Raw genomic sequence first — 69,832 nt, 5'->3', positions numbered from 1 at the left:
CACCAGTGTGGGAGACCCAGAAAAAGCTCCTGGCTCCTGGCTTCGGATCTGCGCAGCTCCAGCCACTGTGGCCATCTGGGGAGTGAACTAGCAGATGGAAGACCTCTCTTTCTCTCTGTAACTCTGCCTTTCAAATAAATCTTAAAAAAAAGAAAAAAAGATAACAGGGGGCCAGCCTGTGGCGTAGTGGGTTAAGCTGCTGCCCGCAGTGCTGGCACTTCATATGGGTGCCAGTTCGGAGTCCTCGCTGCTCCATTTCTGATCCAGCTCCCTGCTAATGCACCTGGGACAGCAGTAGAAGATGGCCTAAGTCCTTGGGCCCCTGTATACACATGGAGACCTGGAAGAAGCTCCTGGCTCCTGCCTTCAGCCTGGCCCAACCCAGGCCATTGTGGCAATCTGGCAGGTCAATCAGTGGATGGAAGATCTCTCTCTCCATCTCTCCCTAATTCTGTCAAATAAACAAACCCTAAAAAAAAGGTACTGAGGTTCCTGAGGTATACACTGAGCTCCCCCTAGACCAGGGCTTGGTAAACCTTTTCTGTGAAGGGCTTTGCAGACCACACACAGCCTGTTGCGTCACATATTCTTTTCCAACACTTCCAAGATGCAGAAACCATCCTTAGCTTGCGGGTCACCCACAAAACAGGCCTGGAGCTGCATTTGGATTTGGTGCATGGTCTGTAGTTTACCTCAACACATTTATGAGAGAGATAAACTTGCATGCTAGTCAGAGGTTTCTTCAAGGAGGTGACATTTAAATACAGACCTACGTCAAGCGGTGGCTGATTAACTCCGAGGGGAAAGCAGTGGGAAAAAAGGAGACGGTCCTCGGTGGAAATGAGCTTGAAACATGGGCCAGGTATCAACTTACTACCTCCTAGCTCCAAATCCACCAGTCTTGGTCTTGGACAAAGAGCTGTACTGGAGCTGGACCTGTAAGCATTTCTGTTACACCTGGCCAGCAAAAAAGGAAACAGGAAGGGGCTTCTTTTAATTCTCGACTTTTCCCTCTTGCTTTTGCAGTCTAACTGCCTGTGCTAAGCAGGGGACTCCATGGCACCTACCAACTAGTGTCTCGCTGGCACCTCAACTAGTAACCTCTTGCTTGTCAGCCTTGGCCTACAGCACTTCAGTGAACTTCATCATCCAGGGAGTTGTCGGTACATATTTACTTAGCTCAAAAACAAAACAATCTGATTTGTAGTGTGTGGATTTCCATGTGAATATTCCCAGCACAGCTCATTTCAACGCAGGTTTGCAAGCCCGCACACTAGGTCTGGCACAGTGCTGGGAGACAGACGCTGTCCAGGGAGGTCTGAACAGGAGTCCTGGTGTGGTGTGGGCCCTTCTGAGTATTCTCCACAGCCCTAGGGGTAGCAGCTGCTCCCTGCTCTGCTATTCCTGTGTTCTCAGAGATCGCTTTACCTCCTTTAGCAAATAACCCCTTTACTTCTATTCTTCCTGTTCCAAATACTAGTGTGGTTTCTGTCTCCCACCTGCACACTGCAGAAGTGACCTTGTTCAAGGAGACAGATCAATTTGGGTCTAAGAAAGTCCCATTCACAGTAAACGCTAATTCTGACTCCCAGCTCCTCTTTGCCAGGCTCAGAACTCGAATTAGGTAGGCACTGCTCTCCCTGTTCTCATTGGTGTGCACACCAGGCAGGTCAGTCTCACCTAAGGTCATGCCAAAAAGGAGAGGCAGCACATTGTAGCCTCTACTTGAGCCCAAGGCACCCTGACACATTCATGGTAACCAGAGGATACAGCTGTGACGACCTGCAGGTGGGATAGGTAAAGTTTTTCCTAAATCAAGACAGACACAGGAAAAACCTTAAAACGCTTTTAACTTTTATGGAATCCAATCCTAAAGATCAGACAGACGTCTTTCTGGAGACTCGCTCACCCTGCACAGACTGGGCAGGCGCTGGGCCAGCATGAACTCTCTGGTGTCTGATAAGCTCTGAGCTCCACCTGTAGGCCTTCCCGCATCTTTGACAAACGAAGGGCTTCTCTCCACTGTGGATCCGCAGATGCTGACTCAGATAGGAGCTCTGGCTGAAGGCCCTCCCGCACTTCTTACACTCATAGGGCTTCTCTCCGGAGTGGATCCTCTGGTGCTGGACAAGATGAGCGCCCCACCTGAAGGCCTTCCCGCACTCACTGCATTCGTAGGGCTTCTCCCCTGTGTGAATCCTCTGGTGCTGAATGAGGTTTGAGCTCTGGTTGAAAGTTTTCCCACAGTCACTGCATTTGTAGGGCTTCTCTCCAGAATGGATCCGCTGGTGGATTACAAGGTGTGAGTTATAAATGAAGGCTTTACCGCATTCATTACATTCATGGTCTTTCTTCCCTGGGGGAGCTTTCTTGTGGGTGACGACCATCTGCCTCAAACTCGCTCCCTGGGCAGGGGACTGCCTTGGTCTCCCCACTTTGGGATTTCTCTGCTGCTGTTCTAAGGCGCCTTCAACTTGAGAGGTAGCTTCGAATGCGGAGGTGAGGGAGGCGGTGGCTGGTGTTTCTGAGGACGCCCGTGATTCCACTTCAGTACTGGGTGATTCTAGCAACGCCCCTTTGTCCTTGGGCTCTGCGCCGTCTTCTATAACAACTGGTGGAAAATGTAAATATTCCTGTGCTGGATGTGTAGAGAAACAACATTTAGATTAGTATTCAGACTTTCCATTTCTAAAAATAAAAACTTAAAAAAAAGATATTCACTATACGTATAACAACTGGGACATGAGTTAGAGATTATCAGTGGCTACTTCTTGGTGATGGGATCATATAGGGAAGGGGATTTTACCTTTTCTCCGTGCCTGTTTGTTTTCTTTCCTGATTTTTTACATAATGGAACACTAAAGAAGTGTCATTTTAAAAATAAGTTTCTGGGCTGGCGCTGTGGTGCAGCAGGTTAAAGCCCTGGCCTGCAGCACTGGCATGATATGTGGGCACCGATTCGAGTCCTGCCTGCTCAGCTTATGATTCCAGCTCCCTGCTGATGTGCCTGGGAAAGGAGTGGAGAGGATGGCTCTTTCAAATAAATATATAAAAAAAAAAAGTTTCAAAGTGGGGTCTTTTTAGGATCTATTTTAAAAAGTGGGAGTAAAGGAAGTATTTACACGGAATAGGAGAATGGTAAATGGATGTTGTGAGGAAGGGGGCACAAGAAGAATCATTAGGGTTAGGCAGAGGCGGTGTTTCAGAAGGTGGAAGACTCTGCCCCGCCTGGCTGTGGAGCCTGCCCCTCTGCCCAGGGATCTCCCGCAAGCCCAGGCATTGAGGGGATCCTCAAGCAGCTGCCTCCTGTACTGGAGGAGCGACTTCCAGCTCCCTGCATCCTACACGCTTTTTTTTTTTTTTTTTTAAAGAAGTAAAGAATGGTTTGCCTTTTTGTTTTTAAATGTCTGTAACACATTTTATGGTTTATTTGTCTGTAGCATCCTTACATCTAAGGAGAAAACAAACTGCTTTGAGGTTACCCAAGATTATTTGATTTAAAAAGTAGATTCACCCAGGTTAAATGTTAGGATTACTCCGAAATATGCTTACTGTGAAAAAAGTTACCACCTTCCTTTTAATTTTATTTATTTTTCATTTATTTTCATTTTATTTGAAAAGCAGAGACAGAGGAAGTTGGAGACAGGCAGAGAGAAATTTTCTGTCTGTTGGTAAACTTCCCAAATGTCTGCAATGGCTGGGGCTGAGGCAAGTGAAAGCCAGGAGCCCAGAATTCCATCCGGATCTCCAATGTTGGGTGCAGGGACCCAAGTTCTTGAGCCATCACCCGCTGCCTCCCAGCACGCATATCAGCAGGAAGCTGGAATCAGAAGTAGAACCGGGGGCTGGTGCTGCGGCGCAGTAGGCTAAGCCTCCATCTGCAGCACCGGCTTCACATATGGGCACCAGTTCATGCCTTGGCTGCTCCTCTTCCAATCTAGCTCTCTGCTTATGGCCTGAGAAAGCAGTGGAAAATGGCCCGTATACTTGGATTCCTGCACCCACATGGGAGACCCTGAAGAAGCTTCTGGCTTCTGGCTTTGGACTGGCCCAGTGCTGGGTGTTGTGACCATCTGAGAGGTGAACAGAAGACCTTTCTCTCTGTCTCTCCCTCTCAAATAAATAAATAAATTAACAAAAAGCAGAACTAGTACTCTGAGATGCAAGCATCCCAAGCATCACCTAAATCACTGTGCCAAATGCCTGCCAAGCTACTTTTTATTTATTTATTTGAAAGGCAGAGTTAGAGAGAGAGAGAGGCAGAGAGAGAGAAAGGTCTTCCATCCACTGGTTCACTCTCCAAATGGCCACAACTACTGGAACTGTGCTGATCCAAAGCCAGAGCCAGGAGCTTCTTCCATGTCTCCCACATGGGTCCAGGGGCCCAAGAACCTGGGTCATCTTCCACTGCTTTCCCAGGCCATAAGCAGAGAACTGGATCAGAAGTGGAGCAGCTGGGACTCAAACTGGTGCCCATAAGGGATGCCGGCACTGCAGGCGATGGCGTTACCTGCTATGCCACAGCGCCAATCCCTAGCTACTTAAAAAAAAAAAAAAAAAGATTATTTATTTGAAAGGCAGAGTTATAGAGAGGCAAAGGCAGAGAGAGAGAGAAAGAGAGAAAGAGGTCTTCCATCCGCTGGTTCACTCCCCAAATGGTTACAACAACTGGAACTGGGCTGATCCAAAGCCAGGAGCCAGGGTACAGGGGCCAGAGTACTTGGGCCATTTTCTACTGCTTTCCTAGGCCGCAGCAGAGACCTGCATAGGATGTGAAGCAGCCAGGACTTGAAGCAGCACTGATAATGAGATGCTGGCACTGCAGGTGGCAGTTTTACCCACTAAACCACAGCACCAGCCCCGCTACCTTCTTTTTAAAAGGATCATGTTGATAAACAGAGGCAGTAAAGGCAGTAAGAAGGGTCTGGACAAAAGGCATAGAAAGAATCCCTATTTCTAGTTTTTCCCCTTTGGTTGCTAACAAGAATCTAACTTTTCAAATGCTTTGGTTTGGTTTGGTAGAGGCAGTATAAAATACACTATTAAACAGAAACTCCACATTATAGTGGTAGACGTTTGGTGCAGTGGTTAAGTTAACCACTTTGTATTTGTTTTAAAGACTTATTTATTTTGAAAGGCAGTGTTACAGAGTGAGAGAGGGAGAGATGGAGGGAGATGTTCCAGGTCCACTCCCCAAATGGCCACCACAACTGGGCTGGGCCAGGCTGAAACCCGGAGCCAGGAGCTTCATCTGGGCCTCCCATGTGGGTGCAGGGGTCCAAGCTCTTAGGCCATCTTCCACTGCTTTCCCAGGCACACCAGCAGAGAGCCAGACTGGAAGTGGTGCAGCTGGGTCTTTTTTTTTTTTTTTTTGACAGGCAGAGTGGACAGTGAGAGAGAGAGACAGAGAGAAAGGTCTTCCTTTGCCGTTGGTTCACCCTCCAATGGCTGCCACGGCCGGTGCGCTGCGGCCAGCGCACTGCGCTGATCTGATGGCAGGAGCCAGGTGCTTCTCCTGGTCTCCCACGGGGTGCAGGGCCCAAGGACTTGGCCCATCCTCCACTGCACTCCCTGGCCACAGCAGAGAGCTGGCCTGGAAGAGGGGCAACTGGGACAGAATCCGGTGCCCCGACCGGGACTAGAACCCGGTGTGCTGGCGCCGCAAGGCAGAGGATTAGCCTAGTGAGCCGCGGCGCCGGCCCGCAGCTGGGTCTTAAACTGATGCCCCAATGGGATGCCGGCATTGCAGGTGGTAGCTCAACCGCCACACCACAATGCTGGCCCCTAAGTCACCACTCTGGACGCCTGTGTCCCACATTGGAATGTCTGGGTTCCATCCCTAGCTCCACTCCTGATGCCAGCTTCCTGCCAAGGTTGACCCTGGGAGGCAGCAGTGATGACTGAAGTAGATGGGTCCCTGTCGCCCATGTGGGAGACCTGCACTGAGTTCCCGGCTCCTGGCTTTGATCCCAGGTCCTGCCCCGGCGGTTGTAGGCATCAGGGGAGTGATGTAGTAGATGACTGCTCTCTCCCTTTTCTGTCTCTCTAATAAATATATATTTCTAAAACGTGCTTTAGGAAGCTTGGGGAAATTAAAGGATCTCAAGGCTGGCCTTAGCTCAAGGCAGAGTTACTATGAACTAGGAGTCAAGAGAAGGGGCGATGAGGCAGGAGTGAAAGCAGCATTTCCTGGGCCTGCTTGAGGACTGTACAGCTAGGAGGTCTCCGCTAGGTTTTGTTTGTTCATTTATTTTCATCTACTTGAAAGTCAGAGCAAGAGAAAGAGAGAAAGAAAGAGAAAGAGAGAGAGAGATCTTCCATCTGCTGGTTCATTCCCCAAATGCCTATAATAGCCAGGGCTGGGCCAGACCAAAGCCAAGAGCCAAGAACTCCATCTGGGTCTCCCATGTGGGTAGCAGGGGCCCAGGTACTTAAGTCATCATCTGTTGCCTCTAGATACATTAGCGGGAAGCTAGACTGGAAGTGCAGGTGGGACTTGATCCCAGACACAGATATGGGATGCAGGTGTCCCAAGCGTTGGCTTAGCCTGCCGCACCACAAAGCCTGCCTCTAGCCAGGCTCTACTTCCTACACATTTAATTTAATCATCACGGCTACCTTAGGCAGCCATTCTTGTTCCAATTTTATGGGTGATACACATGCCAAGTCTCTCACCTAAGAGCAGGAATAGGAAAGCTGTGATGGTAACAGACAACATCTGAGCACCTACTGTGTGCCCTTTATACTCCCCCTCCTCCCGCCCTCCCAGCAGAATCCCGCTCCTCACCACTCAGTGGGAAAGGTTGGGGGTCCCGAGATTCACACTTGAGCCGGGGCTCCGTAGGCTGCAGTGGAATGTCCCGTGTCTCCTGAGTTGCTCCCAGAGGCGGCGGCTTCTCCCATGGCTCTTCCTGCGCAGGTCCACGTGCGGGGCCTGGGACCTGGAGGTGATCAGGCACCACTCGGTTTATGTGGGACCGAAGTTCCTGAGGAGACTTCAGAGAGCCCCCTGAGAGTCAGCACAGGGGAAGGAGAGGAGCTAGAGTCTTCCCATTCAGAGCTTGAGGGCAGAAGAGACAGACACACACACCCCAACTGCTCTACCTGGCCGGGCTGGAACTTGGCAACTCCCCCTACTGCTGCCCCTCTGTCCAGCCTGGAGGTCGCTGACGTGGCTCCCACAACAGATCCAATCCCCCTTCCCACCTGCGGTTCTGGTTCAAGTGCTTTCTCTAAATCCTCCAGCACAGTCACGGCCTCCTCTCCGCTCCTGGGGTGACGTCCCCGCACCCAGGCCCGCAGCTGCTCAGGCAGGATGGCCAGGAACTGCTCCAGCACCAGCAGCTCCACGATCTGCTCCTTGCTGTGCCTCTCTGGCCTCAGCCACTCGCAGCAGAGCACTCGCAGCTGGCTCAGGGCCTCCCGGGGACCAGGAGTCTCCTGGTAGCAGAGCTGCCTGAAGCGCTGGCGGAAGACCTCTTGACTGGCAGAGTGGCTCCCAGGTGGCCTGCCCTCGCAATCCCAGGGCTGCTCCTCTTCCTTTGGCTCCAACATGGTAATCTTCTCTTGTCCCTGGGTACCCTGAACAGCCAGAGTTTCAGCTGCTGTTCGTCAAACAGCCATCCCAGCCTGGACTAGCTCGGTAAAAGGCCCATACCCTGTAACAAGAAGAAGAAAGCGTTCTTTTCTCCGTCATTCATTAAACACCTATCAGTAGCTACAGAGCGCCAAACCTGGAGCGACACGCTGTCCCCGTATCCTGCTCCATTAAGCCACTGCCTTTAAGAACTTGCAGTCTGAGGCTGGCACAGGGGCTCACTAGGCTAATTCTCCACCTGCGGCGCCGGCACCCCGGGTTCTAGTTGCCCCTCTTCCAGGCCAGCTCTCTGCTGTGGCCCAGGAGTGCAGTGGAGGATGGCCCAAGTGCTTGGGCCCTGCACCCCATGGGAGACCAGGAGAAGCACCTGGCTCCTGGCTTCGGATCGGCGCAGCGCGCCGGCTGCAGCAGCCATTTTGGGGGGTGAACCACCAGAAGGAAGACCTTTCTCTCTGTCTCTCTCTCACTGTTTAACTCTGTCAAAAAAAAAAAAAAAAAAAAAAAAAAAGAACTTGCAGTCTGGTAGAGACAAACCTAGAAAGCGGTTTTCTAAAATAAACTAGATAAATGCCCTAACAGGGAAAAATGGCAGAAAGAAGTGTTCTGGGGACTCATGGGGAAAAAAAAGTCTGAAGCAAAACCCACAGCAGCTCTGGGTCGTGAGGTGCCTGATGAAAAGGCTGCCTTCTCCCAGCCAAAAGGAAAATGTCTCCCTTCTCTAAAGGGTTGGATCGAATTCAAACGCCCAGGAGCTGCCATGAGCAACACCTGGTGTGGGGTTCCATGCCCAGTGACAGAGACATCTACCAGGGAAGGGGGTGGGACGCGCTCCGAGGCCATTACAGGAGCGCACAGGGCTGCGGGCCGTGGACAAAGGCGGCGCGCGGGCAGAGCCCTTGTCGCTGGGGTGATGCCCCGGCGGCGCCAGCTCCCGCTCGGCCTCGGCCTTCGGCAGACGCCCACCCGAAAGCCCTGGAGACGGCTTGTGCTGCGGGCCGGCCTGGACCTCACCCTCGCCCTTCACTTTTCCTCCTGGTACCTCGAGAAAGGAGAAAAGGGGCCATCGAGACCCCCGCCCCCCATGGCACAGGACACGACGCCGGGAGCGGAGCGCGGGAACCCAAACTTGGCGACCAAACTCGCGAAGCTGCTTTCGAGGCCTGCTCGTGGCAGAGCCGCCGCTGCCTGGCCTGATCCGTGCGGTCAGCCGGGCCGCGAAGCAGAGCCCCCGGGGGCCCTCGCCGCCAGGACTCACCTCGCAGGTGCGGGAGGCTCCCCCGGCTTCTGCCGTGCCCGCCCCCGGCCCGCCGCGGCGACATCGCGCCTGCGCACCCCGGCCCCATCTCCCAGAAGCCACCGCGCCGCGGCTTCCGCTCGCCGGCTCCCGGCCGGACGCGTTGGGGCCTCCGGGAAGCCATGCTGCGGGGGCTGCAGCGACCCTGCCGCTGAGGGGCGGCTCGGCCGGTTCCCGGGGAGCCTGTGGGACGCGCAGGTGTCGCGCAGGTTGGGGCGGGGCGGCGCCGCGCTGGCGGTCGCCCTGGTACCGTCGGTGCCGCGGCCTCGCTGCACTAATGGCGCGGCGCCTGCTCCCCTTCCTCCGTGTTCCAGTTCCTTCTCCTCAGACCTGAGCCGAGCGTGGCAGCTGAGGAAGCTCCTCTAAGGAGAATACTCCCCAACCACCGCCTCACCTGGTGTGCCCTGGCGGCGGAAAGCAATGTCTGAATGCTCAAGGTTTTCACCGGGCAGGGGAAATAGGACTTACTCGAAGGGGACATTTTGCTGTCTCGTTTTCCAATAATAGAGATGCTGACGGCGAGTTCTACGAAAGGTAAAAGGACAGTGGAACGGACAAATTAACAACAAAAACCAGAGTGCACCAGAGTTGGAGCAAACCAGCAGAAATAAAAAATCTACCTCTTGGATCAAAAGGGGAAATCAAAACGGAAATTGTACATGATCTAGAAGACAACGAAAAGAATTTCTAATGCCAAAACCTGAGACTTAGCCATAGACGTATTTGAAAACGTATAGCTTTCATTGCCTCCTTTATTAACAGATACATAAATTTCAAATTCATTTCAGGAAACTTGTATTCATGAAGCCAAAAGAAACAAGAAGAGTGAATTAGTACAAATTAAAAAAAAGAATTAATGAAATAGAAACATAGTAGAAGGGATAAATTCAAATGCCAATTACTTCAAAAAAAGCTTTAAAATAGGGGCCGGAGCCGTGGCTCAATAGGCTAATCCTCCGCCTTGTGGCGCCGGAACACCAGGTTCTAGTCCCAGTCGGGGCGCCGAATTCAGTCCCGGTTGCCCCTCTTCCAGGCCAGCTCTCTGCTGTGGCCCGGGAGTGCAGTGGAGGATGTCCCAAGTGCTTGGGCCCTGCACCCCATGGGAGACCAGGAGAAGCACCTGGCTCCTGCCATGGGAGCGCAGTGTGCTGCAGCCATTGGAGGGTGAACCAATGGCAAAAGGAAGACCTCTGTCTCTCACTGTCCACTCTACCTGTCAAAAACAAAAAACAAACCTTTAAAATAGATGAACTTGGGGGTGGGCATTTGGCCTAGCAGTTAGGACACGAGTATCCCATGCACAAGTGGTTTAATTTCGGTCTCTGGCTACTGATCCCGACTTTGTGCCACTGCAGACCCTGGGAGGCAGCAGGTGATGGCTCAAGTAGTTTAGGCAGTGCCACACACAAGCAGGACCTGGACTGAGTTCCTGGCACTTGGTTCTGGCTGTGGACATTTGGGGAGTGAACCAGTGGTTGGGAGCTCTGCCTCTTAAGTAAATAAAAAAGTTTTTTATTTTTTTTTTTTTTTTTTTTGACAGGCAGAGTGGACAGTGAGAGAGAGAGAGAGAGAAAGGTCTTCCTTTGCCGTTGGTTCACCCTCCAATGGCTGCCGTGGCCGGCGCACCACGCTGATCCGATGGCAGGAGCCAGGTACTTCTCCTGGTCTCCCATGGGGTGCAGGGCCCAAGGACTTGGGCCATCCTCCAATGTACTCCTGGGCCACAGCAGAGAGCTGGCCTGGAAGAGGGGCAACCGGGACAGAATCCGGTGCCCCGACTGGGACTAGAACCCAGTGTGCCGGCGCCGCACTGGGTTAGCCTAGTGAGCCGCGGCGCCGGCTAAAAAAGTTTTTAAAAATGTCTTTTATAAACTTGCTTAGAGCCTGTTAAGGAAAATAGAAATAAAAACAAGAATAGGCATGAGAGAACAGAACCAGGAGATATTAGAAGATAGTGTTTTTAAAAAAGGTAGAGAGTGAGTGAGTGAACTTCCACCTACTGGTTCACTCCCCAGACAGCCAGGACTGTGCCAGGCCAAAGCCAGAAGCCTGGAACCTCAACTGGGTCTCCCACATGGATGGCAGGGATCCAAGTACTTGAACTATCTTCCGCTGCCTCCCGGGATGCATTAGCAGGGAGCTGGATTGGAAGTAGAGCAGCTGAGACTTGAACCTGCATTCCAGCAGGGATGAGAGAGCCCCACGTGGCAGCTTAACCCATTGTACCACAACACCCACCCCAAGAATTAGGCTCTATTAAATTCAACTTTAGGGTAGCATATTTGAAAGCCTATCTAGCAAAACATAAATGACCAAAATTGTGTGTGCCAGCTAAATGTTTATAAAGTAACCCCTGGCCAGCGCCGCGGCTCAATAGGCTAATCCTCTGCCTTGCGGCGCTGGCACACCGGGTTCTAGTCCCGGTAGGGGCACCGGATTCTGTCCCGGTTGCCCCTCTTCCAGGCCAGCTCTCTGCTGTGGCCCGGGAGTGCAGTGGAGGATGGCCCAAGCGCTTGGGCCCTGCACCCCATGGGAGACCAGGAGAAGCACCTGGCTCCTGCCTTCGAATCAGCACAGTGCGCTGGCTGCAGCGCGCTGGCCGGGGCGACCATTGGAGGGTGAACCAACGGCAAAGGAAGACCTTTCTCTCTGTCTCTTTCTCTCACTATCCACTCTGCCTCTTAAACAAACAAACAAACAAACAAGGAAAGTGCTACAAAGGAAGTACAGTTAGATGTAACTTCCAGGAAAACATAACATTTCTAAATAGGAATCAAAATATTTAACAAGAAACTAAATGCCAATTTAATTTGAAATCAATGGATACTTTTCCCGATCAGAATATAGTTTAACCTGAGCTCTTCCTACAATGTATAGTTTGTTTATATCTGGAGGGAAAAGAAAAGTGACACTGTCCTCTTGTCCTGAGTGCACTTTTCAATAAACCTGGCAATTAGACTCACCCATGCATTGAGCAGGAGTAGGTATGTAAACTTGAGTCTGGGTTAGGGGTGACCGGATACAAAAGGTTAGTTTCCTGCTTTCAAGAAGCTGAAAGTCTGGGTGGTGGGAATGTGAAGGAATAACAGTACATGGAAGATGGACAGTGTCATAATGGCTTCTCACAGGCTATGGTTTTGGAGGAACAAAGGCTTGTTCATTCAAACAAACCACACCTTAATATTTGCATTTTTCTTAATAATGAACAATTTTTTTTAAAAGTGCTAAGGCTTTTCACTTTAAAGAGCTGAGGATGTACCCAACAGAACCTGGCAGATCTGTTACCTGCATTGAAAGAAAAAGCAGCTTAAATGACGGGGCCTCTGACAGCTACAGGGATCAGAGGCCTGGGAGCCTGAGCCTGTAAGGAGTTAGCACAATGCAGTGGCTGCCTGGGGACTGGAATTATACTTCCAGCTACAGAATTTCCTGAAATGAGAGACAAATTCTTACAGGGCCAGAGAGGAGAGTGTTAAATGCTAAGCCAGGACTTTTTATTTCAGGTAACAGGCAGCCATTGGCTCTTACTTTGACTGAGTTTACATACGCCTGTGAGAGATGATGACAGAGTGTTAGGAAAATCAACTACTGGTGTATATATGAAGGGTTAGGAAGGTGAACAGTCTCAGAAGCCCTCCTGCCCCCTCACTGCCAGAATGAAAAGCTTCTTCCAGGTCTGACTGAGATTCTCTATGGGAGCGTTCTTGACCACACATCACAAAAGTGGTCGGCGGACACCTTTCAGAGGTGAGCAGGAGAAGCCATTTTCCCCAACGTTATGCTCAAACACCAGACGCACAGCAAACAGCCCTTCCACTCAGGCTCGGGAAAGGGCAGTGAGGACTGCCTGCGGCGGGCTTCTGCCGTGCCTGGGTCCATGTGACTGAAGGACAATGGGGTGAATTAGGCGAAATGTTCGTGCGAGAGTGGTTGAAGTACTGGACAGTGATTTCTGATGGGGAAGGAGAGAAACCGGGAGGGGTGATGGGCAGGATAAAGTGGAAAGGTTCCTGGACTGGATATGAGTTACAGGAATGTGCAGCCTGAACCACACAGCTGTGCCTAGGCTCCTTTAAATTCAGATGGTTCCAGGAACCTTTCCGGATGCACTAAAACATACTTTCTGAAATGAAAATCTAAGGCTTCCTCATTCTCTCTGGTTATTACCTTCTCAAAATCAGCTAAGGCACTTAGAGCAATAAAAGTTCCCTTATGATCAAATTTTCGGGTATTTATTGAACTGATCTTTTCAATATGTTGATAAAGGAGCTTAATCCTGGTCTCTGCATAAAAATGTAGTTTTTTAAAAAATATTTCTTTGGGTGGGGGGCAGGGCTGGTGCCATGGCACACTAGGTTAATCCTCCGCCTGTGGCGGCCGGCATCCCATATGGGCGCCGGTTCTAGTCCCGGTTGCTCCTCTACCTGTCAAATAAATAAAATCTTTTAAAAAAATATTTCTTTGGGAAGTAGAGATAGACAGCTCTCATTTGCTGGTTCATGCCACAGATGCCTATGTGGCCAGGGCTAGGTCCAGCCAAAACTGGGTGCTGGTATTGCAATCCAGGACTTCCACATGGAGGATCCCAATTACTTGAGCCACCACTGCTGTGTCTCAGAGTCTGCATTAACAAGAATGTGGAGTTAGGAGCCAGAGCCAGACACGGAACCATAGCATTCGGATGTGAGACGGGGGTATCTTAATCAGCCTATTAACAAACAGGCTAAACTCCCACCCCTCCAAGAGGCATCTTTAATCAGCTCTGTAGTACTATAGCTCCAGTTCTTAGAGTAACCGTTAAATTTGTCTCCTCAAGATATAGTACCCTTGAAAATTTGTCTACCCACCCCATTGCCAGTCCTGGCCATTTACTTGGACTAGGCTAAGCCCCTTCTGACTCCAAATAGGATCAGAAAATGCAGACAGTTGTAATCTAAGGCTTCACAGGTGGTCGGTGGATATAGTAGTCACTTCTTCACAGTGCCTTTGATCATCACTGCACAGGAATTACTGCTAAAAACAGCTATAATTTGTTGACAGAATTTTCTCATTTAATCTTCACGGTAATTCCACAAGGGAGGCATCAGTATCTTGATTTTGTGGAGAAGAAAATCAAAACTTAGAAACACTAAGCCTAAGGTTCTGCAGATAAAAGTTGGCAGAGCCTGGGTTTCATGTCATTACAAAGTGCTGTTACATTTTAAAATCCTACAGCAAGATTTAGTCACAACTTCTACCTTTACATGAATGACAACTAGTCCTTTGATTATCCATTTCATTTTCCCAATTAAATTAGCTGCTTCGTATTCTGCTAGGAATGGAGGGACAAGCTCAGACTCCTTAATTTATATACTGACATTTATTCTGTGAAACTTCAGGTCCCTTTGCAGCAGCTTAACCCACTGTAATATAATGTCCACCCCTAGTTCTGTCATTTAAAGCAAGAACCCTTTTGGGAGCTGAAAAGCATTTGCAGAATACCAGCTATCAATTAGAGAAACTCATTGACCAGGAATGAGAAGACCAGTCTAGCAAAATGTGCCCGTACATTTTTTAGAAGATTTATTTGAAAGGTAGGGTTACAGAGAGGCAAGTGCAGAGAAAGAGAATGATCTTCATCTGTTGGTTTACTTCCCAGATGGCTGCAGTGGCCAGAACTATGCTGATCTGAAGGCAGGAGCCAGGAACTTCTTTGGGTCTCCCATGCAGGTGCAGGGGCCCAAGGACTTAGACCACCTTCTACTGCTTTCCCAGGCCATAGCAGAGGCCTAACATTCATTTTAAAAAAGAATTATTTATTTATTTGAAAGAGTTACACAGAGAGAAAAGGGGCGGGGGTGGGGGGGAAGAGGTCTTCCATCCGCTGGTTCACTTCCCAATTGGCCGCAATGGCTGGAGCTGCGCTGACCTGAAGCCAGGAGCCAGGAGCTTCTTCCGGGTCTCCTATGTGGGTGCAGGGGCCCAAGGACTTGGGCCATCTTCTACTGCTTTCCCAGGCCATAGCAGAGAGCTGGATCCGAAGTGGAGCAGCCAGGACTCAAACCGGCACCCATATGGGATGCTGACACTGCAGGCAGAGGCTCTTAACCACTATGTCACAGCACCAGCCCTGGCCTATACATTTTTAATGTTGTTACCTTCTGAAACCATACTTACATAAAATTTTTTTTGAAAATAAATTTTGTAAAATAGTGTATGCATGTTTAGCCATCATAACTACATGGAAAATTCTCTGTGTCCTAAGAGCAATCTTCACCTGATTTGGTTTAGAGGTCATGTGCAGATACATGTTTATTAAAATGCTTTCCACAGGGTAAATCAGAGACCATGATGGATAAGCCTTTAATTACCCTTTACCCCTTATTTATCACCAGAGATTCACACTGCAGGAAAATCTTGCAAGTGGAGGAACTTGCATAAAGAACCTACATCATCACAGGATGGTGTCCTATTTAGCAGCATCAGGAATCCAATGACTTTCCCCATGTCTTTTTATCCATAATATGAACTGCACCTGGGACAGTAAGATGGATAAGATATCCTGAACTCATAGGTGGGTGGCCCTTCCTGGGGCAGAGTCTAATACAAAAGTGTTCAGATGGACTCTTGTTCTCCCTTAGCCACCACTGGAATGTAAGGTCCATCTGGCTGTGCCCCCTGGTGCACAGTAGGTAGGCAGTCAGTATTTCTTGAATCCAACTTTTATTTCAGCATTCACAGCTGAAAACATTTTTTTACCATAACAAAAATTTCTCCCTGCTTCCAAAAGTCTAAAACCCTCAGTTATTTCAAGTTCCATCAGGCATGAAATGGCTAATTTTCAATCTGGGGTCTTTGAGAAATAGTTAATATTTCAAAAAGTCCAAGGCAAATTATTTATGAAGGTACTTCACAAATTTTTATGGAAAAATGGAATTAAAAGATAAATTTTGCTGTAAAAAATTTGATGTCTATGCAGTGTTTCCTAATATGCATTTCCATTAACTTTTTGAAGACCTCTTATATACGTGGATCTCAAAAATTTCTGCACCAAAACAAACCTGTCTTTTAATCCCACTTCCCACAAAGTCTTTGAAGTACCTTTGTATTTGCCCACAGAAGGGAAAAAAAGACTAATGAAAATGTTACGTTTTGACTGGAATTTTAGGACCTAGCTCTGGTTACGTCATGCCAGCAAAAGCATGATTGGCTGTTATAAAGGCATTTGAATATCATAATATAAAGAGATAATTATTCTTTAATAAATGCAGCTTGGTAAACATAATCTTTTAAAACAAGCCACTGGGGAGAGAGCGGACCTAAGGATGGGCATTTTTTAAAAAAAATTTTTTTTTATTTTATTTTTTGACAGGCAGAGTGGACAGTGAGAGAGAGAGACAGAGAGAAAGGTCTTCCTTTGCCGTTGGTTCACCCTCCAATGGAAGGTGGAGGGTTAGCCTAGTGAGCCGCGGCGCCGGCTCTAAGGATGGGCATTTAATCTAGTGGTTGAGACATCCCATTTCAGAGTGCCAGACTCCTGACTGTGCTCCTGTTTCCTGCTAATGCAGACCCTGGGAAACAATGGTGATGGTTTCAGTAATTGGGTTCCTGCCACCCACGTGGGAAACCTGCATCAAGTTCCTGGCTCCTGGCTTCAGCTGGGCTCATCCTGGCTGTTGCGGTATTTGGGGAGTGAACCGTGAATGGAAGTTTTCTTTCTTGAATAAATAAAAAAAATTTAAAAAAGACCTTGATGTGTAGAAAGTTGGAAATCACTTCATTAAATTACTTTCAATGCCCTTTCAGTATCCTGCTTATCCTTATAAATATTAGTTCTCAATGTACAGCACTATAAAGGCAAGTAACACAGTGGGATACAGGCTTTTTGGAATAAACTTCCTTTCTTTATAAACTGAGAATGCTAAAATGTTCTAGCCAACTAAAGCTTTTGATTAGAATCTGGGATAACTTAAGCTCTTTAAATATCATTTTTTTCCTTTTTTAAATATTTATTTATTTATTTGAAAGTCAGAGTTTCACAGAGAGGAGAAGCAGAGAGAGAGAGAGGTCTTCTATCCATTGGTTCACTCCCCAGTTGGCTGCAATGGCTGGAGCTGTGCCAATCCGAAGCTGGGAGCCAGGAGCTCCTTCCGGGTTTCCCACATGGGTGCAGGAGACCAAGGAGTTGGGCCATCTTCTACTGTTTTCCCAGGCCATAGCAGAGAGCTGGATCGGAAGTGGAGCAGCTGGGTTTCGAACGGGCACCCATATGGGATACTGGCGCTTCAGGCCAGGGTGTTAACTGGTGCACCACAGCACCAGCTCCTAAGTATAATTATTTAAAAATTTCATTTATTTGAGAGGCAGAGAGAAACAGAAGTTATCCACCTTTACCCCACCTCATCCACCTCACCCCACCGCACGGACTGGTTCCTCCCCAAATGTGGGATCCAGAACTCAACCCAGGTCTGTTATGTGAGTAGCAGAAATCCAATTACTTGAGCCACCAGTGCCTCCCAGGGTTCCCATCAACAGAGCGCTGGAACTGGAGGTGGGAATCAGGCTCACTCTAACATGAGATGCAAGTGTCTGAAGTGTCTTAACTGCTAGGCCAAATGCTCGACCCTTATCATTTCTGATCCACTTGTATCACTGATAAGAACTCTTTCGAATTCCTTTGGCTTCCTAAGTATATTCTCACTTAAAGAGAGTAGTTTGAGATTACTAAAGAACTAGTAAACCTTTGAGGCAGGCGTGGAGCCCACACACCACCCACAAGCAGCCAGCTTCCAGGGGCAGCGTGAATGGGGTGCACCACTTCACGACCTGCCCGCTACTGAACGGATGCCCCTCTGAGGAAGCCACGGCCCCCGGTGCCTTTCCACCACCACCAGGCAGCACTCTGACTTATACTATGTTTTCATCTTTCTTTTCTGACTTGTTGCACTTCTTTTAAAGATTTACTTATTTGAAAGAGTTATAGAGAGAAGGAGAGAGAGGGAGAGGGAGGGAGAGGGAGAGGGAGAGAGAGAGAGAGAGAGAGAGAGAGAGAGAGAGAGAAAGAGAGATTGATTTTTCATCCACTGGTTCACTCCCCAAAGGACTGCAATGGCTGCAAATGGTTGGGCCACGCTGAAGCCAGCAGCCTGGAACTCCAGCCAGTACTCCCACATGGGCGGCAAGGGCCCAAGCATTTGGGTCATCTGCTGCTGCTTTCCCAGCTGCATAAGCACAGGGCTAGATCAGAAGCGGAGAGTCCGGGACTTGAAAGAGTGCCCACATGGGATGCAGGTGGCAGTTTAACCCACTGTGCCACATTGCTCTTTGGTCAGAGGGAAGAGATCTAAAGGTAGCAATAGGGGTGGGGGTTACAGAGAAAATGGGGATTGTCCCCGTGGACAGCTAGTTTGTCACACTGGAGTGGCAGGGGACAAGGTCCTAAAGAAACCATGCTGGCAGTCACTTTTTTTTTTTTTTTTAAGATTTATTTATTTACTTGAAAGTCAGAGTTACAGAGAGAGAAGGAGAGGAAGAGAGAGAAAGAGAGAGAGAGAGAGAGAGGTCTTCCATCCACTGGTTTATTCCCCAGCTGGCCGCAATGGCCGGAGCTGCGCCAATTGGAAGCCAGGAGCCAGGAGCCAGGAGCTTCTTCCAGGTCTCCCACATGGGTGCAGGTGCCCAAGGACTTGGGCAATCTTCTACTGCTTTCCCAGGCCACAACAGAGATCTGGATCCAAAGTGGAGCAGCCAGGACTTGAACCAGTACCCATATGGGATGCCGGCACTGCAGGCAGTGGCTTTACCTGCTATGCCACAGTGCCGGCCCCTGGCAGTCACTTTTGTTATATAGCTAACCAACAATTTCAGAGGAGAAACAAGGTGAAAAAGGAACAGTGTAACTTGTTAAATTTTATCAAGGTAAGGCCGATGCCGCGGCTCAATAGGTTAATCCTCCACCTCGCGGCGCCGGCACACTGGGTTCTAGTCCTGGTCGGGGTGCTGGATTCTGTCCCGGTTGCTCTTCTTCCAGGCCAGCTCTCTGCTATGGCCAGGGAGTGCAGTGGAGGATGGCCCAAGTGCTTGGGCCCTGCACCCCATGGGAGACCAGGAGAAGCACCTGGCTCCTGCCTTCGGATAGGTGTGGTGCGCTGGCCGCAGCGCGCTGGCCGTGGCGGCCATTGTAGGGTGAACCAATGGCAAAGGAAGACCTTTCTCTCTGCCTCTCTCTCTCACTGTCCACTCTGCCTGTAAAAAAAAAAAATAAAATGCTTTTTTAAAAAAAATTTATCAAGGTAAACATGTGTCACATTGATCACTTGCAAATCAAAAGCTAAAGGGAAATGGGTCTCTAGATGTGATAAGAGGTTGTTGTGTTAGTCTGTATGAAGGCTTTGAAATGCCCTCGCTTCATTTCCTCTGCCTCTTCCCATTGTACTCTGATAGAGAGCCTGGTTCCTTCTTTGTTGAATAGTAACTGTCAAACTAAATTAGTGTGAGGTAGGCTTGAAAATAAAATTTTAACAAGAGATTTATATTTTTGAAAGGCAGAGCAACAGAGAGAGAGAAAGAGATCTTTTAACTGCTGGTTCATTTCCAAATGATGACAACAGCCAGAGCTGGGCCAGGCTGAAGCCAGGAGCGCAAAGCGCCATCCTAGTCTCCCACAAAAGGTGGACGGGGCCCAAGTACTTGGGGCATCCTTAGCTGCCTTTCCAGGCACATTAGCAGAGAACTGGATCGGAAGTGGAGAAGCTGGGTCTCAAACCAACACTGATGTGGGATGCTGGCACTGCAAGCAGAGGCTTAGCTCCCACCATAACATCAGCCCCTGTGTGTGTTTGTTTTTAAAGGGAAAAAGGAACATGAATAACATTAGAAGCTTAGCTCCACAAGGAACACCAAAGGAATTAACAGAAAACATTCAGCAGAGGGTTCTCCATTATCTCAAAGAAATCGTAGACAAATTGGGGACAGCACTGTGGCATAGTGGGTTGGGCTGTAGCTTGTGATGTTCGTGTCTTGGCAGCTACGCTTCTGATCCAGCTCCCTGCTAAGGCACCTGGGAAAGCAGCAGAGGATGGCCCAGGTGTCTGGTCCTCTGCTGCCACATGGGAGACCTGGAGGAAGCTCCTTGCTCCTGACTTCATCCTGGCCTAGCCCTGGCCTGGCTATTTGGGGAGTGAACCAGCAGATAGAAGATCAAATGTCTCTTTCTCTCCCCTCTCTGTAACTCTGCCTTACAAATAAATAAATAAATAAAAAGATAACTTTGGTGCCAGCCGTTGGGAGGCAGCGGGTTAAGCTGCAGGTGCATCAGTAGGGATTTTCTGGGAAAAGGTCTCAGGGTTTCATTTGTTCACCTAACAAATATTAACTGATGTGTCCCAGGCTTCATACTGGATACTGGGAACAGACATGAATGTAAGATACCCAGTCCTCCAGGAATTAACACTTGGAGGGGAGATCCATGTATAAACAAATAAGGTTAGCACTGTCTGCTGTGGGAGAACCTAGAGTCACCAGAACATGGGAACTGCATGTGGGGAAAGAGAGGCATGGAGAAGGACTCAGCGTTCTGGCATGGGCGGTGGGTGGGGAATGATGCTGTCAAGACGGAAGTCAGTGGAGAAAGGGTAGATTTCAAGGATTGGAGGGTCTGAAAGTTTGAGCATGAGTTCAGTTTTGGTTGTCTCTGTTTCTATAGGACTAGAAAAATGGAGACAGTGTAAGCTCAGGGAGAGTCAAGGAGGAGTCAGGTCTAATTCACAATTGGACTAAAAATATATTTCAAGCAGCCAGCACTGTGGTACAGTAGGTTAATCCTCTGCCTGTGGCGCCAGCATCCCGTATGGGTGCTGGTTCAAGTCCTGGCTGCTCCACTTCCGATCCAGCTCCCTGGTGATGGCTGGAAAAGCAGTGGAAGATGGTCCAAGTGCTTGGGCCCCTGCACCCACATGGGAGATCTGGAAGAAGTTCCTGGCTTCAGCTTGACTCAGCTCTGGCTGCTACGGCCATTTGGGAAGTAAAACAGCAGATGGAAGACCCCTCTCTCTGTCTGTAACTCTGCCTCTCAGGTAAATAAATAAATCATTAAAAAAAGAAAACCAAACTTCTCCTGCTTTGGTTTTTCACCCAAACTCAGAGGATCCAAAGTGTATGTACTCTGAGTTAGGGAACAGAGCCCTTACCCAGGAGAGTAGCTCCGCCTCCTCCTCTAGCATCTTTGTTGTAGAGATCCCACCGAGTGCAGACCTGGCACCCAGCATTCTCTCGTGATTCACTCACAGCCACGTCCTGCACATCTTGAATTCCTGGAATAGAAGTTCTGCTCAGTGACTACCCAACACAGAGTCATCAGCAGATACTCATACCTTCTCTTAGCCTCCACTACTTCTCCTGTTGTTGTGGGCTCAATTAGGCCAAGATTTAGTATTTTGGGTTCTTGCCGTTTACCTAGAGAAGAATTCTAAGCACCGGCTCAAACAAGACATTTAACGTGATAAGGTTTAGGATTTTAGAAAGTGAGACTACACAGGAATGTGAGGGCTTTATTAAGGAAGAGTGGGCCAGAAAGGGTAAACGGGGAATTCCATAGCAGTCATTCCCAGGAGCAGGCCAGAGACTGCGAGCAAGAGGGCGTGTAGGCGAGAGAGTGGGGCAGGCAAGAGGGCAGGCAAGGGAGAGAGTGGGCCAGTGCTCTCCAGGCCTCTTAGTCACTTCCAGAAGGGGCGTGGCTACATAGCCCGATTGACAGGTGGGTAGATACAGGTGAGATTACATGGGGACAAGGCGGGGTGTGGCCTCCAGCTCCTGAGTCTAGTCTATCTCCCTGACCAGTCCAATATCAATGTTATCCTTGGTTTCAGTAGATAATCTTTCCTCTAGTTTAAAAACATGTGAGACCATGTGGCAAAAATCACCTCACATTCCCCAATCTGTGCAGTGGCTCTTCGTCTTTTTATGCTGTTTCTTCTTTCATTCTCTAGTATTTAATCTGTTTTTTAATTGAGTGCCTACTATGAGCCAGCACTACCCTGGGTGGTTAGAATACAATGATGAGGCCGGCACCGCGACTCAATAGGCTAATCCTCCACCTGTGGCGCTGGCACACCAGGTTCTAGTCCTGGTCGGGGCGCCGGATTCTGTCCCGGTTGCCCCTCTTCCAGGCCAGCTCTCTGCTGTGGCCCGGGAGTGCAGTGGAGGATGGCCCAAGTGCTTGGGCCCTGCACCCACATGGGAGACCAGGAGAAGCACCTGGCTCCTGGCTTCAGGTCGGCGCCGTGCGCCGGCTGCAGCAGCCATTGGAGGGTGAACCAACGGCAAAGGAAGACCTTTCTCTCTGTCTCTCTCTCTCACTGTCCACTCTGCCTGTCAAAAAATAAAATAAAATAAAAAAAGAATACAATGATGATGGAGTCCTTGAGGAGCTGTGATGACTGTTACAGTGTCAGTTACCCGGGTCAAGTGCTCATTAAGGTAAGCAGAATGCTGTAGGACCGCACAGCAAGAACCCAACCTCAAGGGAGCAGAATGCGTGAGGAAATGTCCTGAAAGAGGTGGCTTCTAACCTGAGGCCTGAGGTGGCTTCTAACCTGAGGCCTGAAAGGTAACTGGAGATAACTAGAGTAAAGGAAAGAGGGTGTTCCCTGCATTGTGGCCGAGCAGGTTAAGCCACCACCTGCAACACTGGCATCCCCTATGGGCACTGGTTTGAGTCCCAGCTGCTCCACTTCTGATCCAGCTTCCTGCTAACGTGCCTGGGGAAGCAGGAGAAGATGGCCCAAGTATTTGGGCCCCTGCCCCCATGTGGGAGATCTGAATGGCATTCTAGGCTCCTGGCTTTGGCCTGGAATAACCCTAACTGTGGCAGCCAGTTGGGGAGTGAGCCAGTGGCTGGAAGATCCTTCCTCTCTCTAACTATGCCTTTCAAAAAAATAATAAATCTTTAAGAAAAAAAAGGGAGGAAGAAAAAGGAAGCATTTTTGAGACTGATGCTATAGCATCTACAAAACCCAGGATGCTGATGGCTCATGGATGTGCCACGTGACTGAAGTCCAGAGAACAAGACAGTAGAAGATGAAGCTGGGCAGTACAAGTACCATGGGAGCTTTATAAAACCAGGTTAGGAAGTTTCAGGGTGGGCATTTGGCTACTCTGGACATTCATATCCATTTTTAAAATAAGATTTATTTACTTACTTGAAAATCAGTTACAGAGGGAGTGGAAGAAAGAGAGTGTCCATCCACTGGTGCACTCCCCAAGAGGCCACAATGGCCAGGGCTGAGCCAGGCTGAAGCCAGGAGCCAGGAGCTTCATCTGGGCCTCCCACATGGGTGCAGGGACCCAAACACTTGGGCCATCTCCTGCTACTTCTTCCAAGCCATTAGCAGGGAGCTGGATTGTAAGTGGAGCAGCTGGGACACAAACAGGCTTGCATATGGGATGCCAGCATCGTAGGCAGTGGCTTTACCTGCCTATGCCACAGCGCCAGCCCCTGCTGCCTAACTTTGAAGCCTGCTCCTTTGGCTCTTCCCAACCCCATCTTAATACAGAACCATTTCACCGCAGGCCTGCATTGCTATACAATCTTTCAATATGTTTTTTGGCTCCAGTTGGTGCTGGCGGCACTGCCAGATGAAACAATTTTAAAACACCAACTTCACTAATGAAATAAATTTTCTATCACCTACTAAAGGAAATTATAGCTTCTTTTTGACTTACAGAGTTGTATTCATTTCCTAAGGCTGCCACAACAAAGGACCACAAACTGGGTGGCTTAAAACAACAGATGTTTATTCTCTGATTTCTGGAGGCTAGAAACTTGAAATCAAGATTTTTGGCAGGTTTGCTTCCTTTTTTAAAAAATATTTATTTTATTTATTTTAAAGGCAAAATTACAGAGAGGGAGAGACAGGGAGAGGTCTTCCATCCACTGGTTCACTTCCCAGGTGGCTGCAAAAGCCAGGATTAGGCCAGGCCAAAGCCAGGAGCCAGGAGCTTCTTCCAGGTTTCTCACATGGGTGGTAGGGATCCAAGCACTTGGACACCCTCTGCTGTTTTCCCAGGTGCATTAGCAGGGAGCTGGATCAGTAGAGGAGCAGCCAGGACTGGAACTGGTACACATATGGGATGCCACCATGCTGGCCCCAGGGTTGCTTCCTTCTGCAGGCTGAGAAGGAGAACCTGTTCCGTGTTCCTCTGCTAGCTACGAGTGACATCTGGAGATCCTTGTTGATTCCTGGATTTGCAGAATCATCACTCCAGTCTCTGCCTCCTCCATGTTCACTCATGTGGTATTCTTCCTGCTTTTTACGTCAGGATGGCCTGTGGGCCATATACAGCCTACAAAATCATTAGGTCTGGTTCTGCCAAGGCAAACACAGGCAGGACTAAAATTCAGTGAATCTACAGCAGGCTAGTTTTTAAGTTGATACTTTTGTATGGTCTGGGAAAGGTGTTACACACAGCAAATGGTCCTTGGCAGAAAAAGCTCCCCACCCCTACTTTACCTGGTCATTCCTCAGAATGCCATTAGGCTTTCTGAATTCGGGTTCCAGTCTACTCCAGCATGGCTTCACTTCAACTAATCACATCTGGAACAGCTCTTTGTCTCTATGTCATCAAGCTCTGTGGTATGGGGGGTTAGAGTTCCAACACCTTTTCGGGGAGACATAATTCAACCAAAACAATACCCCTCCTCTATGTACTAGTCACTTAAGATCAAAACTGCACTCTAGGACCACTGGCAACTTTCCCATATACTCTGCCTCTTCCCACTTACCCATGCCTCCGCTACTGGCGATGCCCTTCCTACTCTCCGTCACCTGCCCCTAGACTCAAGAACTCAAATGGCTGCAAGAGGCTAAGCAATTCATCAGACTGAGTGAAGCGAGCCCTGTGATGAGTAGCAATCAGTACTTCATGTTGGTGTCAGGAAGACAATGAAGACTGAAGGGACTGGGGACCTAATTTATTCTGAGTCCAAGGGAGGGAACTGCTGCCCAGTTGCCACATCCAAGTATGTGAGCACTGATTCACCAAGACTTCTGCTTTTTCGAAGAGCTGCTGGAAACAGGTTTTATGTCTGAGAAACTTCCTGATTTTAAAATGTTGGTCACTGAAGCAGGCGTGCGGCACACCAGTTAAGTAGCAGCTTGGGATGCCCACACCCCTATCAGAGTGCCTGGGCTAAGTCCTGGCTACGCCACTTCTGAACCAGCTTCCTGTTAAGCACTCCCTGGGAGGCAGCAGATGATGGCTGAAGTACTTGGGTCCTTGCCATCCACATGGGAGTCCCAGATGGAGTTACAGACGTCTGGCTTCAGCCTGACCCAGCCTAAGCTGTTAACAGGTATTTGGGGGAGTGAACCAGCACATGGACGATCTGTCTCCCTGCCTTTTAAATAAAAAAAGGGGAAAAAATGTTGGCCACAAATTCAAATAAAAACGAATAGCATGAGCCAAGAAACTGTGTCTTCCAACCACATCTCACCAGGGACCATCCTTGCTCAGCTTACGAAATTCTTCCCACTGTTTCAGGCCCAGCCCCGTCACTACCTTCTAACCAAGTCTTTCAAATTCACGTTTATGCGCTTGCGTTAGGTGATGCTAAACAGACTAAAAGTACACACACACATAACGAAATCACGAATGCTTATGAATTAAGACACTAAATAAGCACAGATGGCTTCACACACACACAGAAGACGGAGGTCTTGGAAGGATTCGCCTAAGAAACGACTGGAAGCTACTGCTCCCAAAAGATAAGCAGAGCCCTGCGTCCCTCCCACCCCTGAAATCCAACAGCACGGATACTCTACCCTACAGGTCCTCCCTTTATAGTTCTCCCTCACACCTGAGACATAGAAACCAGACCTTGGCTCTGCAAACCTTGGCACTGCAAACATGACTGGCACAGCTTGGCGCCAGGAATAGAATCAACTTAGACACGGCGGCGGTGCTGAACCTGGGGGAAACAGGGACAGACAGGCGGGGCACGCCGAGAGCCAGCAGGGGGCTCAGGGCGCTCGAGGCCCGGCCCTACGCCCCCAGCGCCGACGCCCTCCAGGAGGCCCGGCCGCACCCTACCCTGAGGAAGCCGGCGGCCGGCACCTGCCGCGGGAAATCTGTTCCCCGTCCGCTTCCCGGAGGGACGCCGGCGCCGGGGCCGCCAGCTTTGCGAACGCAGCCGAGTCTCACCTCCAGGCCACCCCTAGTCTCCCGCTCCATTGGGGGACCCCCACCCCCACCATCACGGCAGCCATCACGCAGCCGAGGCTTCTCGCTCGGGCTCCGCGCACCACCTTAGACCCCCGGTCCGCGGCTCGGTGCGCTCCCGGCCACTCCCGGCGCGCTCCGGGGCGGGGGGGGGGGGGGGGCGGGGGCCGCGGCCTCCCCGGCCAATCCGCGCGCGCCCAGGACCCACGTGCCCGCGCTGCACAGACTCTGCCGAGAGGGCTGCGGCTACGCCCGGGTGACGGGGACGCCTAGAGGAGCCCACGGGGCGGCCAGGTGGGAACACTTGGTGGCGCCAGGGCCCCGTGAGTGAGGGTGCCCCTGAGTCCTCCGATGGTCCCAGACACACGTAGGGCTGGGCTTTGGCCCTCTCCCGTCAGGGGTAGGAGCCTCGTCCTTTGACGTGTTCGTTCTGCCATTTTTTTTTTTTTTTTTTTTTTTTGTAAAATTTTTGACAGGCAGAGTGGACAGTGAGAGAGAGACAGAGAGAAAGGTCTTCCTTTGCCGTTGGTTCACCCTCCAATGGCTGCCGCGGCCCGTGCACCGCACTGATCCGATGGCAGGAGCCAGGTGCTTATCCTGGTCTCCCATGGGGTGCAGGGCCCAAGCACTTGGGCCATCCTCCACTGCACTCCCTGGCCACAGCAGAGAGCTGGCCTGGAAGAGGGGCAACCGGGACAGAATCCGGCGCCCCAACCGGGACTAGAACCCAGTGTGCCGGCGCCGCAAGGTGGAGGATTAGCCTGTTGAGCCGCGGCGCCGGCAATAGTTCCTCTTAATTCTCATAATAAGAATGCACTATGAAGTTTTTTTTTATTCAGATTTATTTTATTTATTTGAAAGAGTGAACCAGGAGAAGTAGAGATGTAGAGAGAGAGGTCTTGCATCTGCTGGTTCACTCCCCAAATGGCCACAATGGCCAGAGCTGAGCTGATCCAAAGCCAAGAGCCAGGAGCTTCTTCCAGGTCTCTCACGTCGGTGTAGGGCCTAAGGATTTGGACCGTCCTCTGCTGTTTTCCCAGGCACACTAGCAGGGAGCTGGATCAGAAGTGGAGCAATCGGAACTTGAATCGGTATCCATATGGGATGCTGGTGCTGCAGGCTGGGGCTTTAACCTGCTGCGCCACAGTGCTGGCCCGAGAAGTTTTTTTTTTTTTTTTTAATTTGAAAATACATTTTATAAAATTGTACATGTCATGAGAAATTAAAGGGAAGTATTTATAACACATATGACAAGAAACAGGATAATATCCATGATACAGAAAACTGAACAACAATAAGAAAAAGGCAAGGAACCCAAGAGGAAAATCAGCAAAGGATATAAAAGAACAGACAGTTTACAAAAGAAGAAATGAAGAAATGTAAATAGTCAAGAAATCCATGCAAAAGTGCTCAGGGTCGCCCACCAGACTGGCAGCATTGAAGTGCCCAGCACAGTGGGCTGTGGTTTTTGTAGTTTTCTTCCCAACATGATTCTGTGATTCTTCATCCCTTTCTGGTGACACGTTTTTGTATATGTTGTGTTAGTCAGAGGCCTACCTCATTTCCATTCATGAATCCTGGTGCAGTGACATTCACGGTGCCACTTTTCCCAGCCATGGGGTCGAGGTACATGGCACAGCCTGGTGAATGACCTGACCTATTCTTTGCCAGAGCATACGGTTCAGGGAGAGGCATGTGACCCAATCAGATTGTCCTCAGGAACCAGGGGAGCTGGTGGGGAAGATAATGTCTCTCTCCTGGGGTTGCTAAACTGTGAGGATGTGAATCTGGGGCTGCAGATTGGAACAGTGTGCCCACGCGTGGAGAGGGTCTGCCTGAAGAATGAGGTCAGGCAGGTACCAAAAGAACTGTGAACTGACATCTGGCGCTCTCCATAAGCCAGACTCCAAACCACATTTCCCTGCGGCTGCAGTGACCGATGAGATGTACTGTTGAAGTTCTGCCTCCTGAGGGGACATCTCTTCTCCTCTGTCATCAGGACTGCCCTTCGTGGGAGCTGTAATGCTCCAGGTGTCTTCTGGCTGCTTCCTCCTCACACGAGTAATCACAGGGAACTTCCTGTGTGGCCATATGTGTGGGGCAGCAGGACGGCAGGACTGGCATCCTGAGATAGTGACCCTGCCTGCACCTGGTCCTGTATGGACCATTTGCACTTGATGATGGAGCTCTACTGTCCACTTCTCATTCTCTGTCTGGGAATGTTAGCAGTGGATAGCTGAGGCTACACAGTAAACAGTTGTCCCTTGGTCTGGTGCTTAGTGTCCCCAGACCCTGTACCAAGCCAAGAACTGTTTTTCAAAAAGGGAAATAGGTGCCTTGCCTCCAGAATTCAAACTACTGAGGGGAAGAGCTCTTGATTCGTGAGTTTGTGGAGAGGGAATGGCTTCTTTTGTTTTGTCTGACTTCCAGGAAGCTACCACATAGTGGGGGCTTCTCTGAGAGGGAGATCATGCATGGTGCCACTAAGAAGGGGGGAGCATGGTACTGGAAGGCCAAATAAGTCCCAAACTTCTTAATGTTATTCATTTTTTAAATCCTTTTTCTCATTTATTTCACATTTCCTTATTTTTATTTCTTATTACCCAGTGATACAAGTATATGCCCATATTACATTATTCTTTTTTTTTTGAAAGATTTATTTATTTTATTTGGAAGACAGCATTACAGAGAGGCAGAGGCAGAGAGAGAAAGGCCTTCCAACTGCTGGTTCACTCCCCAAATGGCTGCAGTGGCTGGAGCTATGCTGAGCCAAAGCCAGAAGTTTCTTCCAGGTCTCCCTCGTGGGTTCAGGGTCCCAAGGACTTGGGCCATCCTCCACTGCTTTCCCAGGCCATAGCAGAGAGCTAGATCAGAAGTGGAGCAGCTAGGACTTGAACCAGCGCCCATATGGGATGCCGGCACTACAGGTGGTGGCTTTACCCTCTATGCCACAGCGCCAGCCCAATATTACATTATTCTTGAGCTTTATTTGAATGCAGTCATACAGTGTGCACTCTTTTGTGACAGCTCCCTTAATATAACAGGCTTTTACTGTGTATTCATACTGCATGTCAAGTTCATTCCTTGTTACTGCTCACTAGTATTCCATTTTATGGACATAATACAATTTATTAATCTCTGCTCTTGTTGATGGACCTAGTTCTTTTCCAATTACAAACACAGCTATGAGCATTGTCTTCTATTTTTTCTTATGTGTGTGCATAAAAACCTAGAAGGAGGATTGCTGGGTCTAGAGTAAATGTACACTTGAAATGAAACGGATCTACTGAACGGTTTTTCAGAGTGGTTGGTAACACTTTGCACTCTTCAAGCCATGTATGAGACTTCTGGTTGCTCTATATTCTTTTTTTTTTTTTTAAAGAAAAGAAAAGAAAAGAAAAAGAAACAAAAAGATTTATTTGAAAGAGTTACAGAGAGAGGTCTTCTATCCGCTGGTTCACTCCCCAGATCGCCGCAACGGCCAGAGCTGAGCCAATCTGAAACCAGGAGCCAGGGGCTTCTTTTGGGTCTCCCAAGTGGGTGCAGGGGCCCAAGGACTTGGGCCATCTTCTACTGCTTTCCCAGGCCATAGCAGAGAGCTGGATTGGAAGTGGAGTAGCCAGGTCTCAAACAGGCGCTCATATGGGATGCGGTGCTTCAGGCCAGGGTGTTATGTGGACAGCCAGTTCTTCCTGCAACATTTCTTATAGATTTGCCTTTCCCACTGAACTCATTTAGTGCTTTTGCAAATTATCTTATAAATTTGGATCCCATTTAATGTCTCTTCCCCTTTCCCCTTAATTTAAAATGCTTCCTTTTACCATAAACTAAGTTTCCACATGTTTCTGGTTATGTGTTTTGGATACATTTCTGTCCACCAAACCATTTGTTGCTTTCTTCTTTGATCATAAACGTTCTAATTATTTTGAGTTTTTAATTATATTTTAAAATCTATTAGGGCTAGTCTGTTCACTCTTCCTTTCTCGGAAAAAAAATTTTGACTTTATATGAATGTTTTACTTTATTAACAATAAAGTCCTCTTTTCCTCCCTCCCTCTCTCTCCTTTCCTTCCTCCCTCCCCCCCTCCCTCCCTTCCTTCCTTTTTCTGCTTTAAGAACCAAGATCTGCTTAAGTTAGAAGAATGAAAATGGGGGAGAAGGGGATCTGGGGAAGGACAGTGGTTACATTTTTGTTTGGAAATATGAAATCATGCTAGAAATGGTTTATTTTAGATTTTTATTCATTACAGGAAAAAAAAAAAAAAACACCAGCAACTCTTTTCTGGGCTTAACATGCGGCCCCTGTGAGCAGAGTGGATTCGTTATGCAGTTCTTTCATTCTGCAGACACGTGTGCTGTGTCGCTGTCTCTGCCAGGCAGAGTGCGTTGAGCAAACCCAAGGATCCTCATGGGGCTTAAAGTCATGGGGAAGGGACTTTGAAATGATTCCATGAATGAATATGGGGTGATAACTGCAGGGGGCCTCACACTAGGGAGTACATAGGGCCCCGATTTGACCCACACAGGTCTGTGAAAGCTTTCCGGAAGCAGACTTTCCCGAGAGTCAGGTGGCTGAAGGGCAATGGAGTAGCAGACATCCACCTCTACCTTGATCTGAACTTGCTCCTGTACCAGGAAAGTCTTCAGGGAAGGCCGGAGCTCAGGGGTTTCCACAACACCACCAGGATTCATTTCTTTCTCTCCATCTCGCGGTTCTGCTTCTCTGTGTTGACTTCATAGATTTTTTTTTCCACGTGGAGATATACATGCTAAGATTACAGAAGGTGGGGCAGATGTGGTGGTATAGAGGATAAAGCCACCATCTGTGATGCTGGCATCCCGTATGGGCACTGGTTTGAGTCCTGGCTGTTCCACTTCCCACCCAGCTCCCTGCTAATGTGCCAGGAAAGCAGCAGAGGACGGGCCAGCTGCTTGGGTCCCCTGTACCCACGTGGGAAACCTGAGAAGCTCCTGGCTCCTGGCTTCAGCCTGGCCCAGCCCAGACCGTTGCAGCCACTTGAGGAGTGACCCAGCAGATGGGAGAACTTTCTCTCTCCGACCCCCCACACTTTGTAACTGTGTCCTCTAAATAAATAAATATAAATTTTAAAAAAAGATTACAGAAGGAAAATCGCTGCAACAATTGCAGAAAAAAGACTCTGAATGGTTCTGCTTGGATTACATATTCTAACCCTGGACCAATCACTGTATCTAGTGAATGAGGTTCTTTGGTTGGTCGGCTTGAGTTACATATTGGGATAAAAGACCATCAGATGAGAGAGGGGTAGCTCTTCGAAGGAGAACGGTGTTTTGGTTGTTATTGTTTTTGTTTTTACCAGAACAGTGAGTCAGTTATTTGGACAGATATAGGAATATTTTCTTACACAAGTTACATGGTTATTCAGTACAATGCTTCTGATACAATGTGTGGGTTTCCCCCCACATACCACACAGTCAGTTTTGTCGTGGATACCAGTGAGATATCCTTTAATTCAATTAAATTCTAGCAGTGTCTACCTGGTGACAGCATCAGATCCCAGTTTCAGGGCTCAGGTCCCAAGATTGCCCCTACCCCCTTTTTAAAAAATTTATTTTATTTATTTGGAAAGCAGAGGCAGAGTTATAGAGAGGCAGAGGCAGGTAGAGAGAGAGACAGAGAAAGAGAGAGAGAAAGAGAGAGAGAGGTCTTCCATCTACTGGTTCACTCCTCAGTTGGCTGCAACAGCCGGAGCTGTGCCGATCCGAAGCCAGAAGCCAGGAGCTTCTTCCAGGTCTCCCACATGGGTGTAGGGGCCCAAATATTTGGGCCATCTTCTATTACTTTCCCAGGCCATAAGCAGGAAGCTGGATCAGAAGTGAAGCAGCCAGGGCTCAAACCTGCACCCATATGGGATGCCAACGCTGCAGGCTGGCACTTTTACCTCATAAAAGTACTTTTACCTGTAAAAGTGGGACTTTTACAGCGCCAGCCCCTGCCCCTCCCCTTTTAGATGCCAGCTGCAAGTCCCAGGTTACTTTAACTGTGCTACTGACAAGCTGGCTATGACTCAGGATTGCCATGACCCCCTTTTTAATTAATTTGCTGGAGTGGCTTGCGGAGCTCAGGGAAACACTTTACTTCCATTTACCCATTTATTGTAAAGGACATTATAGAGGGTACAGATGAACACCTCAATAGATGAGCTGCGCAGGACAAGTCACGGGGGGAAGGGACACGAAGCTCCCCTGCCCTCTCCAGGCATGCTGCCTTCCAGGAGCCTCCATGTGTCCCAACCCTGTAATCGTGCCTTGGTCTTTCTGGGGACCAGACCTCATCCTGAAGCCACCCACCAGTCATCTCATTAATATGTAAAAGACACTCTCCCTACTCCAGAGGGTCCAAGAGTTTCAGGAGCTGAGTGCCAGGAAACAAGACAGAGACGCTGTATCACAAGGAAGTGGCAGGTGTCTGCAGGAGACTAAAGAGGAAGAGCAGCGCAAGCGGTGAGAACTACAGGGACAAGGTCCTGTAGCAAGCAACTGACAGCACGTCTGAGAAGCCCCAGGATCCCGCAGAGGAACACAAGATGAACTTGAGGTGACTGGGTCACACCACAGAGCGTCTGGAAAGCCATGCGTAGATGTTGTGGCTTTATCCTGCGGGTGAGACTATATGGGTGTGTGGGGGCATCATGTGACTGCAACTACAGGGAAGTCCCCAAGCCCTAGCTGCCCAGCCCCTTTCGAGTTCCTGACGGTGAAACTGTGAGAGATGATAGGTTTTTTTTTTTTTAAGTCAGTAACTTTCACAGTGATTTGTTACACAGCTTAGATAACCAGCAGATCAAGTGGCTACCATGTAATCATTTAGAATCAATTCTCTCCAGATTGAATTTGCTGTATTCTCATTTGTCAATAGCTTTGACTCAGCACCTTCCCTCACATCGTGAGGAAGTTGGAAGATTGGTAATTTTACTTTGTGATAACATTTTCGCTGCACAATTTTTTTTTTTTTTTTTTTTTGACAGGCAGAGTGGACAGTGAGAGAGAGAGACAGAGAGAAAGGTCTTCCTTTGCCGTTGGTTCACCCTCCAATGGCCGCCACGGCCGGCGCGCTGCGGCTGGCGCACCACGCTGATCCGAAGGCAGGAGCCAGGTGCTTCTCCTGGTCTCCCATGGGGTGCAGGGCCCAAGCACTTGGGCCATCCTCCACTGCACTCCCGGGCCACAGCAGAGAGCTGGCCTGGAAGAGGGGCAACCGGGACAGAATCCGGTGCCCCAACCGGGACTAGAACCCGGTGTGCCGGCGCCGCAAGGTGGAGGATTAGCCTAGTGAGCCGTGGCGCCGGCTCGCTGCACAATTTTTATGTTTTCTTACATGTGTTTTACTTCACTGGAGAGACAAAGATGTTAACTATATAGGTAGGGATAGATGTGAACATAAATTGGGGAGCGACGTTGCCAAGGGAACTAATTTTGTAAGCAGAAGTAAGTATTTTCATGTTTTGATGACTTTTGCCTACCCAGACTCTTAACTGTGGAGACTTATATATGACTATTTGAAAAATGAGGACCTCCACCTCCCCCAGTAATCTTCAGAGTACAGCTGTTTCGATGGTGACATATGGAGCTTCCCTTTGGTTTCATTTGGTTTCATTGTCAGTGCAATGATTTTAGGTATTCTTTGTTTGAAAGTCTTTTTTCAAAAAGCATGATTTATTTACTTGAAAGGCAGAATTACTGAAAGATAAGTAGAAGGGCCTGCGCTGTGGCGTAGCTGGTAAAGCTGCCATCTGCAGTGCTGGCATCCCATATGCGTGCTGGTTTGAGTCCCGGCTACTCTACTTCCGATCTAGCTCTCTGCTATGGCCTGGGAAAGCAGTAGAAGATGGTCCAAGTGCTTGGGCCCCTGCACCCACATGGGAGACCTGGAAGAAGCCCCTGGCTCCTGGTTTCAGATTGACTCAGCTCTGGCTGTTGTGGCCATCTGGGGAGTGAACCAGCAGATGAAAGACCTCTGTCTCTGTCTCTGTCTCTGACTCTCTCTCTCTGCCTTTCAAATAAATAAATAAATATTTTAAAAAGAAAAGAAAGATAACTAGAGAGATATTTTCGATCTACTGGGTCACTCCCCAAATGGCCACAATGGTCAAGGTTAGGCCAGTCTGAAGCCAGGTGCTTCATCTGGGTGTCCCACATAGGTGCAAGTGTCCAAGAAGTTGGCCAATCCTCCACCACTTTCCAAAGCGCATTAACAAGGGGATGGTTCTGAAATGGAACAGCCGGGCCTCGAACCAGTGCTCACAGGGGATGCTGGTGTCACAGGTGGACGCTTAACCTGCTACACCACAACAGCAGCCCCTGAGGTGGTCTTAATTTACCATAGCTTCTTTGTCATGGTTAGTAATGTTCTAGAATCATGGAGATGACAGAAGATGGTAGCTTTCTGCCTTGTTTTATGTGCATAATCAATTTTCCTTCTTTCCTTTCCTTCTTCCCTCCCCTTCTTCCTCCCACAGTACTTATTTGGCACAAAAGTGAGCAAAACTGGGTAGGCTTTTGGCGCAGTGATTAAGATGCCACATATCGGAGAGCCTGTATTTGAGTACTGGCTCCACTCCTGGTTCCAGCTTCCTGCTAATGTGCACTCTGGGAGGCAGCAGGTGATGCCTCAGCTACTCAGATTCCTGCCACCCACATGAGAGACCTACATGGAATCTCCAGCTCCTGCCTTCGGCCCGGTCCATCCTGGTACTGCAGACATTTTCTGTCTATCTCCGTCCTTCTGTCTTTCTCTCTGTATGTCTCTCAGCCTTTCAAATAATTAAAAATAACTTAAATTTTTTAAGTGAGCAAAACCAGATATTTAACAAAAAATTTCCATGGCTGGTTTTTCCTCATGAGCAACAAAGTTTTTTTTTTAAATGATTTATTTATTTATTTGAAAGTCAGAGTTACACAGAGAAAGAAAGAGAGGAAGAGAGAGATAGAGAGATCTTCCATCTGCTGGTTTGCTCTCCAGTTGGCTGCAATGGCCAGAGTTGCGCTGATCCAAAGCCAGGAGCCAGGAGCTTCTTCTGGGTCTTCTACATGGGTGCAAGGGCCCAAGAACTTAGGCCGTTTTCTACTGCTTTCTCAGGCCATAGCAGAGAGCTGGATTGGAAGTGGAGCAGCTGGGACTCGAACCGATGTCCATATGGGATGCCAGCACTGCAGGCAGTGGCTTTACCTGCTACACCACAGTGCCAGCCCTGCAGCAAACATTTATTGAACAGTTGCTATGCACTGTCATTTTTTTTTCTGCATGCAATTTGAAAGATCTCTCACTGTATAAATCAATCTTCACATCTTCAGAGAAAACTGAAGGGCAGGATAGTTAGACTGCAAGAAAGAAGCCAGGGAAAGAGGAAAGAAATAAAAGTATCTTTATTTTTTTAAAAAAGTTAACAGATTTATTTATTTATTTGAGATGCAGAGTTATGTAGAGAGAGGAAGAGGCAGAGAAGTCTTCCATCTGCTGATTCATTCCCCAGACGAAAACCAGGAGCCCCCTTGGGTCTCCCACGTGGGTGCAGGAGCACAAGCACCTGTGCCAGGCCCTCACCAGGGAGCTAGATTGGAAATGGAGCAGCCAGGACTCAAACTGGCACTCACAAGGGATGCCAGCACCATAGGCAGAAGCCTAACCTATCAAGCCACAGTGCTGACCCCAATAAAAAAATCTTTGAATGAAAAAAAAAAAACACAACTTATTAGCTTGTTTTAACCATTGATGTTGCTCTGTGGTCTGAGAAATGTTAACAGTTTTACCTAAATTACCTTAAGAACATCCTCCATTGTCGCGTATTTCAGTGATAACAAAGAGGTCTACATTGGTTATCCAGTTTCTAGAAAGACTCAGTTTTCTGTCTGAATTACCCAACACCCTCAAACAAAATAGGGACAGATATTCAGATTTATTTTTTTTCTTATAGCAAAGACACTTTTGCCCGTATGTAGACTTTCTTTTCTAATCTGTGAGACAGAGAGACACAGAGAGATGAGAGACATTCAGACAGATGGAGCTCCCATCTATTGGCTCACTTCCCAAATGCCACAAGGGCCAGAGCTGAGTAAGGCTGAAACAGGAGACTCTACTCAATCCAGGTCTCCTACTTGGGTGTCAGAAACCCAAGTTCTTACGCCTCCCAGGATCTGCATTAACAGGAATCAGGAGTGGATGCCAGGACTGGAACCCAGACACTCTTATACAGGACTAGGGTGTCCTAACCAGTGGCATAACTGCTAAGCCAGATGGACTTTTTAATACATCATTAGGTGGCAGTGGTTTGCATCCTGTGGTTGTATGTAACAGTAGGTATAGATCAAGCCGTCTTAAATCCAACTTTATTGTTAGACAATAGAAAAGTAAGCTTCTTAGTTGTGTGAGAATCACTTGGCCTTTGTCTATTCCTATCCTGTGAACTAAAGTCCACATCTCTGAAAAGACGCCCATGAAATAGTTAAATTAAAATAGCAGATTGCAGAACAAATATTTGTACCTCCTTTCTTTCTCCCTTGCTGCCTCTATCCCTTCTTTCCCTCCGTTCATTTTTTTTTTTTTTTTTTTTTGACAGGCAGAGTGGATAGTGAGAGAGAGAGACAGAGAGAAAGGCCTTCCTTTGCCGTTGGTTCACCCTCCAATGGCCGCCACGGCTGGCGTGTTGCGGCCAGCGCACCACGCTCATCTGAAGGCGGGAGCCAGGTGCTTCTCCTGGTCTCCCATGGGGTGCAGGGCCCAAGCACTTGGGCCATCCTCCACTGCACTCCCTGGCCACAGCAGAGAGCTGGCCTGGAAGAGGGGCAACCGGGACAGAATCTGGCGCCCTGACCGGGACTAGAACCTGGTGTGCCGGCACTGCTAGGTGGAGGATTAGCCTGTTGAGCCGCGGCGCTGGCCCTCCCTCCATTCATAAAATCTTCTTGAGTGCCTATCATGTGCCACCATGTGCTGCTACTGTAAGTACAACAGTGAGCAAAGCAGCAGTAGTGCAGCCCTCGTAGGTCTTCCAGTCCTTATCGACAGATAGAAACGTTGGTTCCACTTTCTTAAGATGTGCTTGAGTTTCTCTAGGGCAGTGGTTTTCCAGGTGTGATCTGGGCCACCAGACCAAAACTATTTTCATCATAACGTGGACTATGAGATTGTAACTGATGGGCTGCAGAAGCAGGTGTGAGAATCCGTATGTTCTCTAGTAAGCCAAACATGAAAGATATTCACAAGAATGTAACATTCATAATGATACTCCTCATTTCTTTCTGTTTGGGAAAACATAGTCATTTTAATTGGAGTGTTATTTATATTAGTATGCAATGGATTTAATGTTGTTTTAAGTGAATTATATGCATTTACACTTGATCAGTTTTAATTTCTAAGATGGTAAATATCCATTAATATGTTCTGCTTGTACAAAATCTCATTGGTGTCCTCAAGTAACAGAGACCTGGTATCTGATACACACCATTGTTCTAGGGTGTGTATCCCAAAGTGAGCTTACTGTGTCATAGAGTGTCCACAATTTCAAAATCTTACTAAGTGTTGTCACATTGCTATCTAAAGTGGCCAAAGCCAACCTTTTAAAAAAATCTTCATATCCTTTGTTTTTTTCAAATTTCAAATTATAAAGAATTATAGAATTATTTATATATTTCATTTTAGTAGAATTCAGTTTTTTTTTTTAATTTTTTATTTGAAAGACAGAGAGAGAGATCTTCCATCCACTGGTTCACTCCCCAAATGCTGCAATGGCCAGGGCTGGGCCATACAAAAGCCAAGGAGCCATGAGCTTCTTCCAGGTCTCCCACATGTGTGGCAACCACTTGGGCCATCATCAGCTGCTTCCCCAGACACATTAGCAGGGAGCTGAATCTTAATCAGAAGTGGAGTAGCTGGACCGCAAACCCATGGCCATATAGGATGCCGGCGTCGCAGGCCACAGCACTTGCTTCAGAATTATAAAATTATTAAATTAGAAATACCACAATAATACAGCAGCGATTTTGTCTGTGAAGTATTGATTGACTATCTTTCTAAACATTAGTGAGAAATGCAGGGTAGCATTTATTTTTAACGTACTCAGAGGGAGTTTTTCTTGGTCACTGAGAATAGCTTTGTAGAGTGTCAACATCCAGTGTATCGGAAAATTTATTTTTGTTTGGTGGCTTGTGGGAGGTAGAAGTGTATGCGCTATGCAAATAAACTTTTTTTAACACAGGGGAATTTTATTATTCTTAAATGCTGCCTTCTGCAACTTTTGTTAAAACTATATTCCACTAACACCTAATTTGTAATAAAAAAAGCATCTATTTTTTTAAAAAAAAACTTGCAAGACCATTCTTTATATGTCACTTTGTGAGATTATTTTATTTAGTGTTTCTTCTTCTTCTTCTTTCTTCTTTCTTCTTTTTAAATTTATTTGACAGGTAGAGTTACAGACAGTGAGAGAAAGAGAGACAGACAGAAAGGTCTTCCCCAAGTGGCTGCAACGGCCAGAGCTGGGCTGATCCGAAGGCAGGAGCCAGGAGCTTCCTCCCGGTCTTCCATGCAGGTGCAGGGGCCCAAGCACTTGGGCCATCCTCCACTGCCTTCCCGGGCCACAGCAGAAAGCTGGACTGGAAGAGGACCAGCTGGGACTAGAACCAGCACCCATATGGGATGCCGGCGCCGCAGGTGGAGGATCAACCAAGTGAGCCACGGGCCGGCCTCTAGTGTTGTTTCTTGATTGTAGGATATTTAAAATTGTTCAAATGTAGTTGATCTAAAAATTTAATGGCACTAAATGGTGGCAATAAAGTATGTGGGTAAGTGTGAAAGACTGAGTTTTACAGGTAAAGGACTAGGGTGCAGCAGTATTATTTTCTTTTTAAAAAAATGTATTTGAGGAGAGAGAGAGAGAGGCAGAGCATGCTCTCATCCACTAGTTCACCTCCCTAAATGCCTGAAGTGGCTGAGTGGACAAAGCTGGGAGCCAGGAGCTCAATCCAGGCCTCCCCCATGGGTAGCAGGAGCCCACTTACTTGAGCCATCACCTGTCTCTCAAGGTCTGCATCAGCAGGAAGCTGGAGTTAGGAGCCAGAGCTGAGGATCAAATCCCTAGTGTGGGACAAGAGCATCCCAAACAATAGGTTCAATGCCCGCCCCTATTGGCTTGCTCCTTCTTTCTCCTTCCCTCCCTCCCTCCCTCCCTTCTATTTTTTCTTCCCTCCTTCCTTTCATTCTTTCTTTCGGACTTATTTATTTATTTTAAAGGCACAATTACAGAGAGAGAGGGAGAGATCTTCCATCTGCTGGTTCACTCCCCAAATGGTTGCAACAGCTGGAGCTGGGGCAATCTGAAGCCAGGAATCAGGAACTTCCTCCAGGTCTCCCACGTAGCTGCAGGGGCTCAACTACTTGGACCATCCTCTGCTGCTTTCCCAGGCCATTAGCAGAAAGCTGGATCAGAAGTGGAGCAGCTGGGACTTGAACTGGTGCCCATTTGGGACGTCGGCGCTATGGCATAGCAGGTAAAGTTGGCTGTTTGCACTCTGTCCTGTAGTGAAATGAAATATGACCACAGTCAACTGTTAGCTATTTATGTAGTCAGATACAGTGGAGGTGTCCAGCCACGTGTGTTAGTCTAAGTGATATTAAATTCTGCCATTTAGCCACTGCAGTACATACACATAGGCACACAGGTGAAGTGGATGACCTGGAAGCACAACCCAACTCAGGAGACATGTCTTCAGTGGCAGCAACACTGTTGATACAGCATGCATCACGGAAACAAATGGGCATTACTTTTCACCTGTCCTTGGGAGATTATCCAGACATGTTCTCACTTTGAGATGATTGCTGTATTCATTTGTGCGATAGCCAAACTACCGCCAGCTAGTGGTGGTATATTTATTGATCTAACCATGAATACATTTGAATGTAGGATTCTATATCGAGAGCCCCTTAAAGGGAAGATAAAAATTGTGTGTCTTCGGCCAGTGCCGCAGCTCAATAGGCTAATCCTCCGCCTGCGGCGCCGGCACACCAGGTTCTAGTCCCGGTCGGGGTGCCGGATTCTGTCCCGGTTGCCCCTCTTCCGGGTTAGCTCTTTGCTGTGGCCCAGGAGTGCAGTGGAGGATGGCCCAAGTGCTTGGGCCCTGCACCCACATGGGAGACCAGGAGAAGCACCTGGCTCCTGCCTTCGGATCAGTGCACCGGCTGCGGCAGCCATTGGAGGGTGAACCAACGGCAAAGGAAGACCTTTCGCTCTGTTTCTCTCTCTCACTGTCCACTCTGCCTGTCAAGCAATCAATCAATCAATCAAAGAACTGTGTGTCTTAGCCTTTTGGGTGATTGACTTCATTTGAATTGCTCTGAGGAGTTAATAACTTAGTTAAGAACAACTAATTCAACTATTTGAAAGGAGAAACTGAGAGCTAGGGGAGGATCACTAATGCATTAATTTGACAAATTTTTAAATTTTTTTGTGAGCAGTTTTTATTTATGTATTAGTTATTTGAAAGTCAGAGAGAGAGAGGGAGAGGGGAGAGAGAGAGATCTCTGCTATCTACTGGTTCATATCCCAAGTGCCCACAATTGCCAGAACTAGTCCAGAGCCAAAGCCTGCAGCCCAGAACTCAATCTGGGTCTCCCACATGACTGCCAGGGGCCCAATTACTTGGGCCATCATGTGCTGCCCCTCACACACATTACCAGGGACGTGGAGGCAGGACTCAATCCCAGGTACTCTGATGTGGGATCTGGGTGTCCCAATCAGTGACTTAACCCACTGTGCCACAGTGTCTAACCCAGGCAAATATTATTTTATGTCTCATTCTGGAACACTGACCTAACCATGAATAAGTAAGCATGTAATTTATCATCAATAGCGGGACACTTTCGAGAGTGAGAAGCACTGCTATGAGTAATGAAACCAAGCCATCCAACAAAAGCCAACATGTTCTGAGCTGAAGGTAGGTTTTCCCTATGACTAAGACATAATGTGACGTCCCCTGAAGAAGAGGGTGCAACCCAGGGATGGGCTATGAACTGCTGAGGAAAGCGCACTTGAGTCATCGAAGACAATATTGCTGTAGCTGTGGGTACAGAGAGAGCTGCCGTTTTCTAGTAAAGAAGGAGGGGAAGGGGCCAGCATCGCGGCGCAGCAGGTCGAGCTGCAGCTTGTGACACCAGCAACCCATATGAGCATCAGTTTGTGTCCTGGCTGCTCCACTTCCAATCCAGGTCCCTGCTAATGTGCCTGGGAAAGCAAAAGATGGCCTAAGTGCTTGGCCCCCTGCCAGCCACGTGGGAGACCCCGATGGAATTCCAAGCTCCTGGCTTTGGTCATGTCCAGTCTTGGCCATTGTGGCTGTTTGGGGACTGAACCAGCGGATGAAAGATCTCTTTCCCTCTCCCCGCCCCTAGCCCCATAACTCTATCTTTCATATAAATAAACTAAATCTTAAAAAAAAAAAAAAGAGGGGAAGGGTTGGATTTTGTCCTTGTGGGTACAAAGGAGTCACTGAACACATTTAAGCAGGGCCACGACCTAGTGAGATTTGTGTTCTTATAGTTACCTCTGGCAGCACGTTGGGAGATAGATTGTAGGAGGAGAGTAAAGAGGTCTTGCATTAGGTCGAATGAAAGATAAGACCAAGATTAGGCAGGGATGGCGAGGAGTGGGACTTAAAAGGCTGGGTTTAGGGGCTGGCACTGTGGCGCAGTAGGTTAATCCTCTACCTGCAGCACCGGCATCCCATATGGGTACCGGTTCTAGTCCTGGCTGCTCCTATTCCAATCCAGCTCTCTGCTGTGGCCTGGGAAAGCAGTAGAAGATGGCCCAAGTGCTTGGGCCCCTGCACCCGTGTGGGAGACCAGGAAGAGGCTCCTGGCTCCTGGCTCCTGGCTTCGGATGGGTGCAGTTCTGGCAGTTGCAGCCATTTGGGGAATGAACTAACAGAAGAAATACCTTTCTCTCTGTCTCTCCCACTGTCTGTAATGCTACCTGTCAAATAAATAAATAAAATCTTTTTTAAAAAGGGCTGGGTTTAAAGAATTTAGAGAATATTGACTCAGGCAACTGAAAACAATATCAAGAGGTTATGCCTACACAAGGAATGGTTGGATCAGGAGCCCAGACAGTGCCGTGGAGAGATCTGAACCCTTCTCAGCTCAGTGCTCTCTGCAAGTTCCACCTTGAGAACTTACATCCCCTAAGCTTCAGACCCAGTGGGAAAGGACACCGGCTCTATACCAGATGCCTCAACCAACCAGTCGCCATCGCCAGGGAACGGGAGTCTCTGATTGGCCAGTCTGCATCACATGCTCGCTCTCTCTGGGTAGGGGCTGAGGCTGGCTGCGTGCCAGTTGTCCATACAGAGGGAAGAGGAGGAAGTGGATCCAGCAGGATCCCAGCAGGATCCCAGCAGGTATCCCAGGAGTGGGATACATTACGGAGAGTAAGGAGCAACCGTCTGCCATGGAGGCCGAGCTGGGCTGACCCCGGGCCGCTCTCCCACTGTTGTCCTGAGGTCAGAAAAGGGCACTGCCAAGTCAAGAGAGTCATCCCCTTCCCCTGGTTTCCACATGGGACAAAGAAGACCGCCCTTCTGTGCCGGGGAGGAGGAGAGGCGCTGGGCTAGCTCCACCCAGCCGAGTCTTGCTGGGAATGAGGATGAAGGTATTTGCCTCAGAAAGGAGAACGGGCTCCAGCCCTTCCATCTGACCCGTGTGCACGCACTCTTCCACTTTCTCTCCCCAGGACAGGGCTGAGCGGGTGGGAGGAGCAGATCTTCCACATCTGCCTGTGCTTACGGTGGAAACAAGACGGCTGCGCTTGGATCTCAGGCCTAAACGTGCGTGCTCTTGAGTCGTCTTTCCTTGGGACGCATTTCAAGGTAAACTGTAGACATCAGTGCCTTTCTCACTAAATATTTCTGTGTGCATATCATGAACCAGAGTTCAGTGTCTCCATGTTTTTTTTTTCAAGGTAGTCTTCACATAGGATGAAATGCGAAAAATCTTAAGTGTATGTGTAAGGCTACCACAAAACACACCAAACACCGGAGTAAGGGAAAGGGTTTATTGGGGGGAAACCCGACAGACTGGAGGGAAGGGGCGAAGAAGGAAAAGAGGGAGAAGGAGAGTGTAAGAGAGAGATCAAGAGAGCAAGAACGAGAGATCCATAAAGAGAAAGAGAGAGAGACACACACATGTTCAGGAGCAGGTCCTCTTAAACCTTTGCCAGGGCGGGCAGGGAAGTAGGAGCAGCGAATCCCATTAGGTTGGGGTGGAACTGACACTGGTGGTTGGGCCACGTGGCCACCTGGCTTCCAGCCAGGCCGGCAGGGGCTAGAGCCTAGCATGGTGTCGGGGTGTAATTGTGCCTTAGATAAGACTGTGCCATTTTACTAACAGTATGTCCACTGAGTTTTGGCAAATGCTGCACCTGAGTAACTTGCACTTGAGGGCTTTTTATTACCTAAGAGTAACCAGAAGGGCCAGGGACTCCTGCCTGAGAGTTCCCTACCAGAGGCGGGGAGGACAGGCCCATCACAGTGTGTTTCAAGGAATAGCAGGGGGTGAAGCGGGAGTCCTGCCCATTCAGTGTCGTGGGTACACTGTACGGCGAGGCCCTTAACATGCTGTCTGACACAGAGGAAGTGCTCATCCAGTGTTGCTGCTGCTATTACTGTCATCCCCATGTGACCTTGATCTATGTTTATGGGTCAGAACCCTATAAGAGAAGAAGGTTGAATGGTAGAATCTGTACACTACACCCGAACCTGAACTCTTCAACATCTCTACAATTGTAACTGAAAAAAAAAGAGCAAATCATGAAGAGTATATTTGTGAAGTGAGCTGGTCAGGGGCTAGCAGGCTGCCTGTCCAACAGCTCTTCTTCCCTTCCCCTTGATAGCCGGGTCCAGCTCGAGCCAGAAAGGCTGAAAATGCCTGTCCTGTAGTTAGGTGCTGTGGTCTGAATGTTTGCACCTGCTGTGAATCCACATGTTGAAATCTAATCCCTAAGATGATGGTATTAAGAGGTGAGGCCTGGCCTTGTGGTACAACAGATTAAGCAGCCACATGCAGCGCTGGCATTCCATATGAGTGCTGGTTCAAGTCCCGACTGCTCTACTTCTGATCCAGCTCCCTGCTAATGCACCTGGGAAAGCAGAAGATGGCCCAAGTGCTTGGGCTCCTGCCACCCACATGAGAGATCCAGACGGAGTTCCAGGCTCCTGGCTTTGGCTTGGCCCAGCCCCAGTCATTGTGGCCATGTGGGGAATGAAACAGCTAGTGGAAGTTGTCTCACTCTTTCTGTGTCTCTTCCTCTCTTAAACTCTGCCTTTTCAAATAAATAACCAAGTAAATAAATAGATAAATATATCTTTAAAAATAAAAAGAGGGGAGGCCTTTGGAAGTGAATAGATGAGGAGGGCTCAGCTCTCACGCACAGGCTTACGCCGCTAAGAGAATCAAAGTCAGCCCACAGGTGTAAGTCACAGAACTGCTGGCATGCTTGTCTCTAGACTTTTTTTGTGTCATTATAAGCTCCTTATTCTGAAAGTTATCTTTGGTTGGATAGTCTGTTTCTTGCAGCCTGAAGCAATCCTGACACATGTGAGTTTTTAAAAGATTTATTTATTTGAAAAAGCAGCAGAAGAGAGGAGACCCACAACGCAGAGTTTTCCATTCCCTGGTTCGCCCCCCAAATGCCTGCAACAGCCAGGTCTGGACTGGACTGAGGCCAGAAACCCCCTTCTGGTCTCCCATGTGGGTGCAGGGCCCCAAGTACTTGGGCCGTCCTCTGCTGCTTTCTCAAGCACATTAACAGGAAGCTGGACTGGAAGTGGAGCAGCTGGGACTAGAATCAGTGCCCACATGGGATGTTGCTGCTGCAGGCGGTCCCCTGCCTTCTTATTCCTAATTGTATGCACGAGTATACAGCTGGTGGGATAACTTGGGGTTTTCTGTGGGGCTAGAATACATGAAAAAGTCCTATGAAATCTTGATGTATTTAGTTCTGTTATCTTAAGCTGGTAGCAATTTCATTGGCAGAAGGTATGGCTTTATTATGTATGTCCAGCATAAAATCTCAACTAAATTACACATGCACAGAGAAAGTTGTGTAGATTTTTAAATGTTACATTCAGGGCCGGCGCTGTGGCATAACGGGTAAAGCTGCTGCCTGCAGTGCTGGCATCCCATATGGGTTCCAGTTCGAGTCCCGGCTGCTTCACTTCCAATCTAGCTCTCTGCTATGGCCTGGGAAAGCAGTGGAAGATGGCCCAAGTGCTTGGGGCCCTGCACCCACGTGGGAGACCTGGAAGAAACTCCTGGCTCCTGACTTCGGATCAGCTCAGCTCTGGCCATTGCAGCCATCTGGAGAGTGAACCAGCAGATGAAAGACCACCCCCACCCTCCAACTCTGCCTCTCTGTAACTCTGCCTTTCAAATAAATAAATAAATCTTTGAAAATAGAGTTCAATATTCAGTAACTATTTATTAAGTACCCAGTGTGTGCCAGGGTTTATGCTGGACACAAAGGATGTAGCCACGAACCAGACAAGTCCTGCCCCCAAAGGAACCCACAGCTTAGAAAGGAGGACTTGAAGTAACCAGGTAATTACAATGCAAAGGGAAAAGTGTTTCTATCGTGCCAATACAGGCTGCTGTGAGAGCACAGAGGAGTGCCTCCATTGTTCAGTTTGATTGATCATTCAGAGAGTGTATTGGGCATCTGCGCAAGCCTGCACACTCTGCTAAGAACAGGGAAACCAACAGAGGAAAGAAAGACACAGTCCCTGCTCTCGGGTGCATTAGGTCTCCGGAGGGGAGCAGCAAGTGAGCAGCCCCTACAAGTGCTGATGCTGTGAGAGAAGACCACCCAGTCTGCATCTGCAGGGGTGAGAGGATCCCTGAGTGAGATGGGAAGGAGCTGCAGGTGGGGGAGAGTGTTCCATACAGAGGGGACAGGGCTGAACACAGGACAGGGGCCGCATAGACCTCGGCAAAGGTCATCTCAGATGGCTGAGTCAAAACATCTGGGCAGACTGAAGACTGCAAGATGGTGGGGGGACGGTTTTGGTAAAAGATGACCAGTGACCAGATCCAGATAAGTCTTGTAAACCATGCCAAGGATTTTGGACTTCTTCTAAGGTGAATGAGCAGAGAGGAAATTTGATCAAGGCACTGAGATGGACAGATGTTCATTTGAGCAAATCACTGGCTCCCCTGTAGAAAGTTATTTGAAGGGTGAGCAGCCAGAGGCAGGAGACCAGTGAAGAGGCTGTTGAAGTTTTCTTGGCAACCAAGGCAATGGCTTGACCTCAGCCTAGTGCTGGGGACACATGGGCTGATGGGAGAACTGCTGGTGGGGTGGGGGAGCTCAACAGGTGGGGACACTGAGCAGGAAGGATGCTAGTTTCTGACTTCGGGGACAAAGAAGAGAGCAGAGCACAAGAAGTAGGCGGTCGGTTTCTTTGGCTTATGTTGCACTTGAGGGGCCTGTGGGGCAGTCATATGGACTTGCCAGTGGGGTCTGGAACTTGGGGAATAAGAGCTCACCCGGAGCCTGTGAGTTGGAGGTTATCAGAATGGCGGGGGCTGCTGGGCCCGTGGGCATTGTTGAGTTCACTCATGAGCATTCAGAGTGAGATGAGAACAGGGACATGAACAGAACCCCACGGAGGACCTGCACAGAGATGATGTTTCAGGCTGAGAGGGCAGACCACAGACGAGGCCAAGTCAGTTCAGACAGGGAAGAGGAGACCGACCCAGGAGAGGGTGGGGTCCCAGAGACCAAGGACGAGTTAATGTTTGGTATTTTCCTTTAACGTTCTTCATAGTTAAATAGATGCAGAGGGTTTACAGAAAATTTATAAGAGGAACACATATTCTTGAAGTATTTCTATCGTTTGGCTTATTTTTGTTCTGTAATGTGTGGGGGAAGTCCTTTCTTTGGCTTGTACAACACCAGAATTCCACAGGGCCATTGTTGGAGAACCACCGGCCTGTAGCAAGGAGGTGCTAGCGGCAAGGTGGAAGGCTCGGTGGAGTGTAGAAAGGGAGATCCAGGGAGGAAGGCATCCCCTCTGCCCGCCAGTCGCTGAGGGCCAAAGCTTGACTGTGGCAGGAGCACACTTCCCCACTGCTTCAGGGGAAGCGCAGCCCAGCAGTCACTCCCTGGCCTTGTCAGGCCCATGGTGCTCTCGCTGCAGGCTGGCTTGATAGCCGAATTCCTGAGGATTGCTTACAAATCAGCATCTTGTGAGTCTGGTTAGATTGAGTCCTGTCCTATGGCTCTAGCAGATTAACCTGAAGGAACCTGACGAGGTCTAAGAGCCTTTAAAATTGGCATGGGCAGCGGTGACCCTGGCAGCTCTGGGGCACTTGTTGGACAAGGCAGCAGCCGACTTCCTTGGCATCTCATTCGCTGCAGCGCCTCTCACCTGGCTTTCTGCCTCCCGGACTCTCAGGGCTGAGGCTGTTTGCACAGAACTCCGTGTCGGGGGAGGAAGCAATAACAAAAATTGTGGACATGGCCGGCGCCGCAGCTCACTAGGCTAATCCTCCACCTGTGGTGCCAGCACCCCAGGTTCTAGTCCCGGTTGGGGCGCTGGATTCTGTCCCAGTTGCTCCTCTTCCAGTCCAGCTCTCTGCTGTGGCCCGGGAGTGCAGTGGAGGATGGTCCAAGTTCTTGGGCCCTGCACCTACATGGGAGACCAGGAGGAAGCACCTGGCTCCTGACTTTGGATCGGCGCAGCTCGCTGGCCGTAGCAGCCATTTGGGGGGTGAACCAATGGAAAGGAAGACCTTTCTCTCTGTCTCTCTCTCTCACTGTCTAACTCTGCCTGACCAAAAAAAAAAAAAAAAAAAAAAAATTTGTGGACAGAGGGCAGCAAGCCTCCTGAGCCATCATTTGGATAGGCCATTGTGATCTGGTCCCTTTCTTTCCTGGGTCAACCTACTTTTCCTGTAGCCTCTCAATACACCTGCTGCAAAATGACACCTCTAGGAATAAACCAGGAGGTAACTTCTGTCTTAGTTGATGGTTGTAGTGTCACCTGTAGGCATGGGGAAAAAACCCAGGTGAAAACTTGAATCTGATGGTCACGTTCGCCTATAACATACGAAGGCGCTGAGTTTGGGGTCTATGTGGTTGGGGAGGGCCTCAAAAATAAAAAAAACCCTTGCAGACTCACAAGGCCCGAGGTGGTAACTTGCACGCAAGAGCACTCAGCTGTGTTGTTCAGTGGGTGGGGCAGAAAGACGTGAGACTGGAGCACAGAGCAAGGCCCTGCTGGGGCAGGAGTCCAGGAGGCTCTGCACAAACACTGCCATGTAACATCATTTAGAAACACAAACCAAGGAACGGCAGGGAAAAGCATGCTGGGGAAATGTGACGTGTCTCACAGGTGAAAGCCTGGAGCCTCCCACTGGAAACTTTTCCTCCCACGAGCTTGAAGGCTCTTATTCCCAGGGTCAAGCAGTGGCATCTGTCCCCTCATCACAGCCGTCTGGACCCCGATGCCCAGTGCAATTCAGCCACTCTCAGTGGTTTTAAAATAAGCCGTGGGAGCCCTGTTTGGCTTCCCAGTTTGAAGGAAAGGTTGTTTTTAAGTGATGGCCTTCTGTATTTGCGGGGATTTCTATGTCGTCATAGTCACTTTCAGGCTCCACGTAGCTGGAAGTGGCCGTCTTGTTTCTCATGTTCACCAGTGAGTATGTAGGCGGCTGCAGACTTGGGGTTTCCTGTGGGGCTGGAACACACAGCAAGTTCCTTACGTGCAAAGCTGTTTGTGATGTATTTTTGACCAAATGGCTCAACCAGATTTTCATGGGTTTTGGTGATCTTCCCAGGTTCTGGGGGACCAGATCCCCATTTACAAACTCAGCATAGATGTGTCGTGGCTCTCAGGATCATCCAAGTGAATAAACATCAAATATGCATATTGGTCATACACTCGGACTCCAAGTCTCTCTGCCTATGGCTGCGCTGCACCGAAACCGTGAAGCAAAAGCTTAGAAAAGAAACAGACCAGAGCCGGTAGCCAGATGAGCACTGTTGTGACTACAGCTCCTAACTCTCTCACAAGGAAGCAGTACAAACCATTTCCTTTTCTGGCACATCCCTCCTGATGACTTATGCTGTTTTCCAGCACTTTCCATAGTTGCTTATGTACAAATCTATCTGCTAAGAAAGAAGGACCAGAGGTGGCTTCAGGAAGTGGGATTAGTACAGAAAAGACCTAGAGCAAAAGGAGAGACACAGAACACAGCTCAGCTGCACCTTGGATGTGTGTGGAAACTGCCTGTGCCACAATCTCAAAATGACTGCCTTGTCATTTCCTGTTGAACTGTGCAGTTAGGATGAGTTCATGGTCAGACTCCAGCAATCACTGGCTCTGTGACCACGGATGGGTCATCTGACTTCTCTGTACCTCAGTGTGTTCCTCTGACAATGGGCAGTGCACCTGCTCTGTAGCGTCATGGGGAGGATTACTGAGACAGTGCTTGTAGAGTGCCTAGCAGGGTACCCGACACGGTGTGTGCTCCGTGAGTGTTGGCCACGTTCAATCAGAACGTCTTCACTAAGTATCTAGGAAGCTCCAGGCACTGTCCTGGTGGGTAGACAGCCGTGAATAAGACAATAAAGCTTCCTGTTTTCCTGGAGATCATATGGAAGATATAGGATTATATATATAATATATATTATTATAAGATATATATTATATATATATTATTAGACATATATGGAAGATATATAACTTCCTGGAGATTATAGTGGAAGAGATAGGTCCTAGACAAATAGGCAATAACTAAATAAGGCAGTTTTGGAGAACTGCCACAAATTTTACAACAGAAAGTAGCAGGACTATTTTAGATAGGTCAAGGAGGGCCTCTGGGGGTGGTGACTTTTGAGCAGAACCCCGAAGGATGGGGCAAAGCCGGCTAGTGAAGAGCTGAAGTCAGGGGACCCAGGCAGACTTTGCTGACAGGAAGTGTGTGAGACCCAGTGACAACCCCAAGTTCCTTATCACTCATGTTTCTAGCTGGGATTTGACCATGAATTTGCATATTCATATCAGGATACTGGGAGCTTTGGTATTTTTCCCTCCACACTTACTATTTATGTATTTGAGAGTCAAAGAGAAAGAGAGAGTATGTGTAATGGAGCTCCCACCCACTGGTTCATTCCCTAAATGCCCGCAATGGCTGGGATGAAGCTGGGACCTGGAAACCCAATCCGGGTCTCCCAATTACGTGAGCCATCACTGATGCCTCCCAGGATCCTCAGGGAGCTGGGGTTTGGGGCTTGAGCTGGGTGTGGAACCCGGGTACTGGGATGTGGGATGTGGGCATCTTAACTGCTAGGCCAAATACCAGTGCTTTGCTGGCCCTTGTTAACTTAGGTATTCCTTTTAAACTTATGTATTCCTGTGTCTGCAAATCCTAGTGCTGTGGACTGAATGTGTCCTCACTAAATTCATGTGTTTAGCCATAACCCCCAATGTGGCTGTATTTAATCATAAGGTGGGGCTCTGAGTTAGCAAGATTAATGTCCTTGTCAGAAGAGACCTCGGGAGCTGGCTCTCCCGCTCTCTTCCCCAGCTCGACTGCACCGAGGAAGGGCCACAGGAGGACACAGCAAGAAGGCAGCATTCTGCAAGCCCAGAGGAGAACGTTCACCGGAAACTGAACTGCCTGGCACCTGACCTCAGTCTTACAACAGCCAGACCTGGGAGAAAGATTTCTGTTTATAGTCTACCATAATTTTGTTATGTCAGTCTAAGCTAAGAGACCCAGATAAATTCATTATCCTACCCTGAATGAAGCTCTTATCAGCAAAATATACTTACAGGAGTCTCCAAGAGAAGGCAAACCCCTGGGCGGCAGAGGGGGTAATTCAGTTGGTGACTGATTAAAAACATTCCTGGGAACAAAGAAAGGGAGCAATCAGTGTTTGGTCTGGCCCATGCCTACTGTCAGAGGATTGAAAAGAAGATGTCAGGGAAAGTGAATGGGTTGCACATTCAGATTTTGGCCCATACAGATTGGAAGCATTCCCTTGCCTTCCTGGGCCCCGCTTTCCCTTCATAACTGCACCAAAAGGAACGGTTTGCTTCGGGTCAAGGAATGGCTGAAGTGTGGTAGCTTAGAGCTGGGAGCACGCCTTCCTGTGTTCACCTGAGCTGGCTCAGCACAGGGAGGAAGACACCTGTTTTGATTTGTAAAACAGGGCCGGTGCCTTGGCTCAATAGGCTAATCCTCCGCCTTGAGGCGCCGGCACACCGGGTTCTAGCCCTGGTCGGGGCCGGATTCTGTCCCGGTTGCCCCCCTTCCAGGCCAGCTCTCTGCTGTGACCCGGGAGTGCAGTGGAGGATGGCCCAGGTGCTTGGGCCCTGCACCCGCATGGGAGACCAGGAGAAGCACCTGGCTCCTGGCTTCGGATCAGCATGGTGCGCCGGCCACAGCGGCCATTGGAGGGTGAACCAATGGCAAAAGGAAGACCTTTCTCTCTGTCTCTCTCTCTCACACTATCCACTCTGCCTGTCAAACAAAACAAAACAAAAAACAGATGAACTCCTAACGCTGCGTGTGCACTCCCCCTGAGACAGCGGTCCCACTACAGGGTTTATGCCCCACCAAGATGCTTGCCTGTGTTCACCACAAGACACGCAGTAGAATGTTAATATCAGCACAATTCATAACAGCCCCAAACTGGACGCCCCTTGTGTTGTCTGGGTTCTCCAGAGAAACAGAAACATGTAAAATTAGCCATCACATTACCCAAATGCCCAGCAGTTAGCAGCACTGTAGTGGTGGGAATGAATAATCGACAGCTGCCACAAGGCATCTCATAAAAATGACATTGAGCAAGAGAAGACAAATGCCAAATAATAGACACTGTATAATTTCGTTTATGAAAGCATTGAAACAAGAAAAGATAAACTTGATGCTGGTACAGATGGTGGTTCCCTTGGGGTGTGATGGCTGAGAGGCAGAATAAGGTGCTCATCTGAGGTGTTGGTGACACCGTTTCTTGGTCTGGGTGCTAGCTACCGGGGTCTGTTGGGTGTGCGGAGATCCATGGGGATGTGCGCTTACCACGTGTGCTTTCCTGTGCTCATGTTGTACTTCAGCAGGGAATCTCAACAGCATTAGCCTCATCCAGGTGGCATTTAGGTCATCTAGCCACCTGGCACATTTATCTTACTCCTCGAGAGGATCAGAATTGGTGGGGGAAGGGTTTTATTGGCTGGGCCCCAGTAAAAAGCCATTTTAGAAAATTATAGATCATGCTTTCAAGAGTGCATGTGTTCTTAAAAAAGGATGGCTCTCGCCTGGCTCCTGGGAGGTCTCCTGTGAGCTCTTGGGATAGTCCTCCTGATATAGAACTGGGGCCCTGGGCCAGGCTGGATCAGCTGACCCCTGCAGGGATTGGAGAGTGAGTAGTAAAGGCCAGTCTTGTGGGTGCTCCGTGCCGCCATGGCTGTCCCTCAATAAGCCCTGGACACCAAGGCTCGGATGAGTGACCCTGGTCTGCAGTGCTCACACATCACTGCCCTCGGAGACTCCCGGAAGCTTGCAACCGGCTTCTCCTTGAATCATCCTGTGTGCCTTTGCCTTTGCTGATTTTAATCTGCATCCTCTTGTTGTATTTAAACCTAACTGTGAGCTTTTCTGGGTCCCCTGAGTCCTTCTAGGGGATCACCGAGCCCAAGTGTGGCCTTGGGGAGCTCCGACATGGCTAGCAATCGTAACACCCCCGATACAGCACGCAGTACCAAGGCAAAGAAATGGCCTATTTTTTGTCCAGCAAAACAGCATTTGGAGGACTGTAGTTTTAATCCATCTTAAAAAAAAAAAAAAGGGACAGACTGGGTGGTGGGCCAGGACACAGAGCCTAACCTGGGACCTCTGGGACCTCTGTCTAAGTAGATAAGGGCCGCTGTGTAGAGCAGTGGTGCCCTGTACCCCCAGCACCCCGAGACCCAGCATTTCTCCAGCTCCACAAGAAGAGTGGGCGTTGCAGTCGCACCAGTGCGGTACAGGAGGGCGAGGGTGGAAGTAAACAAGGGGTTCTCAGAATTAAAGAGGCAGAGGGATTCCCCCCTCCACACACACACTTACTCATATGTCTTTTCTTCATCTCTTCGGTTTTGTTTCAAGGGCCTGACAACTTCCCATTTCTTGCCTATGCGGAGGGAAACACACATTCATTTAGGAAGAATTAGCGCAACATGTGATTTGAGAATTAAGTCCTTAGAAACCAGGCAGGTCCAGGACATTTGAAAGAATTGCCGGGAGAAAACAGACTTGACACACAGAGCTAGTAAGTGACAGAGCTAGAACCTGAGCACCCGACCCCAGGGAGGGCAGCAACCACCTGGACACCATGTTTATCTCCTCAGTATTAACTTGGTGTTAATTATAACCTACTTATTATTAGGATTGGTTCAAGTTAAAGAGGGTAGGCCAGTTTTTGTCCAGGGTCACACTTGTGACCATATCTGAGAATGAAAAGTCTTCCGAAGGCAAATGGACAGAAGACTTTAGGAGCATAGAATGTACTTTTTAAAATGATTTTTTAATTTACTTTTTTTTTTTTTTGACAGGCAGAGTGGACAGTGAGAGAGAGAGAGAGAGACAGAGAGAAAGGTCTTCCTTTCCATTGGTTCACTCTCCAATGGCCACCGTGGCTGGCCTGCTGCGGCCGGCGCACCTCGCTGATCCGATGGCAGGAGCCAGGTGCTTCTCCTGGTCTCCCATGTGGGTGCAGGGCCCAAGCACTTGGGCCATTCTCCACTGCACTCCTGGGACACAGCAGAGAGCTAGACTGGAAGAGGAGCAATCGGGACAGAATCCCAACTGAGACTAGAACCCCGGGGTGCCGGCACCACAGGCGGAGGATTAGCCAAGTGAGCCATGGAGCAGACCTTTTTTATTTACTTGACAGGCAGAAAGAAAGAGACACAGAGCTCCCATCTGCTGGTTCAGCCCCACCCTCACCCCCTAAAGTTCCTGCAATAGCTGGGCCTGGGCCAAAGCTCAGAGGCAGGAACTCATTCCAGATCTCCCATGTGAGTGGCAGGTACCCAATTTCTTGAGCCATCACTGCTGTCTCCCAGGATCTGCACTGATGGGAAGCTAAAATTAGAAGCGGGAGTTGGGGGCTGGCGCCGTGGCTCACTAGGCTAATCCTCCGCCTTGCGGCACCGGCACACTGGGTTCTAGTCCCAGTTGGGGCGCTGGATTCTGTCCCGGTTGCCCCTCTTCCAGGTCAGCTCTTTGCTGTGGTCCGGGAGTGCAGTGGAGGATGGCCCAGGTGCTTGGGCCCTGCACCCCATGGGAGACCAGGAGAAGCACCTGGCTCCTGGCTCCTGCCATCGGATCAGCGCTGTGCGCTGGCCACAGCGCGCCGGCCGCGGCCATTGGAGGGTGAACCAACGGCAAGACCTTTCTCTCTGTCTCTCTCTCTCACTGTCCACTCTGCCTGTCAAAAAAATAAAAATTAAAAAAAAAAAAAGAGATTGAGGAGAATGACAAAGAAAAAGGTCTACTTCTTGTGCAGCCTTGGTTGAGGCAGGTTCTGAGCTGTGCCCAGCTGCAGTGGGAGGACAGTGCTTGATCACTGACGGATGCCTGCCCCAGGGGTGCCCAGGGACAGGTGCGGTACCCCTCAGTACATTTAGTACAACCACCCCCACCCCCACCCCTGCGTACTCCCGGCTTAGACCATTACGCAGGGTTGGGGAACTTTTCTATTGACTTTGAAGTCCTACCTGCAGTTGCCTTGGCAGGGCCAGACCAAATGATTATGTGGGTCTTATACGGCTCACAGGCCAGATATCTCTGCCCCCCCCCCCCCCCACTCCCCAGTAAATCTCCAAACAACACACTACGGAATCAAGGATTCCATGTTTCTGGAGATGAACAGCAAAGTGGAAAAACCACTTGTAAATAATCTGGAGTTAGTGCTACTTCCCCATTTATGATATCATTCATGACCAGAGGATGCCAAAGAGGCCTGTGTTCAAGGTGGGGATCACACAGAATATCATCCAATGGAGAAGGTGGCCAAACACTGTGGCCCTTGGTTGAGCGCGTGTTTCACTCCTCAACACAATTCCAGGTGTTCCGTAGCCCCATGTTCTCTTTCAAGCCCCAGAGACAGGATGCTGTGATCAGCAGTCAGCACAGGAAAAGAAAGCCCTGGAGCCTACCATGCCCTGAGGCAGACCCCGAGGACTGGAAGGCAACTCGGAGGTCAGTCGCCCTCCTTCCCTTTACTGTGCAAATGGGAGGAAGCGCTGAGGACCAGGGACCTAAGTCCGTGGCAGGACTAGGACTCAAACCCAGAATGTGTGATGCTTAATCCAAAGTTTAGCTCATACAGGCCCAGAACTAATCTGCCTGTCCTAAAGGGGCTCTAATGCCCTCAGCCCTCCCACCACCTGCCCAGGCGAGATGGCCATTACCTTGTCTAAGTTGACACCTGTAGATACAGTACATGATGAGGCCCAGGCTCACAGAGACAATGATCATGGCCACAGCCAAGATGATCCAGAAATTGTCCCTCCACCAACTCATTGCTGTGGGATCCTGGGGAGAATGGAGATGGAGGAAAGAGGTGTGAATCAAAGGCGTATGGGCTGGGGTGGGGCGGGGAGCAGTGTCTGCAGTGCTGTGTAGAGAAGCAGACATCTGCTTAGGAATCAGGCAAGCGTGGTTCAAGTCAAACCCTAGCCATTAGCAGGCCACTCAGGCAAGTCACTTAACCTTCCCAGAGTGTCTTCCTCTGTAATGTGGGAATGATACCATTTGCCATTTTACAGGGCTTGGTGAAGATTAACCTAGCTTTGAGGTACTCTTGAAGTGCTCGGTGTAGTCACCACTCTTTCTTGTACCTAAAACACGCAGCAGAGGGAGAAGTGCCATTCAAGGCCATAATTCATGGTTTTTATGTTGTGTGGGCACTAAGCAGGCATAGTGCAAAAGAGGGCAAAGACAACTCTGAGAGCTTTTTTTTTTTCAAGGTAGGAGTTAGGAAACTACTCTGGTGGGTCTCTCTGAATGCGGCATGGCCAGAAAGGCAGAGCCAAAGGTGCAGAGCAAGCTGAAGAAAGTAACAGGAGTTTGGGGGCTGAAGGCTGGCCGATTAGAGAAGGGGAGAGTCTTGGGGGAGGTCAGCAGCAGAGGGAGAGGCCAAGGAGAGAGCACCGAGTCAGACTGTGATGGGAGAGGCCCCGTAGCGGAGAACGAGTGGTGTGTGTGTAGGAGGGTTATGTGTGATATTCAATATTAATTATTAATTGATATTCTGCCTGTATTGTAACTTTCTGGCAACCTCATGCTTTCTGTAAAAACTGTGCAACACACCAGAGCTGCTGTGAGCAGATCCTGTGTCAGGGAATGACGTGTGTACAGAGCTTTTCTGAGCCACGGGGACACATGGGCAGGTGGAGAGGACACCAGCTGCTGGGCTCCCGGTGACAGTGGGGAGTGGCTGCAGGATGCAGGAAAGCCCCCATGAGCTCAGGGGGCCTGGAAAAGAGGCTGGGCTCATTTTTTTTTTTTTCAGATTTATTTTATTTATTTGAAAGGCAGGATGACAGAGAGGAAAGGAGGGAGGGAGGGAGGGAGGGAGGGAGGGAGAGAGAGAGAGAGAGAGAGAGAGAGAGAGAGAGATATCTTCCATTGGCTGGTTCATTCCCCAAATGCCAGAAATGACAATGACAGGAGATGAGCCAGGCCAAAGCCAGGAGCCAGGAACTCCTTCTGGGTCCTCCATGTGGGTAGAAGGAATCCAAGTACTTGGGCCCTCTGTTGCTTTCCCAGGCACATTTGCAGGGAGCTGGATCAGAAGCAGAGCAGCTAGGATTCCTTGAACCAGAACTCTGATATAGGGTGCTGGCATTGCAAGCAGCAGCTCAACCCACTGGACCACAGCACAGGCCCTGAGGCTGGGCTCCCTTCATCCATGGAAGGGGTATTGTGCTGGTTCATTTGGATATTAAAGTCAAAATGTCCATTTAGGGATCTTTGGGAGGTGTCCTGGCATCCTGGCTTCGGAGAGGCAACCACCTGTGTCCCATTCAAGCCCGCGGGAGCTCACTGGTGCATGTTCACACAGTGCCATTTCAGAGTGTTTGAATAATGTCAACAATGTAAAAGGTGGCAGAGAAACAGGGCAGAATTAGGCTGCTACTAAAGCCATTCTTACTACACAGATCTTCTGACTTGGCTGGAAATGTAAAAATGTGATTGTATCACTGGCATAGTGTCTGTGGACTTGGATTTTCAGTTTAAAATTTTGCTTCTTAAGCTTTGACTTGATTAATATAATGTTCTTTGGTCACTAATAAGTTATAAATGGCAAAACCAATCGTGTATAACTTGTACCCTCTGTATACTTCATTCTTCAGCTTATTTTTTTGGTTTTGTATGATACTTCTATGATTTATCCATAATGATAAATGAACTAGAGATTTAGTCTTTTTTTAAAAAAAGATTTTATTTATTTATTTGAGAGGTAGAGTTATAGACAGACAGAGAAGAGACAAAGAGAGAGGTCTTCCATCCGCTGGCTCACTCCCCAGATGGCTGCAGTGGCCAGAGCTGGGCCAATCCGAAGACAGGAGCCAGGAGATTTTTCCAGGTCTTCCACGTGGGTGCATTGGCCCAAGCACTTGAGCAATCTTCCACTGCTTTCCCAGGTCATAGCAGAAAGCTGGATTGGTAGAGGAGCAGCTGGGACATGAACTGGTGCCCATATGGGATGCTGGCGCTGCAGGTAGAGACTTAGCCTACTATGCCACAGCACTGGCTCCTATTCTTTTTTTTTTTTAAGATTTATTTTATGTATTTGAATGGCAGAGAGAAGGAGGGAGTAGCAGCAGCAGCAGTATTAGTAGTAATAGTAGTAGAGAGAGATATCTTCTGTCTACTGGTTTACTCCTCAAATGGGCACAACAGCTGGGGCTGGGCTAGACTGAAGCCAAGAGCCTGGAACTTCATCCAGGTCTCCCATGTGGGTGACAAGGGCTCAAGCCCTTGGACCATCTTCCGTTGCTTTCCCAGGAGCATTAGCATGGAGCTGGATCAGAAATGAAGCAACCAAGCCTTGAATCAGTGCTCCTATGGGCTGCCAGTGTTGCAGGCAGTGACTTAGCCTGCTGTGCCATAACACCAGCTCCTAGAGATTTATTCTTTTTTTTTTTTTTTTTTAAGATTTATTTGTTTGAAAGGCAGAGTTACAGAGAGGCAGAGGCAGAGAGAGAGAGAGGATGGAAGCATCTGCTGGTTTACTCCCCAAATGGCCACAATGGTCAGAGCTGCACCAATCCAAGGCCAGGAGCCAAGAGCCTCCTCCAGGTCTCCCATGTGCATGCAGGGGCCCAAGGACCTGGGCCATCTTCCACTGCTTTCCCAGGCCACAGCAGAGAGCCAGGACAGAAATAAAGCAGCCAGGACTCGAACCGGCGCCCACATGGGGTGCCAGCACTGCAGGCGTCAGCCCCAAGAGATTTATTCTTAAGGGAGCTGTCAGCTACCCAGAGTAGCTCACCCCCTAGGCATGCACACACCAAGATTTGTTGCAGATCATCTTTTCAGTATGCACAAAAGAGAGTAATAGAGGAAGAAGTATCAGGGGAAAGGAAGAAAAATGAAGACTGAAAACTTAGGGGGCCTGTACAATTTGTTTTGCAGGGCCTAGTGAGGTCAAAAAGACACTAGACATAAGGGGCCACATGTCAGAACCTTTGTTTAGAAAACATAAATTGGACTCTCACCTCCTTTAGTTCAGGGGAGCCAGATAGAAATGTAGATAAGTGGATAGATAGATAGACAGACAGACAGATGTAGTGTTGTAGTTTGGATATGGTTTGGGTGTCCTTCAAGGGTCCACTGTGATTGGAGACTTGGTCCACATGGTGGCAGTATTGGGAGCAGAGAGGCCTAGTACTGGGAGAGGCATGGCCTAGGGGGAGATTTTAGGTCTTGCTGTGGGTGCTGCCCTCGGGAGGACTTAAAGTAGCTGTCCTGGGACCCCTCCCCTCACTAGAAGATTGTTAGAAAAACTTGAGCTCGGCTCCACTCAATTTCTGTCTGACTTCCTGTTAAAGAGCCAAGAGGGTCCTCACTGGAGCTGTGCGGGTGTTGGCACCACGCCCTTAAGCCTCTAAAACTGTGAACGAAGTAAATCTCTTCTATTCATAAGTAGCCTGCTACGGGCATTTCATTATAGTGATGAAAAAGCTAATAGGGGGGCTGGTGCTGTGGCGCAGGTTAATCCTCTGCCTGTGGTGCCGGCATCCTATGTGGGCGCCACTTCTAGTCCCCGCTGCTTCTCTTCCGATCCAGCTCTCTGCTTATGGCTTGGGAAAGCAGTAGAAGATGGCCCAAGTCCTTGGCCCCTGCACCCACATGAGAGACCCGGAAGAAGCTCCTGGCTCCTGGCTTCGGATCGGCTCAACTCCGGCCGTTGTGTCCGTTTAGGGAGTGAATCAGTAAATGGAAGACCTTTCTCTCTGTCTCTCCCCCTCATTGTCTATAACTCTACCTCTGAAAGAAAGAAAGAAAGAAAGAAAGAAAGAACTAATATGGATGGATGGATCCAGATAGGCAGGTAGGTAGGTAGATAGAGAGAAAGAAGACAGAGGGCTGGTGCCATGGCTCAATAGGCTAATCCTCTGCCTGCGGTGCCGGGGCGCGGGATTCTGTCCCGGTTGCCCCTCTTCCAGTCCAGCTCTCTGCTGTGGCCCGGGAGGGCAGTGGAGGGTGGCCCAAGTGCTTGGGCCCTGCACCCCATGGGAGATCAGGAGAAGTACCTGGCTCCCGCCATCGGATCAGTGTGGTGCGCCGGCCGCAGCGGCCATTGGAGGGTGAACCAATGGCAAAAGGAAGACCTTTCTCTCTGTCTCTCTCTCTCTCACTATCCACTCTGCCTGTCAATAAATAAATAAATAAATAGATAGATAGATAGATATAGATATATATAAACAGGTAAATATGTTTTAAAAGAGAAAGAGGAAATGGAATGATGTTGCCAAAAGTAAAACTATAGGCTTAATGGGTAAAGCTGCCGCCTGAGACACTGGCATCTCATGTGGGTGCTGGTTCATATCCCAGTTGTTCCACTCACAATCCATCTCCCTGCTAATGCCCTGGGAAAAGCAGCGGAAGATGGCCCAGATGTTTGGGCCTCTGCCACCCACGTGTGAAACCTGGAAGACGCTCCCGGGTTTGTCTTGGCCCAGCGCTGGCCATTGAGGCCATCCGGAGAGTGAACCAGAAAACAGAAGATCTCTATCTCTGTCTGTCTGTCTGTCTGTCTCCCTCTCTGTAGCTCTGACTTTCTAAATAAATAAATCTTTAAAAAAGAAATAACTCCTCAGAATAATCTTTTTTTAAAAGTTTTGTTCTGACTAATGCAATGGGTTTTATTTGCCATCAGATGTTTCAAGCATACGCAGTGCGCTGAGCAGTTTTCCAAGTGCTTTCTTGACTCTCACCTCATTTCATCCTCTCTGCCACTGTGTTCTCCTGCCAGCGAGCTGAGACTGAGAGCAGCCTGCCCAAGCCCCCCTGGGAAGGAAGGAGGGCAAGAATGCTTTCCCTCTGAGTCAGGCAGGAAAAGTCAAATGGGGCTCAAGATATTTTGCTTTGGAAGGAGCATCATTCGACAGTGATTTGGTAGTGTTACAGGTCATAGGAAATCCCCCAAAAGGAATGATCAGGGTCTAGTCCCCCACATACTATGACCAGAGAAGCAGCGCTGTGGTCAGCCCCTTCTCCATAGGCTGCTAAGAGATGGCCTTTGCAACAGAGCAGAGAAGAGCTTGTCTTTTGGGGAGAGAACAGCTGAGAGAGGGGTCCCAGGAGAATCACATCGTGTTCCCAGCTGGATGTCTTCTAGGCCACTGGGCTAGTTTCAGGGGGGACAGCAGGGAGTTCTGCCAGAGAGCAGAGCACAGCAGCTGCGAGGTGACGAGGTCGAAGCTGGAGTCTACTCTTACCATCAGGCATGGAGTTGGGGTGCAGGACTACCGAGAGCTGCCGAAGCGTGGACACGGGAGTGCTTATATGACAGGACGCTGAGAATTAGCCCAAAGATATGGATGTGTCTCTCAGGGACTGACTTCAAGAGGCCGAGGAAACAGGAGGGTTCTCAGGGCAGGACTCTGAGGTCTACAGGAGGGCCCTGGGAGGCCAGAGTCAGGGCCCAAGATCAGTCTAGGCCGGGAGAGTGATGTGGGAGCAGAGCTGTTCCAGCCCCAGAGCACAGGTCAAATGCCAGGCCTTGGGCACAGGGGAGACTTGCACCCGCAGGTGCAGGTGTCGGGGTCCCAGCTGCTAGGAGAGCCGGCAGGGCCTGTTCCTGTTGTTTTGGGGGAACATTTGGTGGACACTACGAGTGGAAGAAGGAAGAGCAAGGTGCATTCTCGAGACATCCTCTAGTTATTAGTTACCAGGTCCCTTGTGTGTGCCAGGCCCTGGGTCAGGACCTTGAGGATATCGGAAGTCCCCACCCCCGCCTGCATGTGGAATCCCCCGAGGAGCTTTAGAAACCGCAGATGTGTGCGCCGCAGCAGAGATTCTGATTTGACTGGCTTGGACTGGGGTCTGGCCGTGTTTGTTTTTTTTTTAAGTTTTCTGGATGATTCTAATAGGAGGTCAAGGTTGAGAACCACGGATATACATGTTAACATTTCATCCTGCTAATAACCTTCCAGGCAAGGGGCTCTTCCAGCGGCCGTTCCTCAGTATCGTTGGGGGATTGGTTCCAGAACCCCCCATGGGTACCAAAACCAGCAGGTGCTCTAGTCTCTTCTATAAAATGATCTGGGTTGAATATAACCTATGTACATCCTCCCATATATCTTAAAAGTGATCTCTGGATGGCTTATAATACCTCATACAATTAAATGCTGCATAAATAGTTGTTATGCTGTATTGTTCAAAAAATAACAACAAGAAACAAGAGTATATATTCAGTACGGACACTTTTTTTTTTTTTTTTTTTGCAAATATTTTCATCCACAGTTGGTTAAATCCGTAGATGCAGAACCCGTGAGTATGGAGAACTGACTGTGCTTCCATTTTACAGACGAGGAAATAGAGCTCAGAGACATTAAGAAATTTGCCAGAGGGGTGAGTGTTTGGCACAGCAGTTAAGACGCTGCTTGGGACACCTACGTCCCATATCAGAGTGCCTGGGTTCAAGTCTGGGCTCTGCTCCTAACTGCAGTTTCCTGCTAATGCACACCTTGGGAGGCAAGGTGACAGCTTAAGTGGTTGAGTCCCTGGCCACCCAAATGGGAGAACCAAGTTGAGATTCTGGCTCCCAGCTTTGGCATGACTGCTGTGGGCATCTGGGGAGTGAACAAGCAGATAGCTCTTTCTCTCTTTGCCTTTCAAATAAATAAATAATTGAAAAAAAATAAATTTACCAAAGGCTACACAACTAATTAACCAAAATGAAGTTCCAGCTAAGTTCAGCTGACCCTAAACTTTGTTTACCCTGATTACCTTGTCACACTGACACCATGTTGGTGTATTCTTTTTGTTCATAACAGAACTGAAAGCAGAACCATTGTTTGAGAACTTCCAATATTGGCAAGACCTCAGTCTTTTGCTGTGACTTGTTCCATTCAATGAGAACCTCAATATGAAAATGGACTTTAGAAAACTGGCATGCGTTATGTGCTGACTTACCACGAGTTCTGACTACTCTGCATGCTTCAGCTCTGTAAAGTAGGTAATAATTATTACTATACCATTTATCACTTTTCTTATTTATCTTCATCTTATTTGAAAGGCAGATGGGCGCCAATTCGTGTCCCAGCTGCTCCACTTCTGATCCAGTCCTCTGCTTGTGGCCTGGGAAAGCAGTGGAGGATGGCCCAAGTGCTTGGAACCCTGTACCAACATGGGAGACCTGGAAGAAGCTCCTGGTTCCTGGCTTCAGCTTGGCCCAGCTCTGGCTATTGTGGTTATCTGGGGAGTAAACCAGTGGATGGAAGACCTTTCTGTCTCTGTCTCTCCCTCTCTCTTCCTGTAACTTTTGCCTCTCAAATACATAAATAAAATCATAAAAATGGGGGGAGACAAAGACAGAGAGTGAGAGAGTACGAGAGAGAGAGAGAGCGAGCAAGAAGGAGATTGATCTTCGATCTGCTGGTTCATTCCCCAAATGCCTGCAACAGCCAGGGCTCGGTCAGGCCAAAGCCAAGGGTCAGAACTCAGTCCAGGTCTCCTAAATAGGTGTGAGGGACCCAAGTACTTGAGCCATTACCTGCTGCTTCCCAGGGTGCACATTAGCAGGAAGCTGGATCGGAAGCAGAGTAGCTGAGACTCAATCCCAAGCAATGCTGTGGGATGTGGGCATTCCAAGTGGCTACTTAACTGCTGTGCCACAAACCTGCCCCCACTATACCATCTTATAGATGAGAAACCATAGATTTAGAAGAGCTCAATAACTTGCCCAAGGTTGCAGAGCTAGGAAGTAGAGAAACCAGAAGTTAAATCAAGGTCTGTCTGGCTTAACTTTTGACCACTAAGCCAGAGCCTTTCACATATCACATTCCGGTTGCCTGGGAAGCGTATGAAAAAGTACTTGAAGACAAGGTCCTAAGTCCCCACTCCACTCCCAACTCTGATCTGGAGGTCTGATGTGGGCATCGGGCATCAGCATTTTAAGTAAGCAGCCCTAGCTGTTCTCAGGCCTTCGCGAGGAGCACTGCACTTAGCCAATCTGCAGAGCCCGAGTGGGGGCAAATGAGGAAACTGGAGGCTTCCCCCATAGAACATTCATAGGTGGCAGCAGGATCTGGATAGAGTGAGAGTCACTGAAGAAGATTCCTTGAACACAGATGCCATCCCTGTCTGCTGATCACAGTGCCTGAAATCCCAACACCCGGTCCTGCCTCTCCATGGCAGGGCTCATCCCCCTCTTCTTGAAATCACGGGCAGCAAAGGATTCCTCTCCCCTTGTTCAACATCAAGCTTCCCATGGCTGCCTAACATACAGCCCATAATAGTTTCTACTTACCTACTGCATAGTAACTTGCAGCCTCATAATTGTTGCTTTAAAAAAAACAAAATCCGCTGAGCTGTCTTTCTAGGGTCCCTGATAAAACTGGACCGTACTGGCTGCTGCCAACCTTATAACTGGAGCTTGCAGAGAGGGTTACCTTATCGTTTATTATCATGTTAAATACACAGGTCCGATGACATTTCAGCAGCTCTCTTTGGACATAGGCTGTACACAAGACACGATTTGTCAAGGCGCATGCCCAGAGGACTCCCACGCTTTCCTCTGCACCTATGATGTCCTCTCACTTTCGTTCTCCCAGTTCCACCCCGAGTACCCTAACTCTGTAAATTCCCAAACCTGGAGATTGATTTAGGCCTCTGCATCATTTAAACTCACTGGCTGGGTGTGTAGCCATGGAGGAAGAGAAACAATTCGTAGCTTCCTGTTTTCCCTCCCTGGGGCATGAGCAGGAGCAGGGACATCTGTAAACCCTTGTCCTACGTCCTGGGAGGACGCTAAGAGCTGAATGTGACAGGGCTGCAGGAATGAAGTCCCTGCAGGGCCAAGACCCAGGAGGTCCACACCTCCTGTTCACCTCCCTGCCTGCAAGTGCTCCCCACTGAGGAGCTCGGCACCCCCAGGTTCTCCCTCCTCTCTCTCCGCGGCCGTCTGCCCTCGGAAAAGGCTCTGAATCTCCTGTGTTCAGAGAAGGCCAGAGGAAGAGATGGAGTCCTGAGGAATCCTTGCATCGGTTGGGAGGAAAGAAGAAGAAGAACTGGCAGAGGAGGGCAAGGAGGAACAGCTAGAGGAGGAGGAGGAGGAAGTGGAGGAGGAGGAGGAGGAGGAGGAGGTCAGGAATGGGAGAGGGGTTTTCCACTGGCACGGGGAGCCTGAATTCCGGGACAGGAGACTGAGCAAGGGCTGGCTGGCTGCAGTATGAGAGGCTTGTATGCGTTCCAGCTCTGCTGGGGCCAGGAGAGAGGACAGACATGAAACACAGGGAAGGAAGAGAGAGGTAGAGCAAGATGCGAAGAAGAGCGGAGGAGACACCTGCCTGGGGCCCTAGGGAAGAGTGAGCTCTCCAAAGAGGGCACGGATGGAGACGTGAGAGAGGTGCAGAATGGGAGCAGCGAGGACTGGGGTTGTGGGGACAGGAAGCTCACATCCCAGAGCTTCTGTTGTCTCCCGGGCAGGAGGCAGAGCCCAAGGCCTGGGGGCTGGCCGGAGTGGGCAGGCAGGAGGCAGACAGGCTTGAGGGCCATGGTCCAGCAATGACAAAGCCCTCTCCCACCTTCCAGCACCCCTCCCTGCCCTGCCCCAGGGCGCTTCCTTCCTTCCTCCTGCACTGCCCACAGAGTCAAGAGTGCTCCTCAGCCACAGGAAGGGGCACTTCTAACCCTGCCGTGTAGGGTGGCCGACATGTGTTCCCCCACACTGAGCCTGTGACAGTGACGGCTGTCCCTGGAGGCTTGTTCTGTCTGCTCGTAGCTGGCCTCCCAGGAGAGCAGGCTCTTACCTGTCTCTTCACCACTCTGTCTCTAGTCCTTGAACGTCACCTGGGACACTGTGATGTCCCCCGAGACCCCCGTCTGTGAATATGTGGGTGACTGAGTGATGCCCCGGGTCCTTTTCCGTGTTACAGATGGCCTTCCCCTGTAATGATGAATCTGAAACTCCAGCAATCTGAAGTCCAAAGCCAGTTTCCTTGGACACAGGACCTTAGGCAAGCTCCTTGCCCTCCACGAGGCCACTAGGGTCAAAAGGCTGGCTGGGAAGCAGAGGCCGTGCAAGTGTGGGGGTGGTGGGGATCCAGCTTCCCCCTGGCTTCTGCACATTCCTCTAGCTGACTGAGACATTGCCCAGGAACACCGGTGAGCCTGTTGCAATTCTGAGTGATTCACAGGGAACGGATTGAGCAAGTCCTTCCACAGGGAGGAGTGGATGGGTGGGGGAATGGCTAAAAGTCCTCATGGTCTCACCCCAACTTACTTCTCCAAAGGGCATTTCTGGGGAGTCACCGACGGATACCACATTGTCCCTCGCCAGGAGTTCCTGAGACTGTGGGTTCATGCAGCATTTCCCTATTTTATTTTTACCCAACATCCTCAGTAGGAAATGAAAGTTTACAAGGTGAAAGGTGCACATCTGTTCGTGTACACAAGTGAAGCACTGAAGGGCACTGGGCTGGACATCAGGGTGTGGGGCTCTTGTCACGAGCTTTGCTGGTCACTAGCTTTCCTAATTCGTATTTTCATTTTATTTGGAAGGCAGAAAGAGACAGAGACAGTAACATAGGCTGTAACAGTAGCATAGACAGTAACAGGCTGAAGCTAGGAGCTTGGAACTCAATCCAGGTCTCCCAAGTAGGTAGCAGAGGCCCAAGTGCTTGAATTGTCACCTTGCGCCTCCCAGGGTGTGAATTAGCAGAAAGCTGGGTCAGAAACAGAGTAGCTGAGCCTCACGCTAGGCACTGTGATATGGGATACAAACACCGTAAGCAGCAACGTAACCATACCATGCCCGCTCCTGGGTGCTAGCATTAGGTGGGCATGGGATTTTGGCTTAATTTTTAAGAAACTGTTAGGGACACCAACACCACATGTCAGAGTGCCTGGGCTTGGGGGAAGGCTCCACTCCCAATTCCAGCTTCCTGCTAAGGAGCACCCTGGGAAACCACAGGTGATGGCTCAAGAACTTGGGTCCCTGCCACCCACATGGGAGACCCAGATGGCGTTTTCAACTCCTGGCTTTGGCCTAACCCAGCCCCAGTTCTTGCAAACAGTTTGGAGAGTGGACCACCAGATGTGAGATCTCGGTCAATCAGTCTGTCTCTCTCTGTCTCTGTGCTTCTCAAATAAATAAAATAATCCAAAGCAATAACTTTTTAAAAATAAAAAAAGTTCCCCAGTCTCATGTTCTTCAGGCCCAGCAATGCCTGCTTCTGATGCAGTGGGGCAGGACAGGGAGTGGCTCAGGGACAGTGACTGGAAGTGGAGATGGCAAAGCTGAACCCAGGTCTCCTCTTGAGCCAACTTTCCCAAGGGCAAAGGCAAATGGCCCAGCACTCCCTGTCATCTCCCTGAAGCCCAGCACTCCCTGACCCAAGGCCTCTGAAAGGCAGGATGCCTTCTAAATCCCTGCATGCCATAGATGCAATGGCGACGATATCAAGGCCTGAGGGGTCCCGGTTCTTCATCTCTGAGCTGCAGTTCACACCATCGGTGCCTCCACCCTCAGCCTGACATCTAGCACAGTGCCGTGAGGGTCCCAAGTCCGAGCTCACCGTCAGTACCCAAAGAACGACACTGACACTGTGCTCCTGCCATGCCTCACTCCCAGTCCTCGTCTCCTTGACTTTCTCACGGCTCCCGACACAGATACCAAGAAGCAGTGCCCCAGAGAGGGGATGTGATGCCTCGGCTCACCCAGCCAGCGACTGGAAAAGCAGCAACCTTTAGGCTCAGTGTTTCTCTGACCCCACCCAGCAGTTGTACCAAGGCCCCAGGCCACAGCCCCCGGCCTGGCATCCAGGCAATCACTCCCATGGACATGCCCTGATACCAACAGGTGCCTGCGGTGGGGGAAAGTGGGAAATGGCCCGGGAGAGCCAAGGCGCTTACCGGAACGGGGAGGCTGTCCAGATGTGAGCGACTGTAGAGACGACCGTGGCCTGAGTGTGGCGGCTCGGCTGCAGCTGATAAGAGGTGTTCCTCACCCGCACCAGTGAGCCCAGCCTGACCACACTTCCCCTTTCTGGTCCACCCACAGGGGACGCAGGCGTCACCAGCTGGCAGTCATTCCCCTTTCCAGGGAAGCTGCCCACCCCAGACCAGAATGCTCCCACTGCTCTGAGTGCTGCCACCAGGCCCATCAGAGGTCTGTGATGGTGTGGGAGGGGCCTTTTTCACTGTGTGGGTGTGCATCTGCTCTGAGCATGCCCAGACCGGCAGCCTGGACCCCAAGGAGACTCACAGGGCCCTGACTGCCACTCAGAGACAGACATGGGTAAGAACCCAGCTCCCAAATGACAAACACACCGTCCACAATGAGCAAACCCCCAGGGAACCCCAGGACTACTCTCAGAGGAGCAAGACAAAGGTTTCATCTTTCTTTCTTTCTTTTTTTGACAGGCAGAGTTAGTGAGAGAGAGAGACAGAGAGAAAGGTCTTCCTTCCGTTGGTTCACACCCCAAATGGCCGCCACGGCTGGTGCATTGTGCCAATCCGAAGCCAGGAGCCAGGTGCTTCCTCCTGGTCTCCCATGCGGGTGCAGGGCCCAAGCACTTGGGCCATCCTCCACTGCCTTCCCGGGCCACAGCAGAGAGCTAGACTGGAAGAGGGGCAGCCAGGACAGAATCCGGCACCCTGACCGGGACTAGAACCCAGGGTGCCGGCGCCACAGGCGGAGGATTAGCCAAGTGAGCCACAGCACCAGCCGGTTTCCTCTTTCTAAGGTTGTGTGGGTAGGCTGCATGCAGGCTGTTTCAGCCGAGTCGGATCGCTCTGTGTAAACTTATGAGACAGAATTCCCAGCCAGGCTCACAGCCCATGAAAATGGGGCCTGGGGTGGGGAGACCAAGAAATGAATCATTGTGTCGAATGCGCTGTTTCTGAGATGGACCCTCACTTCCATAAAAACAGCCCCAGCTGGTGTGCTTTGTGCCCACTGGGAGTGAAGGGATTGTTACCGCTGTGGTAATGATGGGGACGGGGACAGTCTAGTGGGTCTGCAGCACCTGGTCACACCGGGTCTGCAGTGTTTGCTCCTTTCCATGATGTAAGCACTCCCAAAATGGTCAGCAGGGTGTCCGTGGACTTGGACGTGGGAGAAGATTATCATGACCGATTGGCTCTCTTGGGCCTTTCCGGGCCAGCTCCAGCATGCCACTGCCTTGCTGTGTCCCATCTGTGAGCACTTGGTCATGACGCTGGCCTGGAACCTGTGTCTGACACTCCTTCCCTCGCCTCTCTGTCACTCCCCTGTTTTACAAGCGAGAGCACTGAAGCTCAGGAAGTTTGCATCACTGAATCAGGTTTACATAGCCAGGGAGGGGACTTTGAACCCAGGTCTGTAAATTCACAAAGCCTGTGCCCTTTCTTAGTAGGCCCAAAGTTTAACTGCTCAAAAAACTTTCCCAAAAAGCAATTTTAAAATCGTCTTCTGGGGGCCGGCGCCGCAGCTCACTAGGCTAATCCTCCGCCTTGCGGCGCTGGCACACCGGGTTCTAGTCCTGGTCGGGGCACCAGATTCTCTCCTGGTTGCCCCTCTTCCAGGCCAGCTCTCTGCTATGGCCAGGGAGTGCAGTGGAGGATGGCCCAAGTACTTGGGCCCTGCACCCCATGGGAGACCAGGAGAAGCACCTGGCTCCTGCTATTGGATCAGCGTGGTGCACCGGCCGTGGCGGCCATTGGAGGGTGAACCAACGGCAAAGGAAGACCTTTCTCTCTCTCTCACTGTCCACTCTGCCTGTCAAAAAAAAAAAAAAATGGTCTTCTGGGACAAGCATCTGGCACTGTAGGTAAGTTGCTTGCATCCCATATCACAGTGCCTGGGTTTGAGTCCTGGCTTTGCTCTTGATTCCAGTTCCTGGCTACTGCACACCCTGGGAGAGAGCAGCAAAGGCGCCATTCGATGGGTCCCTGCCACTCGAGTGGAAGATCCGGATTAAGTTCTCAGCTCCTGGTTTCAGTCTGACCCCAC

At 49.4% G+C, this 69,832-nt stretch overlaps 2 protein-coding genes and 1 long non-coding RNA gene across 6 annotated transcripts; all 3 read right to left on the bottom strand.

The window, feature by feature from the left end:
* Positions 1 to 1,833: 1,833 nt before the first annotated feature.
* ZNF232 (zinc finger protein 232) lies at positions 1,834 to 9,752 on the bottom strand. Of its 3 annotated transcripts, none has more exons than XM_017349150.4 (4): positions 8,853 to 9,752; positions 7,105 to 7,658; positions 6,788 to 6,941; positions 1,834 to 2,638 (listed from the first exon to the last, which is right to left on the bottom strand). In XM_017349150.4, exons 2-4 carry the CDS (start codon positions 7,552 to 7,554, stop codon positions 1,878 to 1,880), a joined length of 1,365 nt encoding a protein of 454 aa, XP_017204639.4. In that variant the 5' UTR covers positions 7,555 to 7,658; positions 8,853 to 9,752; the 3' UTR covers positions 1,834 to 1,877. The 3 variants fall into 3 exon arrangements, with proteins under 3 accessions (XP_017204639.4, XP_051681281.3, XP_017204640.4); XM_051825321.3 differs by having other exon boundaries at positions 7,207 to 7,658; XM_017349151.4 differs by having other exon boundaries at positions 8,637 to 8,892.
* Positions 9,753 to 23,723: 13,971 nt separating this feature from the next.
* LOC138846193 (uncharacterized) lies at positions 23,724 to 26,238 on the bottom strand. Of its 2 annotated transcripts, none has more exons than XR_011383637.2 (3): positions 26,070 to 26,238; positions 24,380 to 24,497; positions 23,724 to 24,235 (listed from the first exon to the last, which is right to left on the bottom strand). It is a non-coding gene; the product is annotated as an uncharacterized LOC138846193 (long non-coding RNA). The 2 variants fall into 2 exon arrangements; XR_016224252.1 differs by having other exon boundaries at positions 25,746 to 26,222.
* A 20,666-nt stretch (positions 26,239 to 46,904) lies between these two features.
* SCIMP (SLP adaptor and CSK interacting membrane protein) lies at positions 46,905 to 68,018 on the bottom strand. The gene is made up of 5 exons (XM_002719008.6): positions 67,753 to 68,018; positions 55,572 to 55,695; positions 53,224 to 53,287; positions 50,949 to 51,022; positions 46,905 to 48,848 (listed from the first exon to the last, which is right to left on the bottom strand). The coding sequence occupies exons 2-5, from the start codon at positions 55,681 to 55,683 to the stop codon at positions 48,649 to 48,651; spliced, it is 450 nt and encodes a 149-aa protein (XP_002719054.3). The 5' UTR covers positions 55,684 to 55,695; positions 67,753 to 68,018; the 3' UTR covers positions 46,905 to 48,648.
* Positions 68,019 to 69,832: the final 1,814 nt, after the last annotated feature.

The sequence above is a fragment of the Oryctolagus cuniculus genome, chromosome 17 (assembly GCF_051225735.1).
Source record: "Oryctolagus cuniculus isolate XC-2025 breed Fujian yellow rabbit chromosome 17, ASM5122573v1, whole genome shotgun sequence".
Lineage (NCBI taxonomy): Eukaryota > Metazoa > Chordata > Mammalia > Lagomorpha > Leporidae > Oryctolagus > Oryctolagus cuniculus.
Note: the sequence above shows the minus strand (reverse complement) of the source record. Positions and strands in the feature narration are given on the sequence as shown.

Coding starts and splice junctions, on each gene's coding strand:
- ZNF232 (XM_017349150.4), bottom strand. CDS start 7,554: ATGTTGGAGCCAAAGGAAGAGGAGCAGCCCTGGGATTGCGAGGGCAGG. Junction 6,942..7,104: donor CCAAGTTCCAGCCCGGCCAG/GTAGAGCAGTTG, acceptor GATCACCTCCAG/GTCCCAGGCCCCGCACGTGG. Junction 2,639..6,787: donor CCAACCTTTCCCACTGAGTG/GTGAGGAGCGGG, acceptor CTACACATCCAG/CACAGGAATATTTACATTTT.
- SCIMP (XM_002719008.6), bottom strand. CDS start 55,683: ATGAGTTGGTGGAGGGACAATTTCTGGATCATCTTGGCTGTGGCCATG. Junction 51,023..53,223: donor GATGAAGAAAAGACATATGA/GTAAGTGTGTGT, acceptor CTTTGTTCCCAG/GAATGTTTTTAATCAGTCAC. Junction 48,849..50,948: donor GCCTTCTCTTGGAGACTCCT/GTAAGTATATTT, acceptor TGTGTGTTCCAG/CCCCACAGGAAACCCCAAGT.